We start from the raw sequence: 60,948 nt of genomic DNA, 5'->3' as shown, positions 1-60,948 counted from the left end.
AAAGCTCTAAAATATTTCAGTCGTTTTAAGCGTGAAGAAACTCCATTTTATTCCGTCTTCCATTTTCGTAATTTTTACATTACTTCATTTATTTTAGCGAATGAATTTGGAAACTGGCACTATTTTTTGTAAAACGTAAATGATCTTAAAATTTCAAAAACAATATATAAGAAACAAAATTAATGTTTTACAATGTTCTCTTCAAATTTCGATCATATCTTTTTAGTATGGAAAGAAAAAAATGAATTATTGTAGGTGATAAATTGTTTTGTCTTGCATAATATCATATTAAAATCTTCTGTAAGAAGTTGGCTTGGCTCCTTCCAAACTCAGTATTAGAAATCTTAAAAACAAGCACGATTAAAATCCCAATGCGTGAATTATTTTTAATCGAACTGTGTTTTGCAAAAAAGTACTTCCAAGATATCAGCTTTTGTCATTTCATTCAAGTTGGATTTCTGAAACGGCCCCTACCTTTTTACCGTTTTATAATGAATGCTGACAGTAACGCAAACAGTTGGCAGGTTAGTATTTTACATGTATTATAGGTGATGTAAATCATTCAAATTTTATAAATATTTTTCCGAGTGCATAATGTCAATTGCATTCGTGCAACAATTCTATTGTATGCTTTTATAATCAGTTGCTAGATTAACGAAGCATTTCGGGCTTGAGAAGTTAATTCATGATAAAGAAAAAGAAAGGGTACTTTAATGGAAACAAATCGAGCGTTTGCTCGTAAATATCAAATAATGGGACCGGAGTAAGATTTTATAAAAATGTACACAGAAACATATAAGAACATTGGCTTTTATGAAATGTAAGAATGCCAACACTTTGCTAGTATCGCTGTCACTTTTCTTCCTGATTCTGTGACTCTGTTGAACTACTGATGAAAATGTAATTTATTTATTGTAAATAAAAAACATATATTGCTTAAAATGTTTTATATTATATGATCTGCATTGATACATAATCAACGGAATTTTGGTGAACAATGTGAAGAAAAAAAATCAATTTAAAGTTTATAAAGAGCTATGAAATATATTTGGATTAATATTGTTATAATTTTCTAAGGTAATATTGCAAGCATAAAAGTACAACTTTATGAATGATGTGGGATGGGAATAAATATTTAATTTGCAACAATGTTGTGTATTTTTTTATTAAAAACTGTGACCTTACATAAGGAATAATATATGAATATATACTACTCAAAGTGTGCACAAAGCTGTAGCATTATCTTTATTTACATCCTTAGGTTTATGATAGACTTATATATTACATCAAAATCACCGTGCATCAAATACGACAACTAAGCATTATTAAGGAAAATAAATAGTTTTATAATCTTATGTATATAGTACGTGTACTCGATCAAGTATGTCGATTGGTTTAAACTTTGTTAAAAAAAAAAAGGATACGTCTCTTGGTACGTTTTTTGTACATAATCCTGTAGCCACACTCCCTACACCGAATCGGATCTCTGGGACGTATTTCATTATCGTGATGACATTCTACAAATATACAAATCTACATTTAATGTAAAATATAAACACTATATAAGTTTTATTGTGAATTTATAATTAATATTGTAACTAAACAGTACAAGTAGATTAACAAAAAGTGTAATTATCTTTATAAAAGAAGAAGATAAATTTACTTGATTTAGTATAACTTGTACAATATTGTAACGTTCGAAATTACTTCAAAATTCATAAAATTATGACGTCATGAATCTTCAAAAATGTATTTGCGTATTGTAAACACATCTCCTAAAACATTCATAACGAATTTGAAGATAGTTCATTTTAGAATGGAGTAATGGAGTAATGACATTGTCATACTGAAAATCTAAGCAATGCATACTGTAAAAAATGTTTCATTGTGTAAAAAAATTGTTGTTAGGAGAGGTTATCTTTAGTTTAAATCATACCTCCGCAAATATACACCATGGCTTGCTTTGGGGTTGATTCCGACTTGCTGGATTCCATTTTACATGAAATCTCGAATATTATCACACGATGCTTTGAACGTAGTCCAAATAACAATTTATCACCTAACAACGTGCGAACTTGAAACTTCTAATGAAATATTTACAAGTCAACGCCAACGTAACATGGCAGTATTGTGATTACAGATGCCCCTGTTATTCGGCAATCAGTAGCAGCCGGTTTTGTCGGACGGGTTGCCATTTCGTAGGCGCAGAAGTGGAAATTTGACGGTAAACTTGGGTGGTTTCCCGAGAGATGGCACTGTATATTTCGGTATTTTAATTTTCTTTAAAACTTAATATCAGTAAATTACTAGTGTACAAATCAACAATTAGATGTTGGATTGCGATAATTATGATGTAAAATTATATGAATATGCAGAAAAAATTAAAAAATGTGAATATATGTGAAAAATTAGTTCGGTCGCCGCCGCTAGATGGCGATACCGCTCCTGTGTCCATTAACTAACCTATTGCTCTCATACAGGGTGTCCCAAAAGTCGGGGAGGAGCCGGAAATGGGGGGTAGCTGAGACGATTTTGAACAACAATTTCCTTTGCAAAAATGTTGGATGAGGCTTCGTTAAGGAGATATTAAGAGAAAACCCCGACCAAAAAGTTAAAACGAGACTACGCTTCGTGCAGGAATTTATTGCATATTTGAAATGATTTAAATAGAATTTGTTACTATATTTTTCGAAAGCAAAATAATTGTTATAATTGCTCCATAATTATCTTCAAAATTAATATCTATATCCGATAGTAACCTAGATAAGTTTTCATTAATTATTCATGTATTATAGAATAATAGATAAAGAATAAAAAGTTTGTGTAACGATTGAAACACTATTACATTTATTCGCAACGCTCATTCGATTCAAACAAGCAGTAATTCGTTCAACGCGAAATCAAATTTAATTCCACGATATAGATTTTAATTTCCTATCGAACGAATGACAGATTAAAAGCATCGTATCTTCTTATTACTCGAAATGTGTTATCTAGACGAAAATCTCGGCCACCTCCCCGAATTGTTGCCCGTCTCTGCGAGGAACCAAGAAAGTCTCCCCGTCCCCGGCAACAGAATTCGGTAGGTCGAGCGACGGCGGTCAGGGGGCGACAGCGTAGATAAACGCGAGCAACAGTCAACAACCAATAACAGCGCTTGGCAACGAACGGCGGGATGAGACGAGCGAGCCGATTGGTCGGGCAATCGCCAAGGGAGCCACGGTGGGACAACGGATAAACAGATTTCAAAGTTTCGATGTGCCTCGGCTGCAGAACACACAGAGAGAGTTAATGCCCGCGCACGCATGTTCCCTTCGGACAAGAGTCCTTGTCTAGTAATCCTTGACATCGCGAATATCAATATTTTCAGATCTTGTGATTTCGTTGATCGAGTAACATTAAACGTTTTACACGAAATGTCACACGGGGATAACGGTGACAAGTGAAAGACGAAGGAATACCGTTGATTTGTCTTCGGTTCGGTCAAAAAGAGCGGCGTTTGTTTACTAAGTGCGGAGGGGTGGTGGAAGTTCCACGTTCGGTCGAGGATTCACGAGCAGATGCTCTCCGCGAGGCAGTTTCCCGCGCGACGCACGTGAGCGTGCCGAGTGGGGCGATACACGCTGGAAGCATGGACAAAACTCGTGTAAACTCTTCAAGACAGATGTGATGCGTAGAAAGTGGTCGAGACGTCAACGTCGAGAAAACGTGCGCGAAATATTTCTCGGATTTATTTGAACTTGGTGAACTGGAAGAAAGGAAAATAACTATGCGCGTTACCGGGACGCGTTCGATCGAGTGTAAGAAGATGTAGTTCGAGAGCTGGTGTTTGTCAACGAATTCTACGCGGGAAAACAGCATGGAGATGGACGAAATGGAAAGTATGGGTATCGGCAACACGCCTCACAGAACAATAAACGCGAGCAATCGTAGTTCTCATGACAGTGGAGATAGCGGTTACTTTGCTTTTACTCCCCATTCTGGCGTGTACACGCCGGTGGTTTCAGGATGCAGATCTAGGGTGTCTTGTATTTCTTCGAAAAGGCATCACAGGCTCAGAGTGGATCCTCTGCAGTCGGAACGGGGTCAGAGGCATCGAATGAAATTGAATCACCTGTTACACGCATCAGATTCCGGTTATTTAACATCTGAAACTCTGGAAACCGGGAGTTTGCTCGAGGATCAGACAAGCTTGAATGGCAATCATCAGTCGCTCGAGCATTCGAGTGCCGAATTGATTGATCGAAGCACGGAGTGTCGAGAATATGATCTTCGGACTAGAACGCGTCGAAATTGGAGGACGACTGTTCCCATTACGCCAGCTTCGACGAATTTGCAACTTCTTTCACCGCCACCGTCGCCGGCAGTGCCTTCTTCTTCGTTTATAGCCTCCGAACCTATCGAGGACGATGTAGAAATGAAGCTAGTCATCGCGCCACAGAGTACACCCGAGGTAGCTAATTCGCCTAGGCGCAGAACACCGCTTCCGCCGCCTCCACGTTTCGTGGTTTCGCCAAGCTGTCGAAAAAAAGCTAGTCCTGCGATCACTTCAGCAGACAACCGTAAGTTAAGTCAGCTCTCTATCACGGATCTTGCTACCATCGCAGAGATCAAGCCGAAAAGGCTGGACTTTAATCAAAATGCCAAGTCCATTAACTATTATCGTACCAGAGCCCACCCAGATTACACTGGTAGAGAAACCGTAGACATATTGGCTCTTCTCGGAGATAAGAGTAACCATTGGAGGATAGTCTCCAAAATATTCTCCTACCTCGGACCTCAAGATCTGTGTTCTGTCAGCATGGTGTCCAAAACTTGGAGGAGGCTTTGTAATAACGACTTCAGAGCCAATACAAGAAGACTGACCCACGTTATACTCAGACAGAATGCTAAAGAGAATTTGAAATTAATCAAAAAGTCAAAGATGGAAGGAGATCTTCAGTCCAGTCCTAGGAGCAGATACGCTAGAAAGGGGTTCTTGTTAGAGGTGCAGAATCTTCTTCAAGAACCAAGGAACCAACGGCAGCCCACCAGTCCGCCTGTTTCTCCTAGTAAAGTGAAATTTCACTCCTTTGTCAAGGTAGGTGATTTGGAATTTTAAGAATATTAATTTATAATCTCCATGAAATTTGTAATAACGACAAGGTTAAATACCTTTAAAGCAGTGCTGTGTAAAGTTTCCAAAGACATATCTATAAAAAGACTCAAATTTTTGTGTCCTGATATTTGTAAAGAAAATGTTTTTGTTATATTTAGTTTAATTAATATCAAATGAACTTCCCAGAAGGTAGTTTGTACTTGTAAAATCAAAATTAAATTGCCTTTATTCGTTTAATGTATCAACGTTGAAAGCAATAATTAACTAAATCGCGTTAAAATTCCGTTTAAAAATTTTATTTGTGCACTCGTTGGATTTTAAGATGCTCCACTAGGGGTTGCGCCCCCTAGTTTAGAAAACACTGCTTTAAGGTGAGAAAATGGCGTCGGATGCAGAGATGAGAGAATATTAAAGCGAGACTGCTTTTTCAGTGTCTTTCTAATTTAATTGATCGGCACGTTTCATAATCATGCTCCCAAAAATGGAATTGGATTAGTTAACAACCATTTCATAGACCTTATTGCCTTTTGGTTGAACGTGAGAAAATACGTTTGACAAGATAATCTGGTCGCTGTAAAAGTACACGTTTAAACGGTACACTGTTACTCGAGGGGTATCGTATTTGATGCCAGTAAAGAAAGTAATGTATGTTGTACTCCACTGGGAGTCCTGTTCCCCACCGTTATCGTACTTGCATGCACTAGCATACTCGAATGCTGCAGCCAAATTCCCATATCCAGCTTCGGCAGTCTCAGCAAAGTTTTTTTTAGAATTACATTTTTATCCTCGAAAAGTTCCTTTCCTGTTTTATAGCCTCAGATCGTTCGATTAAAACGTATTATATGATAATAGTACAGAAGATATTCATTAAAAGAAGATGATTAGGTGGTCATGGAAGGGGCATAATAAAACAACCGTGATTGGACAATGTAAATTATATTTTCAAACAAATCGTTTGCACAATTTTATTATACTTGTGACAAAATAAATTCATGTTCGCTAGTGAAAGAAAAGGTAATTTTGGCATAGTAATAAGTAGACTGCGTTTATGCATTCATGGCAAATGGCGATATGAAACAAATGTACATAAGAATGTGCACAACTTCAAAAATATATAACCTTCGCAGGATTTCTCTTTAATTGATAAATGATGTTTTCTACGTTTCGAATATAGGCGAATCTAAACCTATAATTAGGTTGCTGATTTTTTTTCTCTCGTCAAGCCTCTGTCCTTATAGTTTTTATGGGCAGAAATTCGAAGAATAATTAGGCGGTAGTAATCACCTACGACCCAAGAGCTCATGATTTCTTTCAACAGTTGAAGCCTTGTATATATATCCCCCAGCCTCTCTTTCTCCTCAGCTTGATATAATTTGCACACGAACGAACTCCACGGCGACGCAAGGAAAATAATTGTTTCGTTCTTAATATCGTTTCTTTGACATTGATTTATCGTGATTTCTTCTTTGAAACGCCGCCACTCATCGACCACACCGGTATTCAGTATGAAAAATTGCCCTAGTGACGTTAGCGCGGCTTTAATCGCAACAAATTCTCTGTTCTACAATAATTAAAGTGTATCACGCTAGGAGGAGACTTTCGAAATGATAATTACTTTACACTCCGGTACGTATTGCGAATGCATTCGCAAATGGAACCTGATTTATTTTACTTGTATAAAATGGACTCTAGATATATTTATAACTTGAAAAAGATAATTGTAACAGTCGAATCAACAATTTGAATTTGAATGTAATGCTTGCCATTTAATCGATCGCGGTAGAAATGGGTACAAATAAAGTTTAGGAAATTTAGCGTTAATTCTTCATTTGAAAATTTCACGTACATAATAAATTTTCCCACTCTTTAACTGCTTCCCATTCATTCCTGGAAGGCAACGACATCAAAGACGGATATACGAGCGAGTATGCCGACTACCTGCCATTTGCACCTTGAGCTTTCACCCGGTGTGCATTTCTACTCGCGTTAGGTTGCGATAGCGATAGATTACTGAGTAGACGGTTACTTTGTTATCGTCGGGCACGTAACAAAGCTTCTCGAGGTATGCTTGACGGCACTTCAAGGTCTTCCATTGCGTGCACCGCGATAGCATGGTATTTGTCGATGTCTGGACCAGTAGAATTAACGTTACTATGGTTCAGAGGTGCATCAAATACGACCAATAAAATAGAATTAAAAACATATGATGTTTTAATGAGAACATTTAGCAACATTTCTTACATTAATTAGAGTATCATTTTTTTTCCCCCAAAAAAAGTCTTTGTACACTTAATGAACAATTCTAAACTTTTAATCGAATATATATTTTTCGAATGATGATCGAGTGTATCATTTACTATCAAATGTAATTTGAAACGTACCTAAGACCTTTCAAAGTTGAACAAAAAAAATCATGAAAATTTTCATTTGTAAAAAAGAAAAGCTCCACCGAGGAACGTTTGATATTTGGCCATCTGTAATATGGTTTCCTTTTATCGAGTACGCATCAGGCAACCCCTTTTCTTCGTATTTACGTGTCCGATTCTTCGAATGCAACGTGAAAATAAATACCCACGACTCCCAGCAACGAGCAGAATAAGATGTTATATTAATCGATCCATGCCTAATCGGTTTTGCATAATTGACAAGAAACTCGCGCTACCGCGGTCCTTTCTGAACGATGTCGATCTCACCGCGGGGCTCGCGTATAAATAAATTTTTCGCCCACTCCTGAGGGACGGGGCGGGGAGGGAGGTAGCGCGTGTTAACATTTTCATACGAGTATACCGCGACGTGGTTATTTAACGTTTCGCAATAAAGCAAATCGAGGGGGACCCCGATACGTTCACGGCAAGGGACTCCCTTTCCTTCTGCATCTGCGACGCAACGAATCTTCTCCTTTGGAGGGCAGAAACGCCGCTAGCCCTCGGGCAAAAACCGGCCGCAGAGAACAATGCGAATATATTACAGTATTCCATGCTACGACCAAGAACCGTGCTGTTATTTTCTTTGTCTTTTACTGGAGGGTTGCGCGGGGATGGGAGGCGCCGAAAGTAACCGCGGTTAACCGAAACCATTTCACCAGGCAAAATACAGAAAAAAAAGAAAAATACTTTGAATGCTGTAATAAATAAGCGAACGCTATACGGAATGATTGTAAAAAGTGGGACACGCTTTAGAGGAGATGTGAAAAATTGATAGAGAATCGGGTTGAAATTATATGTGTTTCGTTATTTGGTAGAAGGTGCTAGTGCGGTACGCGTTTGCATTTGTCTCTCGAGGTAGTTCTTTTGTGGATTTATTCGTTTGATTATCCTTTGATTAAATATGAATCGTATGAGCCTATTTCGATTTAAATTGACCATTTTAGTTGTACGAACAAGGATATTAAGATTTTGTAAATTTTAACACAGACCCTTATGGAACGTGCAGATTTTCACGTGATTTATCTCATCGCTGATTAATTTATTAGTAAAATGGCCAAGTTTTCCATTCGGCTCGATATTTTGTTAAAATATCGAATCATTTTATTATTTTAATTGGGTTATATTTTGTATCGTTATTTGGGCTGTAAGAGGAATGCGTAAGTTAACTCGTTGGAGTTGATAGTGACACAATAAGAAATCGGTTTATTGAAATATCCGTTTATGCATTCTTTGGGTTGCTTCGATTTCTTAACCTCGTACAATCTTGCAGGATACCATAGAAAGTTCTGTTCGTGGTGAGAAATGAAGACACCAATGCTGCGAAAAAAAAGGCTCGGATACTTTTTCACCGCTTTTTTTTTTATGTATATATATATACATGATATCGTTACCTTAGAACTGGAACATCGTGAGAATTTTGAACGATGTAAACTTATACTTTTAGAATTAAAATCTTTTTACTCGCATTCCCTTTTCACGAACTGAGATTATTAAGGGTCTCTAGCAGTCTTATCAATTCTAATTGGAAATGATAGTTTGTCGAAAGTTCTACGAGGACAAAAGACAATTTTAGAGAAAGGAAGGACGGGAGGAAGTAGTTTCATAATTAGCAACGGCCTACGGATGACCGTTGAGTGGTCGTGTAACAGTTGGTGCGGGTAATTTCCTGTCTTCCTAAGGAAGTCTCCTTCCAAGTCCTTTTTCCGGTGGGTGCATCGAGATTTTCTACCGGTGACATGGTCACATTCGTCCCTACCGGATTTCACTTTTTCCTTTTGATGTTAATTTAGCACGACAAACGAAATAAATCAAACAAAACTATATTTAAAGTAAAATTAGCAAACTAATTTGTCAATGAAAAAAAATTCTCTGTTCAAATAATTGTCCTTAAAGATTGCAGTAAAGTCATTATTAATAATTGAGTGAGTTTAGAAAGAAATTTAAAGTATATGAGTCAAATTGACACCGACCTAGTAGTTTCATTATCAATGGTATATCGTTAATTAATTATTATCCACGCTATATAATCGCTTCAGTGCGTACGAGTACTTTAAAACATATCTAAACGATCCTATGAAGCTAATCGTTTTGTACAGCGATCGCTAACGAACGGTTGATTGAACTGATTCTCAAGATCGCGCCAAGACGATATGCATTGATTAGCGCGGTAATTAGCGTACCGACGCGACGGTTACGTACTTGCGTTTCTAATTGAGATTAAACGCGTCTCGCGCAAGTGAAAACGAATGTCTCGATAATTTTCATGAATCATCACGAAGAGCGAAATTGTTTCTTGTGCGATGCTAGTTTCATTCACGGGGTTTATTTTGCTCGTTTCTTTATATATATAAGAAGATCTCGACCGTTACCAGACCACTTTACGCTTCATGAAACACCGAGAAACGTGGCGTACACCTGGCCAGGTGCAGCGTCGTACTGGGTCAATACACGCGCGTGATAGTGCAGAACCGTTGGAATGGGAAAAGAAAACCGCAGAAAAATAACAAACCGTTCTGCGGCTTGTGCGCGACATCTATTTGGACTTTGTTTACTGATAAAAGTGGTGAAATATTATTTGAATCGATTCGAAGGAATGTTTCAAACATTATTAGGTACATTTTGTAATACTAGGAATACATTTTGTAACTAAGGTCGGAATTAGTTTATTACTTATTATCTGTCTAGAGCTACCATACAAAAGTTAGACTTGTGTTAGAAATATAATCTATAGAGAGCAATTGTGAAAAAAATTAAAGTCAGCAGCTAATCGGTATCAATTTAGCGTGTAAAAGCGTTAGCTAATTCGCCGGCTAGTTCGTTGAAAACGAGTAGAAAAATAACAATCCTGGAAAATTGAATAGATTTGTATGCAACAGGGAAGAAAAAACTCCAATCCATTCTACACGCGGGGAATGAGAAATCTAGAGAAACTAATTTGTAAAAGAATTCGCGCGTCTCCTTGGCCGCAAATAACGAGGATGGCGATACAAAGAAATAATTATGCATTCATGAAATTCAAGAAGGATGCACATTTGTAAGCGAGACGTAAGCACCATCCGACACGCGGCGTCGTTCCTGCAACCCAATGAAACTTCTATCGTTTACAAAAAGGATAAGCAACGTTGAACGGTTAGAAGGATTTCGCGGAATTCACGAGGTGTTCCTTAAGGGCGTATAGGAGGAAGTTTACAATGTATATTCCGCGTGTTGATAACGCGAGCCTCTCGAGTAGCGATACGAAGGAGTTACAATGTTTGCCGTTGCGGGGCTGGAAGTACTTTTGAACCTTTAAAATGCTACAACGGTTCTATGAAGTCTGAAAACTGGCGAGTTACGAGTTCATATTTTTCGCTGGTCTCGTTTTTACAATCAGTTATTATTCGATACTAAATTAATTGTAACGAACAGAGTAATCTTTCATCAATAGGGTCTTGTCAGAAATGATGTCAGACAAGCAAACTAGACTGTCGCGTAACATACAGCTGTGAATAATTGTAAATAATTTTCAAATTTGACGCTTATAGAAAACTGTTGCAAAGATGTATGATTTCTATGGTGTAACGTGTCGTTTATTTATGAAATATCATTTGAGGTAATAAATTGTCGCATAATAATGTCCAGGTTCGATCGAGAGTCGATCCGGTCTACCAATTAAACGTTAATAAAACAAGGGTATTCGGTGAAGGCAGTATTGTCGCTACTCGTAGGGTCGAAAGATCGATCGGTATCGGGATTGTAATCGCGGCCTTTGTTCTCTCCACTTGCTCCTCGTTTCTTGGCGCTGAGCACACGTACGTTGGATGAGGTGGATCGAAGGTGGAACCTAAGGGCTGCTGACGCAGGCAGGGCTGGCTGAGGGCTGCTGGTATGCGTGTAACGAGCGCGCCGGCCAAGCTCTTCTGGTCCCACGATTCTCGGAGCAACAGCCGCGCGCAAAAAGACCAGGAATGCCTCGATACCTCGGTAAACGCATTAAATCGCGTGGGGAACCATCGCCGTACGTTCGCTTCGAATCTACCCCCTTTTTACCCCTTTTTGCAACTGAAATTTCCGTTAAAGGCGCTCCCGTCTGCCGCGGCGACCCGTTTACGAAAATTTTCTCTAACGCTCCAAACACACACACACACACATCGCCCTTTTACATTCGCTCTTTCCGGCCCTTTAACTCATTCTATTGCAAGATGAAAAAGAAGACCGATCATTTATTTTCATAAAGTACCTGACATCTTGCTTTATACCTTGATACCTTGATACCTTTACCTTTTAGAATGACAAAAATTCCATGTTATTCAAACATTTTTCTATGTAAACAAAATCATGGAAAACGCTTATGATTTGGCTTTCTAAGGTGGCTTCCTTTTTTACGAAGTTAAAAGAATTTTTACACGTTTTCTTCTTTTCTACTCGGGACCAAGTCCTGTCTTCACGGAGGTTCCGTTTGCTCTTGGAAAAATTCAATCTCTTTTTTGCTGCTTTGTACGCTTCGCATCTCCGTGTCTTTATTGCAATGTCTGGGTCAGAATTTATGTCACTCCGAGTTTTATAGTACGATAAGGTTGTAACCCTCATCGTAACGGTTGTGCCTGAGACGTTTCTAGGAGATAGTTTATCTGTGACTGTAAAGTACGAAAGACGAACGTACGCATACCGATCGAAGCATACGAGACCGTGCATAGAGATAGCTTCTTGCAAAAATCGCCGAGTACATCTTATTTAGTTTGGCGATAGCCTGGAACGTTGCATCATCGTACTTTTAACAAATTTCGATTTCTTCGTAAATTTCAATCTACGTGAGAATTTTGTTCATTCGTTGTTTTATCGCGAAAAGTGGTCAGTGGTGTAATAGTCGCATTTTCCTTTGTTACGTTAGTATTGTTAATTAGTTAGATCGACTTTCGTCAGGCTACGATAGATCAAAGTCCTTCAACTTTGCAGTTTGCTTAAAAATAAAACGTACGAGTTATTAGTGATTCTACGAAATGAATAAGTTTGTGTTAAATAAATTCTTAATAAATGCGACATGTATATTTTGATCGGTTTCGAGTCCGAGGCTCCCGAGTTGCAATTCGTTGCGACCTATAATTACGGTGCATCGACCCCGTCTGTGGTTTCGAGATTCCCAGAACAAATTTCGGAGAGAAAAAGAACATGTCTTCTTCTGGGCCTCGATGGACCCACTAAATTGCACTCGCGAGCATCCGCAGGTGATTGCTTCGGCCTTCTTCGTCATAAAAATATTGCGGCGGGAATCGGGATAAAACTGCTCTTCTTCGTAAGCATAAAATATATTCAATTTTATACCAGTTTTATACCAATGCATTGGTGCTGCTTTCGCGAATATTATTATATTTATTATCTCGATTATTAGGACATAGGATAGGTAATAGTGGCTCGACAGCAATTTTCCTTCGCACCTGGCAACCAACCACTGTTCAAATTTATAATATTACTCGCTTTCGTTTAACTAATATTTGTGACATAATGCAATGTCACTGCTACTTGAAAATACTTTTTTACTAAATTAAGCCAAACAGAGTTCTAGTAAAATCGTCGAGTGAAACTATTATTAGAATATGCAAGAAAGCATTACTAGCGCTTTCGTACAAAGTACAGGTGTTCGATGGGTGGACGCCTGCGTTGAAAGAGCATACCTTCGTGTCGTCTTACTCCGCTGGAATATGCAGGTAGCAATTACGAAGGTTCTACGCGTAGGATTCGTGACCATTACGGGAATTCAATGCACCAGGTGCTCGTGTTTCCGTCTTAACGTTAGTCCTTCTATCATTTGCCCTTTGTGTGTTGAAACAGATCTTGTCCAACTGTGTTTGATAAATATATAAATGCATAGAAGTAAGAGCAACAACGGTATATTTTTACAAAAGTATTCAATGAACAAATATTTATGAAGATATTGAACATTCACGTGGTAGAAGATCTTTGGAGGACGAGGAATATCGTGAAACGTTTGAGGGCTGAAAAGTTGAGCTGGATATCGGGAAAGGGGGACGAGGTGTTCATCGTTCCATAGCGTTTCAGAGAAGCGGACGGGGACCGCATGGCACCCAAGACCGCAAGGGAGGAAATGAAAAAGTTCAACTCCCTTTAAGGATCCCTTGGGTCTCACGATCAAGGAAGAGAACCATTTCTCCTCATTATACCATTTAGTTATTATCCTCGTGTAGGGCGAAAGTTTATTATTGTTAAATAGAAAGCAAAAAAAATTGCAAACATAAATTGCGTGAGATTATCATTCTTTAAGGGGGTGTTTTGGTTTGAACGACTGAAAAATAGATTTTCTAAAATTAATACAAGTTAAAGGAAGTTAAACTTCGCTAAGGTTAACATGTTGTCTCTGCGATACAATGTAGTAAAAATCCGAGAAACGTATTTGAAAGGGCGCGTGTTTGGTAGACCCTCGAAATGGGGAAAACCTGAAACGCAGGCTGCAGCAGTAGTAAAGTGGTTAGGCACAGAGAGCAGTGGCCATGCTAACTGAAATGTTTGAAATGGATGAAAATACGTTAATTTATTTAAGTAAGTGAATTATTTTTCTGAAATTATTTTCATTATAAACAGACTTCAGATTTGTATATATTTATAGGGAACTTGAATGTGCAAGAAACCACAAAATACACGCAATGTTCAATAATATTTGCAGAGTAAAATACGTTACACTTTATGTATGTTTCTATATTTTTCTGTACGTTCGTAACGTATGGTTCTCATATTCTTATTCGCCATAAATGCACAAGATTTTGTCGCATGATTCGCACAAGTCCTTCCGATCGTCTTTGACGCGGCGCACAATTCAATGGACTGCGTGGTACGTTTCGTTCGTGTCGAATTTCATTATCGTGCATAGCCGTTATTCGCTTGCCCCGATACAAACGAATTTCTTCCATTGTGTTTCGTTTGTCGCATTGCAACCAGTGCAATTCACGACGTGCATCGTTTTGTTCCCATTACAGTTTCTCACCGCGAGTTCGTACATCTTATTGCACTTCATTTTTCTCTCTCAATCATTCTGTGTTACGCATTTCTTCAAAGGAGTATTATTTATTTAGAGCTACTTCTTTTGTTGCACGAACATGAACACCACGTGACTCTCGGTTAGTAGCAGTTGTCTTCGTTTCCGGTGAACCCCAGGTATCCTCTTCGGACTTGACCAGTCAACCACGACCTCTCCCTGTCCAGTATCACCTGCTTTATCCTTATCTCTTTAATTGGGATTAACGACACGTTTGAGTCTATCCTTCCGCCTTTTTCTTCAATATTCTGTCTTCCGGTTGACACTTCCTTCTGACAAAACTATCTGTTGTTTTTCCTAAAATATTTACTGTTCGAGTAATTAACTTACTTTATACTTTTCAGAGAGAACACATTTGTTCGTGTAAAAATTGAACATTTATAACGATGCAAAATTAACAAAATATGTGTCTATAATGTAAATCTGTTGTATCGTCTTAAACCAAATACCTCTAATAATATATGTAGCGTACTAAGAAGTTTATACTTCAATCTTTGTTATTCAAATATTTATATCACGAAGTTGATAAGATTAATGCTAGCGAAGATTGTGTTCAAAAGTTATTACTATTCCTCTAAAAATTATCCCTCTTTCTTTGTTGACATTATGAAACATACCTGAATGAAGTTTTTACAAATTGTAAAGGACAAGGGCACTCGTACAGTTTATGTTAATTACGTAAGTTTTCTGGATAGCCCTCGATTAAAAAGTAACACGCGCGACACTTTTATGCCCTACAATTCTACGAATCAGTAATTATTGGGTATCAATTATGCAACCGAGACAGTCACAAGCCTGGGAGCATTTCAAACGGGAGACAGCGTGGTGGCCCAAGGGTCGACTACTTCCGGCGGAGATACGAATTGAGTCCCCGTTCTAATCTCCAAGGATTTTATCTCGCATAGTAACAGGCGGAGATCGCGCACGTTGCTGATGAAACCCTTTAAGGAGAAAAACCATATTAGGAGGCCAAATTTTAATCTTTTTTCGTGATTTTTTTTTACAGAGAAAAATTTTCTCAATTTTTCTCTAACTTTGAGAATGTTTCAAGTACGTTTCAAAATATATTTGGTAATTTTTTCGATTCATTTTAAATAGAGGTCTTTAAGAATCGAACAATTGGAATGATATTATTGAAAAACATACGCTTTTCATTGCCTCAAATGTTACAAAAAAAAAAAGAAGAAGAAGAAAAAAAAAGATTTAAGTAAAATTTGCTCCGTAAAAAGAAGTCGTGAAAAACGTTTAACATTTAGCCTCCTAATGTGGTTTCTCTCCTCAACCCTTCTGTGAACAGATAGCACACCGACTGCGCCGTTAGCGATAATCTGACGTGAAGTAACGCGCATAAATTTGCTGCACAGTCTTGCAAACATCCTTATGCAGGGTGGGCCACCAGAACAATCGATTAACCGTCCCACTGTTAGAGATAACGCAAGTACGTGCTGGATGTAATCTGAACTGTTCCAATACAGCGCGCAAAGACTTCTTTTTGCGGGCATTCTTTTTAAAATCTTCAAGGTTATCGCAGTTCGCTGGAATGATAAGATATGTTTTTATTGTTTGCATGTCGCTGGCGACGTTGACACAGAAAGTATAAAAGTACTGCTTCTCTTTTCAAAGTAACAAAAACATGGTTTTGACAGTTGAACATTTTAATGCGTAAAACGCGAAGAATATTCCATAGGTTCTTCCGTTCCTAGGCTTCGTTGATTAATGCTTGACGTGGCAAGCAGAGAATTCAAGAGAGGCTGTTATTGGCTAACAAGAAACGAAGAGGTAGGAGGGGTCCCCAAGATAAATCTACGTTGTAACGCCTGCTTTGAATTTGAACTAAGCAGCATGCAGCAATGTTGTATGGGAAATGCGGCCTGACCCAGACTTCTGTTCTAAATGTGAATGAAACTCGTGTAACGAAATGCTTTCCTTCCTATGAAAACAAAGCAGCATTTCTACTTCGTATTATTATACTAATTTTTTATATCTTAAAACTAACCCGATTCGTTATTTGAGATGTTATTCCAAACAATTTCGTTGCGAATAATATAAAGAGACAAGAAAATGTACGAATATATATTTTTCATATAAAAAGTAATATGCTGTTGTTAAGCAGGCTCGATAGAATGCGTTAATATCAACAGTGTAACAGAATTCGAGTCGTATCGAAAAGATTTGTGTCTCAGGGTTGAAATATACTGGAACCCAAGCCCAGGTCCTAGCTTTTCTCCTAGCTTTCCTATCTTCGATCCCTTGACCATTGATTATTCTTGACAGCGTTCAAGAAAATCCAAGAGAGGAAAACGGATAGCCAATAATGGCGTAGGAGAGAAGGAGAAAAGTGTAGAGCTGCCGTGGTAGCACGAGAGAAAAGAGGGAGGAAAAGATAGGGACCCAGGAATGCACGCCAGCTGCCCTTAGCCCCGTGGGTTTGCTTTTGAAAACCCCGTCGTCGGCGTCCGACGAAAGATAGTAAACCAATAACCCACGAGAGAAAGAAAGAGAGAAAAGGCCAGCTGAGGCTCATTTCAGTAAATTTTATGTAGATAATTATATAGCTACAATTTTTATCTTGCATCTGCTCGAATCAGTAAACAGTATCAAAAGTTGTTTGATGCATGATGTATTTTATCGAATCATTCGACCGTTGTTTGAGTATTTTCTTGTTAATTATTTCATTTTTCATCGTTTTTATAATATTATTTTTTAAATACATTTTGATATACGATATCACACCGTTAGTTAAATACATAAGTTGAAAGATATACCAACATTTGTATGATATAACAACACTGGAGTCTAAATTTTAATTTTGAAAGTATTACTAATATTAATTAGTCGTTAAACATCATTCGTGGACTGAGCAGATAGCTGCAAGATCATTTTTGTGTTTATATTTATTAAATTGATGTGCCTGCCGTTTCGTGCTTCTCAACAATTCTTGATATCTTTGTTGTGCATTGTCATCCGCAATGGCGCAACAAAACACGGTCCAGATGTGGATGAAAATGGTGGTAAGAGAAACACAATCGGACGCGAGAGAGCGCAGATGAATGCACGAAAGAAGAGAATATGTAGAGGGAGAAACCTCCCCTGCTTAGAATGATAAACCTCGCTAGTGGAGCGGCAGCTGTGCTCGGAAACTGTTTTTGTCCACGCTTTTCTTTCTCTTTCTCTTTTTTTCATTTGCATAGTCAACGCCCCTGTTTTTTTTTTTTCATATATCGCAGTCTTATCTAAAAACCGGCTCATCCATTTTTAATCTGCTCAAGTCGAATACACTTTACAGCGATCCTTTGCGGGCGTCGATGATTTCCTTTGAATTTAAACAATTTTATGATAATTTGATTAGTACAAGTCAAATGTTACGTTGAATTACGTGAAATATTAAATTATCGATGAAATTTGGATTTGTTGCAGTATTTAGTGGTATTTGAGCGCACCTCGAAAGATTTATAAAATCTTTTATTCGCAAAAATCGGACACCAAAAAACATTGTGTAACCGTTCACCTCATTGTTTCTCGTACAATTACAGTTGCATCGTATTCAATTCTGATAACTACATAGTTGATGCGCGCATATATTTACTTAATGCATACGAGGAGCGTTTCAGTTGTAATCGATGGATTATCTTACGCTTTCTATCTCTGATAATTTGAAAAAAAGAGTTCATTCACAGTTTATTCACCCGCAGTGCATCTTTGGAATGACCAAATATTAGAAATTGACATACCGTGTGTTCTTCGCAAACAGTGGAATCCGGTGTCTACGGTACGACTATGAATACTAAAGAGATAAGGGTAACAATGTACACAGTGACAATTTCGATAATGATAGTGATTAGGTATATCTTCCCGGATCGAAAAAGTATCACGAATCATCAGAAATGGGAAAGGGAGATTACAGATCTTAATTGGACTGTAAGAATTGTTTATTTTTCACGTTGTAACTTGTTAGAAAATCTAACTATTTCAAATTGAACCATTTCTGATTCAATGTGACAAAATTGATCGCTGCGAATACTTGAGAATTATTTTGCTCGCATCAGTCGGTATCAAATGAAACATAAACATTGATGAAAATTTACGTTAGAAATGATAAGATCGCGATTGATCGCTCTTGCTTCTACGATTTCACTCTTGTCAATGCGGAGCTATTTCGTTGCTAAATCATGCGAAATACCACGTTTCTCTTCCAGGAACATGAAAGATCCCACGAAAATTTCTATTCGATTTAGCAGGTAGAAAGACTACGTAGTGCACACACGAACAGCTCTACATTCAAATAACTGACGCATATAAATTGCCGGTAGCGGGTCGTTACTTTTCCCCGTTAAAAAGATTTTGCTCGCCGTTGACGTAGCCAACACGTTTGCTGCCCCAGAAACCCCTTCCGTCCTGGACCAAACATACAAAAATAATGGAAATGAAGTTCATACCATAATATTTGCAGCGTAAAATACGTTCGTGTTTAGTTTGCAAGAATTTTATTTTGCACAAAGATCTGTACCCTCTTACGATTTTGTGTACAATTTGATAACATTGCCAAGTATATGAATAGAAGGTAAATTAAGGCCAGACCATTGTAGAAATAAATTTCGTTGATTTTTACAGCTTCGGTAACATCAAACAGACCTATAAATCGCATGATTATTAATTGCGACGAAGGTATAGATTATTTAGAACTTAGTCCCAATTTGATCAGAGGATAGGACCGTTTAGAAACGTATTCAAATTCGTCTATACCTGCGGAACCAAAAAGTCTTATAATGAGCAGGTAAATAACGAATAAAAAAAAGTGAATGGCGAGACGTTATTTTTGTCGCCTCATTTTATTCGAAGGCACCTGATCCAAAAACATATTTTAAATTTATTCTAATAACATGATTCGATTGTATTCGATTTATTTTAAGCTTCAGAAAATATTATTGTATGAAAATCAAACATGAAATATCGCGAACATTGAAACTTCTTTACTTAACAAAACTAGATATACTTGATATTATGATACGATATTTAAACCTGTATCGTTTATAATTCATCAAAACAGATTAATTTTCCTTTGTCCCTGGTGTCTTCAACTCCCAGCGCAATAACTTTGCACCATACCGCGTAATTCGCTTGTAAGATTCCAGTAGTTAACATTTTTTGATCGTTTTGCAACCCAAAATAAACATCTCTCCGCGCGAGTCACTCGTGGCTATATTCAGTTAACATCCTTTCGCGTTGGTTCGTTTTCTTTTGGGTCCGTTGTCATCTTTATTCCCTCTGCCAGGTTTTTCCAGTTTCCTCCGAAGTCCTTTGTACTTTTATTCCTCTGTTCCTCCATCGTCGCCCCTCCTCGTGTCCTCCTCTTCGGCGAGATTCTGTCAGCCGTTCTTTCTGCGTCCGTTTATGCCTCTCTCCTCGTTCATTCTTCCACGTCGATCTCTTTCTCTCGATTCGGAGTGTTTAGTCCTTTACCTCCTCTCTCTGTTGCTGGGATATGCCGTCTGTCTTCTCCAGGCCTCGTGTTGCCGGGCCTCCAGCAGCAGCCAAGAGCGAAAGAGAAAACGGTCGTTGTTGCTATGCAGCGGTCGACAAGGAGGAGCCGCGCGTGGAAAGGAGAGGACCAACCAAACTGAAAGAGCGGGAGGCCGACCCCTATGATTATTATTCGCAGCCCGAATAACCAGTGCGCGGGCCCTCTGGGGAAGAGGCCGCGTGCTTCGTCGTTCTCGTTGCTGCTCGGCCACTTTTTTACTCCCTCTCGTTTCATTTCCAAGGCCCTCCTACCGGTTCTCTTTCTTCCTTGATATCGCTCCGTTATCGGTTGCCCGTGTGTGCTTTTTTGCCTACACGAAATTGCGACAACTGACACCCGTCCTCGACGCATCATCGACCAACGAATTATTAACTTCACCAAATTTACATTCTCTCTTCTGTTCGAGAGTAGTTTATTAAACTGAATACTTGGACAAAATTGACTCTTAAATTCGTCATTTTGAAAGTAGTTGGGTCAACCGGCGCCCGTCCTGATCCCAATTTATGTATCTATGACGAACAATAATTAATTTTAAAACAACAGTTAATTAATACAAATAATCATTCCTGACGGGAAAGGTTGATACAAGTCTAGTCTGATCTAGTATTGAAATGTATCGGGATGGCGAGCAGTTTGTGTATCCGAGAATAAGCCATCGATCCTGGCGATAGAGAGATAAAGATAGGAACAGGCACGAGCTTTGAGAGTTGGCACACCACCAACCAGGCTAGACACCAGGGGCTCCGATGACGTAATGTTATTTACTTTCGAGTCTTCCGTTAGCAACAGGTCCTTTTCCGCGGCTCTAAGATGAGAAGATGATTATAAGGAAGAGAGGAAGAGAGAAGTATACACCTATCCGATGATAGATGCTTATAAAACACGTATTAGTCGCGATATAGCCGTTCGTACCGTCTCAAATCAATTCGAGTAGAATGCATTCGACTAATTGTTAACGAGGCGTGCAAAAGGAAACGAAATAATGCAATACGTAGAATTGTTGGTAATTTAGCTGAGACGATGCATATAATAGTACGATAATAATTGTCTTTCGTTTATAATCTAATTTTGTTATTTTTATTTAAGTTTCAATTTGGTACATATCTCTATGCCGACGGAATGTTGCTATAAACAGCCAGCGTGTTCACAAGTGAAAGTTTCTTATGTAAACTTGCATCGTGAAGAAACTTCGATTCTACTTACAAACCAAATTTTCGATTTTTCTTAGCGCCATTTTGTCGATTTGTTTACTACGCAAAATCGTTAATGAACTTTATCGAAATCAATACTCGAATAACTTTGTACGTATTAGTGTACACACGAAATGAATACGAGAGATGTTATACTTGAACGTTGTTATCCTTCAAGAGATTTTTTCTTTCTATTTAATCACTTAAATAGAAAGGTCGTTGTTAGCAACGATTCTCACGAGAGTGGCTCGATGCTCTCGAAATATTTGGGCACAGTAAAAAAAACAATTTGGGATACAGTAAACGCCCGTGAGTCTATAAACTGATTTCTCATGGCTCCCGACTCGGCTATTCGCGTCTCTCGGATTCCTAACGCCTCCTCTACGCCTTCGGTCTTGCACGACCTAGACAACAACGCGGTAACCAACTCCGTGTAGAATAAAATGTGCTTCGAACGTCCTTGACTTCTTCGCTTCGCTAAGCCGTTGTGCAGCGGATGCACCGTTGCAACGGTGGGTCGTTACCTCGTTTGCCGTTACAATTTTTGATTAATTCAGTCCCACCGGGTATTTAAATGTTTTTGCAAGGAACTCGAGAGTGCGAAGGAAGCTCTTACACTTATCTGCAACGCAGTATTCCCCGTGCTTCGAATGCATGTCGCTGCATCGGGTTATTTCTACTCGCGAGGAAAGACTCGACGAATGACATTTTATTTGTCCTCGATTCGAGGAAAAATTATTCCTCTTGAAACCTCTGACCTTGTGCAATGTCTATTTTTATGTATGAATCTTATTTATCGTTTTTCGTTGCATATTTTCAAAATTTGTGTGCAAGGATAACAGATCGATTCGAATGTTGAGTGCGTCGAAAAATTTCTTTCACTTTGTTTAATTACATATATAATGATATTAGATTTTTTTTTATTAATTTGTGCGTTTACGGCGAATTAAAATCGAGTCGAGAAAAATTAACGGTAACGTCTTACATGCGTTTAACGCGATTACTGAATGTGAATGAACTGCGATACACTGGATCGCCTGTTAAAGTAGTTAAGTTATTCGCTTCACGAATCGAGGTCCCATAAAAGTGTTACGTTACGACGCGTTTTACTAGTGGGCAATTATAAGGCGACGGGCCACCGCACGAGGATAATAGTCGTGCGCAAGTTCATGCTTGTATCACACCCATTGTTTCCTCTTGTCTTTACAAAAGAACTCTGGTGTCTACTAATGAGAAACGAAATGAATCAGTGTCTACGTAGATGTAATCACGAAAACCGTTTGTTCGGTACGAAGCTCTGTAAATGGACACATTTTTTCGTCTTTGAACATTAAATTGCATCGTACTATTTGATGAAAGGTGAATGAAATATTTTTGGAATTCTAATGAGACGGTCGTAGAAAGGAAAGGGCACGAATATACGAGAGGCCAGTAACGAGACGAGAAACAGATACTCTTTGTGGTTTTATCGATCAATGAACGTCCTTGCACGCCACGACGACACTCAAGGTCGAAGCTCGGCTCTGATGCGTGTTAGAAATTCTCAAACGAACATGCAACCGGTGGGAACAAGGTTCGTGTTTCATTTGGTGGAATATCTGGTATATTACGTATTTCTATACAAATATACTCTAAAACATACCTAAGATATCCTCAAAGTTAAACAGAAATTAAGTAAATTTTTCTCTGTAAAAAAAAAAAGAGATCGTAAGAGTACATCATTAATACGTAGCTTCCTCATATGGTTTCCCCGTTAAAGGTTATTCTGGAGGTGCGAATAATTGATACGACGACACGTGAACTACGTATTCAAAATTGTTCGCATACTCGAGTACGAAATGGTAATTGTAATTGTAGATGGTATAGCATGCCACGGTAGGAGGTTCCGTAACTTCGTTAAGAAAACCAGAACTACAGTTAATAGGCGTAATTGAAACTTATCAAAGAGGCGATAGGGATACTTGTGGCGCGTAACTGGCCGTGTAGGTAATGTTAGTGCTGGCGCTAGTAGTGTCAGATAAAACCGGCCTGAGCTTAATCGCGTCCAGTGCTCGATAACTTTTACCTGGCCGACTCCACCAGCATCCGGTTTGTTCGTTCATTCATAGCTTGCTCTTTCAATGAAACGTCTAGCTCTGGGTGTACGTAGGTAAGTTGGTCAATGGAGTCCTCCCTCCTTATTGATTACATTAGATTATCATGGTAATTGCATACTGTGATGCACACGATTTATTACCTCGTTCAAGCACGGTGCGCGAGGCAAATGTGTAATGGAAACGTCGCTGATCATGATCGGTGTGAGTTATCGTAGCACGTATGAAGTAATTGCAATTAAAGCAAACGAATTTCGTAATTGGTACTCAGAAACGTATAAATGTACATTTTATTTCGTAACATATTTAAAATATTGTAATTATTTGTTCGATACGTTCGCAAAGAGTATGTGGCCCGTTCCAAGCCATTTCGACGGATGAGTTTAGCAATAACCGCTACTTAAGTCGTGCGCGAACCGCACGAAAGCTGATATTCCGTGTGTCGCGAGAACCGCGACAAGTATTTTGTGCTTCTTCGAAGGAAACACGCCAATTAGTGGTTCCTTGGAGAGCGGGCCGGATCTTCCGCTTCGTTGTAGGTAATGAAAGCGAAGGTGGCCCGATCTGCTAACAGGTACGAGGGCAGAGTTCACGGCTAACGACGATCCGATAATGAGGTAGAGATAAGGCTGAGGTGGGTGTTCCTACGGTGTCAGCTTTGGAAGGCCATATCTTGTACCAAAGTCTGGGATTACTCCTCGAAGGAAAGGCCAAAGGGCGCATTGTTGCTCAAAATGTACGGGCTGGCCCAAATATCAACTGGCTAATTAGGCGAAACATTTTATATTTGTGTAATTTTGCACGAAAGTCCTCTCTAGAATTAATTTCCTCGCCTAACATGTGTACAATGCCTATCGTAAATATTTTTGCATTCATCGAAATTCTTTAATTACAGTCATTGAACGGTTAAATTATCACCAATAGCATCCTAAAATAAATTACAGTTCGGTACTTAAAGCGACTCGTGAAACGCTTCAACCTGTTGCTTATCTTTCGTCCCAACCTAGAGTTTCCATGTTAATTTGGATAAGGCATACTGCAGAGGTAAGAACGGACGCGACAGACGTTGTAAATTCTTGTACGCGGCGGCCCTTTTGTCAGGATTTTCCTTGTAAGTGGCGTCCAGGGTCCGTGGATTAGCAATTTACCGTCGTAAACCTTCGCTTGTGTTCGGTACGGATTTTATTAGTCGTCTCGTGCTGAAGGTACGTTGTCGTGCGCTAATACCGTGTTCTATTCATATTTCTCAGTTGGGTTAAGCGAGAATCGTAGAAACAGTTTGGAGAACATACATCTCGTTCGTTTTACCTGCCTTATGCTTGGACACGTTTCTTGTTAAGAGGTATTCTGGTTTGAACGACTAAAAAAATGTGTCAGATTTTCTGGAATTTTTCTTGCTGAAATGGTAAGGAATATTGAAACAAGCCTTCGCCATAACATTAGGCAATGTTAAATCTTACATCTCTATAAGGAATGTTTGAATTCTTTGATACGTTAATATTTTGCTGGCATAAACGAAGTTGTAGATAAATTAATGTCAATGAAATGTTTAAATATTTCCAATTTTGCAACGAAAAATATTCCCTTACACGCGTTTACACGTAATCGGCTACTTTCCATACGAAAGGACCGTGTACCTTCTGGCAACGGGTATCGGTGATCCGAAGGTCGAAGTGAAGAGACACCGGTGTGTTCTCGAATGTTACTAATTGCTATTGAATATCAAATTACCGGAAGTGAATGATTTCCAACGGACGTGTGAACATTAGACCCGCGAAATGTACACGAGGTTTCTGGCAAACGTTTCTGGGAAAAAATGTTACACCTCAAATACACGACACAATCGCAAGTTTCTTGTATTTGTATTTACGGTTCGTGCGTGTCTAATTGCATAAGCGTGAAAGCAGTTTAGGCACACGTGTACAAAGTGTACCGACCCAACAACGGTTGAAAAGGTTACAGGCACCGGTGAACAAATAGCTGTAGCGAATTTGAAAATTGATATTCGTTAGAACCTTAAAAAATAGACCACGATTGTTACGTGTAATAGACAAGGAATAGACTTATTCCATTTTCAAATATAACAGCTCATTCGTCTTCCTAGTAGGTATACGTATATACCATATTTTGATTTGTTTCCTCGCCTTACCCGAAAGACAACATCCGATAAAACTTTCGAAAATTTTGCAGTCGCGTAAGTTTATTCCGAGTAATCGCTACGAAAGTTCCCTGAAACGGGACATACAAGAGGAAAGCGTTAAGAAATAGAAATAAACATGTATCGTATCGAGGACACGACCAAATTCCTTTGAGGTGGCAGTGTACGTCCATTGTACATTGTACGCACGGGAGCACGTACGAAATTGCTTGCAATTTCTTGTCTGCACCATTTTGATTGGGAGTTCGTTGACCATAGCAAAACATGCCGTTAGGCAGCACACTCGCTGATGTACTCGGTGGTCCCGAGTTGCCGAAAAGCCACCGAAAAGAACTGTCGGGCCTGTGCCACCGGCTTCTCCCCGTCGCGTTGTTAACGAGCAACGAGAAAGCGATGGACATGCTCGGCCAGGAACCGTAGAAAACAGAAACAGCCAGGAAGGAACAGAGAGGACGACAGTGATATTAGCGAGGGCCAGAGGGAAACAGATGACGGCCGAAAGAGAGAGGCTGAAACAGGTCCTGTTGCCGGGTCCCTGTTGCTACGCGGTTACGATGCATCGTGCTGAATTCGCAACGAGACTTTTTGGTGATTGCGTTGAATAATGTATGTATAATAGACGCGTGGCCGTGGTTGGCAATGATTTGACACTAGTAGACACCTTTCTACCGAACGGCCTTCCTTTTCCACGGGACGAATATCGGCCTCGAACTGGTCACACGTCATCGCGCAGATATCCTGCATCCTGAACCTTAGTCACTCGATCGATCGCTAACTGCGTAGTTCTTCTCGGATCCTCGCCCTCTTGGAACGATCTTTTGTCAGGTCGCTAGCACCCAAGTTGAGTACTCGAATTTCTGTGTTGTTTAAGAAACGTAACGTTCGTACAAAAATTTATCTGAAAGGAAAGAACTTATTATAAACCTGGACGTGGCAATGACAAGTTGCCGAACAAGGACATGTTTGTACAAGATACTTTTATTATTACCAAGCATGCCTTGAAATACCTCTTTAAGGCTGTCGTAAAGAAAATAAAACCGCGGAGGTGAACAACTTTTCAACAATTCGCAAAATTTTACGTACACATTACCGTAATTGATGTGTGAAATTTGCTATTTATCGCCTCATCTTGTTATTTATGTCTCGTCGATAATGGCGAATTTCTGGAGACTTAATATTGGCTGCATTAATGTGTGTACAAGCTCGTTTACCGAGGTTTGTTCTTTTTTCGGAAATGACGCGAGAATTGATCACGGCGATAGCACCACGAAGGAGATATGCATGCTAGCGGCATAGACGGAATTCCGAGAAGGATGACGGTGCACGGAGAAACACGTCATTTCATTAATAGTCTGAAGAGAAACTAATAAATTGATTAGCTACAGCCAAACAGCAATTATAGTTCCTTGAGACACCTTAATAAGCACGGGGTGAAAAGGTACTAATGAATGATTTCGAGCTGATGCAGCTGCTCTCTTTCTTTTAAATACTCCTACGTAAGTAGGTATATATCTGTTTAAACTAGAGTCATGAATTATTGAATACAGAGGTACAGAATTAATTTCAACACCTAACACATTTTGCGCGTCGAACGAGAGATTGTATCAGAGAAAGTACTGCTTTGTGGCATGAGTGTACGGGACCGCGTGTTCCACTCTTTTCCCGCGCGACTGCGCGCGCACGTTCCCGAAATCCGCCTCTAAGGTCAGGAGTGGATCTTAATGGGTACTATATGTACAAGTGTCTCATTGGCAGTCCGCCTGGCCTTCGTATAACGAAGGACACAAGCGACACTCGCAAGTTTGAACCATCGAACGCAAAACGCGCATGCAAAAATCAAATGAACAACAGAAAATATCTCTGGATTAGACATTAACCCTTTTTGCAAGCCGAATCATGTTGGACTTGTGCAAGGATTCTACGATAGGACCATCGATAATAATACTGACAATTAATACGGATTACGTTGTCCACATAGTTTGCTTCTGACGTAGAGTGTCCATCTTCTTGCTTCTTTATAGAGCGTCCATTCTCAGGCGTTATCTGGTGGCGATAACAATACAGAGGCTGAATTTGTTCAATTAAACGTAGTAAATGTCTAGGTACAATGTCTGCGCCATCGAATCATTGGAGGAACAATCGAAATCCAACTTTCTCGATGCGCGAAATGGTGAAAAAAAATCCGTTAACCTTTTCCCTGGCAGGAGTCTGTTTTTGTTAAATAAACCATCGAAATCGAAGCCCAGAAAAAGGAGGGAACAGGTTTTGGTCGTTACGGTTCAAATTTCGACAGGGATATAATTGGTTTTTGCGTGGCAAAATTTCTTCTTCGTTACGGTCCGACGAGCGCAAGAAGAATGAGGAACATCCTCAAAAAACGAAAACTGCAAAAATTCTCGAACGATGAGGGAGGGAAAGAGGATCGCCGAGGAGTGTGGCCGAAGACAGCCCTCTCGCGCTCTCACGTCCACGTGTTGTTGGTTGTTATTGTTGTTGTTGCCGTCTTCGTCTCCAACCTGGTCGCGGTTCTTATCCCTTTCTACGTCCGACCTGTTCTTTTTCTTTCCCTCGGACGTTCTTCTCTCCTCTTTCCTCCGATGTTTTCGTTTTCCGTTCGATTCTCTCCTTTCCCCTTGGACGACCCTCTCTCTCTCTCTCTCTCTCTCTCTCTCTCTCTCTCTCTCTCATATCCCCTCTTCCTCAACCCATTGGCTGGCGTCACGAAAGGCGCGTTGGCGTCACATGGTGGGGATCCCGATTAACGGACTCTAATTGCATAGCAACAGTGAGGCTGAGATAATGATACATCTGACGTGCGTTGCCGGCGGGCATCTGGCCCACTTCGAAGCCGAATGATCCTGGACCCTGTACGTACACGACGATTTTCGTGTGTCGGTGCGCGCAAAGCCCTCTCGGCTCGCACGCAACTCGCGTCTGGAAATTTAACCCGGCAAGTTTTGGCGCGAACCTCTCCGTCCCGTGCCAGTCGCGATATTTCCTATAATTCAAAATTCCGGGATGCGCGCAAAGCGTTCGCATTGCTCGTTGAACTTCAATTTTTCCGGTTTGAAATATCGCCAAAATAACGGGATATTGTTTGATTATTTTGAATAAATTTTGCGAACGGCGCCAGTATTCGAGGATGTTTGGAGGATATGAATTCTGCTGCCACGTTATATTGCCTGAGCGCTTTAGCGCGTCGGTTCCTCGAAATTTTGCTATTCTTCATTTTCAAAGGAAGACTTTTTCGGACCCTTTTGAGTCCTTACGCCTGCAAGTTTTACCTGAGTACTCCATCGAATGGGTATACCTGTGCCCACAGTAGTGTATTCCGGGCCTTTTGGTCCCGTAACCCGAGACTTGTCTCATGGTTGAGCACAGCTTCGACTGGACCGAAAAAAATTCGTCTTTTGGCTGCCAGAAATCGTGCATTCGGCGAAGAACAGACGCGCGGATTGCGTTACCGACCGCGTATCAACTTCTTTCTTTCCCAATGACCCTCTTAACATTTCGTTCAGCCAATCGTCGTCAAGTTGCCGTTCACTCTTCCAAGCGTACCTACGAAATGTCCTCTATATGCCATTTCGGAATTCCTGTGGAATAATATTAGTATAATATTAACCTACCGATGAGTTGAAAGGTTCAGGAAAGTAGATTATAATTCCGTGTATGAGAGAGAAAAGTTGTTTGAATATCGAATACGTAGAAGCACTTAATTGGTTATCACATGGAAAGGAATAAAAGGCAATCGCTTATGAGAACTAAAGCGAATGAGATGCTGGACGCGACCTTGAGCGAGTCAGTCTCTTAAACTTCATCTATCACTTAAGGTCGAAATCGGAATGTATAATTCATTAGGTTCGATAAACAATTTCTGTCGAGCCTCTTTTCATTATAGTAATGGGATTTTAATCGTTGCTTGTCCCTTTCAATTTTGCTTTTATAGAATTTCGGATTAAAAAATCTGTGCTGATTCGTTAAAAGAGCTTTATTTACACCAAGAAATTGATGAGAAACGTCTCCGGCGTTCGAAGAAATTCCAATCGTAACCTATTACTATTCTAGCGTTCTAGTTCCTTTATAATTGAAAATTTTTTAAATGTTATCAAAGGGACTATTACTTTGTTTTTTTATAAAAAAACAGAATTATTCTCAAGACACTTTGAAATTACATATCAACAGATTTCGTAACCGATGGTGACGATAATATCGATAGTTTGCAAGGCTTGTTAAACGGTCGTTACACGTTGACATTGAGCTTCCTCTAGATGGCCTTGAAGTACTCGGTATCTGGGTGAATCGATTAACTGATTACAGCAGATAAAAGTAGTGTGTTACCAAGTACAAGGTCAAGGATACCTGCATCGTGTGCCTATTGCCGATCATTTTCATGGGTAACGAGACATAACGAAGTGTCGTTTTCTGTCGGCGAACGACCGGTGAATGTACTTGTACAGCGTGTACAAAAAATATTTGTCCACTAGCTTCACGGATGTATAGTAATATTTTTCATAGTACAAATTTCCATGATCAATTTTCACTAAATAGGGTCTCAACTGTAGAAGGTCATTATGGCAACTTCATTTAGTTTCTTCAATTATGTCTTCGTGTATTCATGGTGGTTAGTAGAAATCTGTTTTCCCTTGACTAATGGTTGAGATCCATAACTAAAGCATATAGTCGAAGCTCAGGTCTTGCTATTTTTTTTTCGTAAAAAAAAAGGAAAAAAAAAGAAAAGTATTCTGTTGCCGGTAAGAGGAACATCTGGCAGGCGTGGTTCATGTTCAAAAGGATCGTTATTTGTTGCAGATTTAATGCCCGTGTAATCCTTTGTGTTGATTAAGAAGGGCATTTTAATTTTACACGTCCCATCCTCTCTTGGTACACCAATGCTAATTACGAGTCAATTTCGACATAAATATTGTTCACTTTTGGACGCGTAGGAAGAACATTTTCATTATGAAAAGATTTTTTTTTTATTTTTCCGTGATCCCTTCAGTAGATACAATCGCAAAATTCTCGAATCCAAGTAAGTAGAACATCTTCAGTTTTTGCTTTCGTCCGTTGCTTGCTAAAACCCAATCGATTTTAATCCAAATAAAAATTAAAGTAGAGATTACAACGTGAAACCAGATATTTCGAGCTACGCTTGTCGTTAGCGTCATCTTTGTTTTTTGTTTTTGGCTCTCTCTCAATCTCAGATCGAGAAGGTAAGGGATTTATAACAACAAATTGCAATGCAAGTTTTCGAGTAAGAAGTCGATTACCAAAAAGAAGAAAAAGAATACTAGGAAGAAAAGTTCCGTTCAGTGGATTAAAATTACTTTTCAATCATTTTTAATTGAAATAATGTACTCAGTTACGTTCCCAAGTTCGACGCCAAGATTAAAATCTGACGTGTTCTAAGAAAAAAAATTCAATGATATGGACGGCATACCGACTTTGTTGTTTTTTTTTATATAGCAGACTGAATAATCAAAGATGTACAAGTTTGACGAAAACTTTCTCGGACATCGGCACGAAACTCGAGCCAGTAGCACAAAGCGGGAGATAAAAATCGTGGACCATCGCAGCTGTACGATTTGTCACGATGCGAGACAGAGAAAGGCAAAAGGAAGGCAGAATTTCGAATATCCGTAAACAAGAAAACGTTTCGTGCAGGTTAGAGGGATTAATCGAACCGAGATCTAATTTGACAGAATCAAAGCCCGAAATTTGAGACGGACCTAGCGCGTTTAATGGAGATATTGGATTACCTCTACGAGTTAATTCGATGCGATAAGCGAAAAGACCGAGACAAATTGTCCGAATTTTTTGAAGCCTCTGGTCATGCCAAAGTTGGATTTCCAGATTTATGGTAGAGTGTTATATTAAATTGGCGATTTGCTATGTAAAGTAATTATAAGTAACAAAATAAAATGTTCTAAAATAAAAGAAGAAAGAAAATACAGGAACACGTATAATTAAACTCCGAACGAAAAGAATACTGGATTTTATTCGACTCGACTGTAGCAATAATAATTACAATCGTATGTTAAAATGAAATTTGCGTTTCGAAAATTATTTTTGCTGCTGTCACGAATGAAACTGGCATCTGTTTTTCGATCAGCAAACGGTCGGAAATACAATTATACCGTCACTTGCGTTTTGTTAATTTATTTAACATCTCTAGATCAATCTTTTACCCGAAATATTAGCATAAGAATTGGCCCCGTTTATCAAAACCTGCTATTTCTTTGCACACTGTGCTTATTAATTCTCTTTCGTACATTTCTCACGCGTCCTTTTCTATTAACACCATAGTCTAGAGATTTTATCTTGACGTCTCTATTAATAATTGATTTTGCAATCTTTGTAGAAGTCAATAGCGAGGCGACGAGAGTTGAAGGGATCGAAAATGTTTTCAGTAACGAATCTGTAGGAATACATAAATATAAAGTTCACGTTTAAGTTGCAATAAATAGGACATATGAATACGTATAAATTTAATTATAGAACAAAATATTCTTTCCAAACATTTGAAGGAAACGAGATATTTTATGCGTCGAAAACATTTCATATGTTTGTTTGTAGAGACTAATTAATTAATGGATTAAAATGAATGTAACACAGCGAAGCAAAGATATCAAGACGTACACCTTCCTGTTTGAAAAGATCTGCTGAACAGTTTCCTGAAGTTATCGCGCTTGTATTATCGAAGTCGGAAACCGTTCAGAAAACGTTGCGGAATTTATTGCACTGGATTTTCTAATTACCTCCGTTACTTCAAGTTTCGAAATTAATCTCTGAAAATTATTTTCCGGATTGCATCCTGGTTTTAGTAGCAACGCGTCCCCTAAGGCTCGCGACCCATACTTCGGAAAGTACTGCACTAAATCTTCCAGATAAGATTTAGAGGTGTGGGCAAATAATGGAAGTAATTTTTGTGAGAAAAAGTACTAGGGAAATTCGAAATTTGAAGGAAAACGTGAACATTTGGTGTCTCTATCACGCATTCTATCTACTTTTTACAGTCTGCCGTTTACTCATAGCGAACCTTTATCAGCTCTTCACCACTTTGTTGGTTTTCGTATCTCAGAACTGAGCGCATGCAGCACGTAAAAAATAAGCATGCGTTACGTTACGACGAAAAACTAACACGAACGAATACAATGACACTGTTGATCGCTGGTTCAACATTGTGCCGGACCGACGCCGAAGCCGACGCCGCGGAGTGTTTATCTTCGTTCCACGAAGTTAGGGGCGGCGCTCTGTAACTTTGTGTCGGTCCCTTTCCATGTGACCTTTTTCACAAACTGCTGAAGTACAGAATACCCCTTCCACGGTAGACCGAGAGTTTTTGAACGCAATCTTCATTGATCGATGGCCAGAAAGTTTGACCTGATATTTCTAGATACTACAGGGTGTCCGAAAAGTCGGGGAGGAGCCGGAAATGGGGGGTAGCTGAGACGATTCTGAACAACAATTTCCTTTGCAAAAATGTCGGACGGGGCTTCGTTAAGGAGATATTAAGCGAAAACCCCGACCAATCAGAGCGCGCGTAGACCCTTGGAGCGGCTGCCGACATTTTTGCAAAGGAAATTGTTGTTCAGAATCGTCTCAGCTACCCCCCATTTCCGGCTCCTCCCCGACTTTTCGGACACCCTGTATATTACGAGTGACTAGAGAAAAAACTTATCTAGATACAAAATGTCATTCCGAAGATACATTGTATAATTAATATCGATGTTATTTGAAGTTAAGATTTTCTAACGACTTTTGAATTGCGGCCCGCTCCCTCGGATTTATGTTTAATTTTGTTCATGTGTTACATATTTACCTTGTTAAATGAATTATTTCGGACTTGCAATTAGTGAATATTCGTGTTATGAAAAATAGTGCTTGCTAACATTGAAATGATTTTTATTTTCCTACCGGATCAAGTTTCCGTTATTTAGGACGTTTCGAATTTCGAATAATGCTTTTCTTTGTGGTAGCAACCGAAAAGAATTTCCATCTTGGTTGCAGGAAGTGAGGGAAGACCGTACCCCGAGATATTTAGGGTCCGTTACGACATCGGCTTTTTCTGTAGATGTGTGCGGCACAATGTTGCCTCAGCCGGCAGCTAGATTGTGAGAAAAGGGCATTTGTTAGAACCCAGCCATAATTTCATCCATCTTTTAACTCGGTTGCCACGAGCGGCATTCGTTTGAAACGACCGTTAGGTTACGAAATACGGTTTGGTTTTCAACTTTGTTCGATTCGTTAACTCATTTGACACCTAAACTACTATTTCCTCATAATTGTCTCGTATTTTCTGTATGCTGTGTTACTGTGAATACTTGACGGAATCAGGACAAATAATTTTCTCAAGAGCCAAGATATTTTTGTTTTCAATTGATTCGTTCTATAAGTGGAAAATACGAGAGAAATATCTGTCCGTAGCACAAGATATATTTCTATTTCTTTCAAAGGTTTATTTATATTATTGTAAATGAGAATGATAAATGAGAGTTTCGATCGTTGTTGCAGACGTACTCGAAATTCGTCTTTGTAGTCGCATTAAAACTGCCGCCTGTTTTTCTAACGAAATAAGAGTCAGATAAAATCTGACGTGAGCCCAATGGCCATCTGTGCCTTAACCCGTACAGGCCCACCTTTCCCGCCAGAAATTCTGGCGCCAACGATTCGACGTTTCTTTCGTATTCGTTAACTGGAATCCATTCGGTTGCTAGGGACGGTGTATCCATGCGACACAGTAATAAATTAGGTTCGTTCGAAAGCACGCGCGATTTTTTGGCGTATCGGCCGTGGAAGCGAGACGTCCTTTCGATAATCTCCGCAGTCGTCTCGCAGATTTGAGCGTTGACATTTTCTCACGCATTTTCTGCCACGCTAATTACCAATGCACGACAGATGCTCGATAACTCGCGTCGACAACGTTGTTCGTTGTTCGTGACGCTATGTCGAATTCTGAATACGTATGATAAGTGCGTACGTTTATCTTCTATAGGTTATTCACCCATAAACTGTCCACCGTGTACTTTAGATACTTTTACTGTCGGACACGATTCTTTAGTGTTATAAATTATCGAAGTAATAAAAATGTGAAAAGTAGGAGGTGCAACGATATGTACTGTAAAAGACAGAAAAATTGTACCAACCTTTACTTCGATTTTTCTTGGAACGTTCAATTCATCTGGAATTTTCCAATTTGCGCTATTATTCATCAGGCAACTGTCCGTCGGCCATTTATCAAGATATTCAGTAAAGCAACATCGTCAAACGGAATGCTGATGGATAGCGTGATATATGCGTGGAAAACACATCGATGTATCAACGATGTATTTTTGTCAGAGAAGCAATATATTTAACCATTCCCAACGGACATAAGCGTTCTCCATCTCTAAGGTTCGTCAGGTGCGTGCAAATTATTAATAATCTACACAAGAGAAACACCAAGTTGATACAATCGTTCAAACTCGCAACTGATTTCTTGAATTAATCAAGAGAGTATCTTTTTCTCAGGAGACAGACGAAATATTCTTAAGTCACGAAATAATAATTACAGTATTACAGACGATGGTTACAGTGTTACAGCGGTGTCTTGTGTGACATTTCTAAAGATGTATGCACGCAGGTGCATGCTCTTGCAATCCGTCGTGTTGGTGCATAGCTCAGCGCTCCTTTCACCTTGCGTGGCTGCAATAAGTCATCCAGACGCGTGCAGGTGCAATCTGACGTAACTAATCCGATTAATTATTGACCCGCAGAAAACAGACCGAAAACTGACAGGTTTGGGTTGCTCGCTGATTACTCCACATCTTCGGTGCTTGAGCAAATAGAAACACAACTACCTACATTATCTAGAGGTAGATACGCATGAACCCGCGATAAGAGAGAACTATGGAGACGCGTTAATGGGCACTCTTTCACACTTGCTTGGAACTAAAGTCTCTTTAGTTTTCGTAATTAAACGCAGCGTCCGTTACTTGGTGACTACTTTCAACAACATCAAGCATGCCCAACGATGCGTCAAATCTTCAATTGAGTTTGTTTCGTTCTTGGATTTTTGAAAACTTCTTGATTAGAATGCTCTTTGTACTTCTAGATGTCGTATACAACCTTCAGTGAAGCTTGGTTTGTTTTTTAATTTCTTTAAACTTTTAGATCAATATGCCTAGCATTTTTTAGCGGTAAACAAGTGAAATTATTTATTTACTTTCGCTTTATTTATATCACAATGAAATTTATTTGCACCGTATCATATACTCTTTGTATATAATTGTTTTTCATGTAGAGTGTTGTTGAGATAGAGAATTCCTGTAGTCGCATTCTCCTAACAAATTTAGTATGAAAATACGATTGCAACGCCAATCTCACGCTCACCAACAGTCGATACAAAGTAACTCTACCCTACCAACTGACATTTTACTTATTCTCTTACCGCGTGAGCAACATTTTATCTAACCTATCTACAGAAAATAAAGCGTAGAATAAAGTATAATTGATTAATAAATTTGTATAATCAGTTCGTTGTAATATGTATCAACGCAATGCTTCGGATATCCAAGTCCGAAATATTTCAAGACTCTGTTGCGATCGAAGTAAATAGCATAAGAGTGGTATAATAAGAAAATAGTATAACTGTAACTTGAAATCGATTTCTCGATTTTTGTTTCAGGCTAGTCGTACACTCGCACCTTGGGAGTATTTGTTGTCCTGTCCGAACTGCTCATTCCCATGTCACGTGGATCACGAGAAGAACGTGGGAACATGTTCAAGACAAGGTTGCTTGATGGAATTTTGCACCTCGTGTTCGTCGAGGCCGCACACCGGCCCTTGTAGGACGCCCCTGTTAGCCACGCCGACCAAGAGGAACAACAAACGCGCAGTCATTGGCTCCAGACAGAGCAAACGAAACCTCAGGAGATTATAAATAAGCATTCGCGTTTAGAAGCATCTATCTATGAACAAATTCTATCAAAGAAGAAAGGTTCTCCTCGGCATTATAACCTTTTTATTAATTTATACGTCGTCAAACGCGGTTTTATTTCAGTAGATGAGGGTTCATAGTGGTTCAGAATTGGAATGAATAATCCAAACAACTAAAGTGTGACAGTACTAGAGGGTAATTTACTAAAGGCTAATTTAAATGTACCGGCAAATTTATTAGGTCGTCATTTCACCATGATTAAATATTACGGTGCTATTGCCAATAATCCTACAAAATTGTGTCGAGTCAAATGTTGACGTTTTTTTGCTCTCTTCATATACGCTATTTATTATAGAAACTAACTGATATTACGTTTGATACAGCTCAGTTACGTCATTGCTCGAGTCTTCGTGTTTATTTTGAAATTCGTTTCGATTCTGAACTGCTCGCGATACGTACACGTTCGCTCAAGCATGCAAATAGAAGAGTTTCACGCGAAAATCACGTCGAAGCCTCCGGTTATCGGTTCGTACTAGTTCGCTAGTATCAAGTAAAATATCGCACAGTATGAAAAAAAAAGAAATATTCGCACGTTTTGTGACAAAATTCCTTATCTATATTTTTGGTAACAGCCATTTTTGCAACAAATACCTGTTTTCGATATCTGCGATAAACAAAATTCTACGTTGCAAATCGAACGGTTCTCTTAAGAGTCGTAAATTCGTCGCAAAATGGGACGCGCGAACCCAGCGGTAGCGCTTTTACGCACTCCTTTTAAATTTCATAATAGCTAGTCGTAACGTAACCGGGTTTTGACGTGTTCTCCCTGGGTCTACACGTTTTAACACTTTAACTATTAAAGATCCATTCGGAAAGGTTTATTTACCGTCTACAGACATTAATTTCCGCGTATAGTTCATAGCTACACCAGAAGCACCGTTTTTAAATAATGTGCGCCATAAGTAGACAACCAACAATATAGGATGTTATTAAAACGGATTAAAAAACCTATAAACAGGTTCCCGGTAGATAAAGTGTTAAGACAAAGGGAGATGGCCGAAGATCGTCGATTAAAAGCACGGCCAAGAAACAAAGGGAGAAAGAGAGAATATGAGAAACCATAAAGGTCGACTCGTAAAACCTTTAAGGGGTATATATGGGCCCGACACTTCGCGTCGACCACTTTTTACTTGCTCGAAGCCATCGTGCATCGCGGACTAATGAAGCCAGCACAGGAGAGACGGTTACTATATCGGGTGGATCGCGCCATTGAAATTGATACAGTTTCGTTATATTGATTTCAACGAAAACTTGATTATGATTAATGTTCCGTAATTTCTATAGGTGCAATATATAATTCAAGATTTTATGTTACCAATATTCTTTCACGCTACGTTTTCGAGATTATTGATTTCGAAGATATTTGGAGCAACTGAGTGTTTGATCTATAAATCTCAACCTTCTAGAATTCATTATAGAAATAAACATAGAATCATCTCTTCTCCGATTATACCACCTATTACGGAACACCATGTATATAAACCAAGACGTCGCAACCCTTCTTACCGGCTGACCTCCTTTATCGCGTAAAGATCGTCTCGTGCAACGATAACTGTCCAACAAAATGCTCTCTTCACGGCGAAACGATTCATCGAGCTTTTACTTTTTCTCGACGAGTATGCCGGTTAGGTTTTCTCCCGCGACGGCCGTTTCATTCCGCGAATTGATTCCGCGAATTGATTTTCACTCGTTGATTTTCACTCGTTGATTTTCACTCGTTGATTTTTAATCCTGACCGATAATCCAGTCCCGAATCGCGATAAAAACAGCGACCGATGGGATCAGTCGACAATTAACTTTGAATTCTAAATGCTGACTAATATGTTGTTAACCTCCTATAACTCGGTGTACTTTCAAATTTATTCCATTTTACCATTTTAAACGTATTTGCTTATCGCAAAATTTTCACATGTTGATTAATAACTGTTTTAACCTTTTAAACGTTTACGCTTGTTACAAAATTACCAGAGTAGTCATTTGATGGCAACGCAAACAAAGAAACAGCATCCCTGTTACGAGCAAAACTTTTATTCGAGTAATGGAAACACGGTGTAACGATTTAACTGCTAATTGAATCGGTTAATTCGTTCAACGTCGGATGATACAGTTTCATTTTACGATTCAGATAAAACAAATAACGAATCGAATCGAATCGTTCGGTTCGATGAAAATTTTTCACCGTCTTTGCAACAGCCTGATGAATGCAATTTAATCATCCCCGTCTTACCTCATTGTTCGTAGAATCGCAGAGACAGACGTCATTCTCTTTTTCTCTCTTTGCGTCCTCTCGAGATGACGTTATATTCTCTCTTGGAACGGAACAAAGAAAATGTTTCGCTTGGCGTGTGTGTACGTATTGCTCCTAGTCTCATAAAATACGAGATCAAAAAAGAGGATTGCCGTGACTCGTAAGAGGGTCGCTCTAAAAGTATTATCGAAGTATGTATAGCCGTACGGAATAATAAGGATAGAAAGAAGCGAGTGTGCGATGGCAAAACGCCGCACGGTGCCAGAAAGTTAGAGGGTAGAAGTATCGGGAGACGGAACGAGCGGTAATGACGAAAATTTTCTCATGGAAAGAAAAATCTCTCAACAACTTCTTACACTCACTGCGAACTCGCAACTGATTCTTGGAAACTTTTTCACTTCGTACTTGGACGATCCAGTCCGATATTACCAGAAAAAAGTCGATTGATCCTTAACTACAGTTCCGATCTGACTGTCAGAAAACAACTATCCATCTAATCCAAGCAACGTCAATGTAAACTAAAAATAGTATTTATGATTCGCTTCAACAATTAAAATTGTTAATATTGTTAAATCATTCCCGAAGAATATAAATACTATGTGGTTGTAACGTTAATTAATCATTGACGAGTTCAAAAAACGCTATGGAATAATAGTGTAATACAATTGTCTCTCGTTTAAAGAATAATAATACTTCATCGAAGTCACGATGTATGTGACCATAAAATAAACTAGTTTCATCTGTACAGTAAATTTTCCCAATTGCGGTTAAGGATCGTCAAACATCGACCACCGTTAAACAAACGTACAAAGTATTAACTTCAGTATTAATCGAACGTATTTCACGTTCCAAAGTATCCGAGAAACATATCGAAGCGTTACCAAAAAATATTCAATCAACTTCGATAATAATCGTGGAAAATGTTGAACGTTTCTTTCCGGAAAAATATTTTCGCCGATATTGCGCTCATTCGCGAGTTCTCGGGATTCTTAACCGGTACAAAAACGAAGAAAAAGAAAAGAGAAGAATACACTTTTGTGCCATTGTGTAATTTACGCCATAAGAATTGCCATAACATATTTTGTTTTAATGTTCTAGGGATGAGAAGAGGAAGAGATTCGTATCGTTGCAACTCAAAAGACAGCGATGCTTCTTTTTCTTTTCTTTGGTCGTTCTCCCTCGGGAGGCATATTTTATTTTTTACATTGTTTTTAGCAATTAGTGTGCCACACGTCGACTCTGTACGCGTTACTTTTACAGTTTCGGCGAAATGGGAGTTTCATTTAGTTTTTTTTTTTTTTTTTTTTTTTTTTTTAATCTCTCGTTCGAACGTTATTTTTGTACCGGTGTATGCTGGATCGCAAAAGACTGCATGTAAATAACCAGCGCATAGTAATATATTTTATATGTGGTTGGAATTTTGTGATCAATATTCTTTTTCCGAGACTCTAATAATTCTCGTGATAACACCGTGTTTGCTTGCAATACAAGAAAAAGGCTTAGATATTGATCACGAAATGTCCATTTTGTAACGAAAGAAGTTTAAAGCTTATTGATGCGTCTCTCTAAGCGAAAATCCAAATATTTTCTATGAAATGTCGTGAAAAGTTCCAGGTTTTGTTACTTCCCACACTTTTCCGTCACTGTTTTACTATGTCTCGTCTACGTAAATGTCTTGTATTTATTACAACGCTTTGTTTGAAATTTATATTGTGAACATGAAACATTTCTATTAACGGACCGGAAACTATTTTTGTCACAACAATAATTCTATGTAGCGATTTGTTTTAGGAAACTACCGTTTGCCAATGCATCAGGAAATATTTTTAAAAGAGATACGCTATCTTTTCGCAGCGAAAAAATAGATTTTAAATACACTTTAAAAATGTCAATTTCATTATTCGGTGTATGGAGAAATTTGAGATCAGGTAATCGGGTAGAACATACCTATACCTGTATTTTAATACGAATATTTACATTAAAATATAAATATTCCCAATGGTTCACAGGATAAATTATAAACAACGTGCGTTGTCCACGTTTTAACGCAAAGACAGAAAAATTATTTATTCACACTTTTATTATAATTTATTTAGTAATAACCAGCATGACAATAAAAATTCGTATCACATCTTTTTCTAAGAAGCACTCGAAAAAATTATCTCAGAACAGCGTGGGCCCAACTAGAGCATACCACGACATTTCTGTGATATGGGACAATATCATTCCAGTGTACGTAGTGTTTTAAATAATCGTTAGACGATCATTACGCTCAAAGACTTAATCAAAAGATCGATCACGTTGTACATGTTCGTTAGGTATCTTTTTTTAGGTAAACCGATGGAAATTCGATTTTAACTGTTACTATAGTATTACATATTTTCAAAATTTAACCCGCAGGGGATGTCCAGCAGAGTTGCGTGAATTGTTTTTACTCGTCGAGGTCAAATATTCCTGTGAGCGTGAACGTTTTAATAATTCCGAATAAATCGTTTGTTTGCTACTCGATGACGCAGTTCTGCTGGGTAATAGTTTTTTTATTTTAGTATCGCGCGATAGTGTAAGATTAAATTAAGGTTAGCAGTTAAGCGGTTGGCCATCGTGTATCGTTAATACCAGAAGAATAACGTGCCTTATATAAAATAGTACGTATATTTTAGATATCTGACTTTTTGAGAGGATCGACATGAGGTGAGTAATAACTTCGTGTAGAATGGTACAAAAATGCAGAAAAGTCTTGAAGAAACTATTGAAATACTCAGGAAATTCGATGCTGAGATTACGTGGAAATGCAAATGTAAAGATACGACATTCTGTGGAATTCAAACGAAACATAGTTGCGCGGAAGAGAAATGCGATAACTTTAGACGTTTTCTGATCCATCGTGGCACGAAGTTATGAATGGTAAAGCCCCGTTTCGATCGTTCTGCTGAGAGTAACGAAGCATTCGCTTTCTTAATTACCAACTTATATTTTAATACACGCGTGCAAGATGACAAGTATTTTCCGTCTGTTCAGGAACGAGTGTATTTGTTAGGGTCAGTCCTGTCGAGTGGTTCAGTCGTTACCAGGATCCAAATTACTTACAGTGCCAGCTTTTGTAATACGTTTTTTTTTTTTTTTGTTTAGAAAAAGACAGAAAGATATTAATATTTCGTCTAAATATGTTGGTTCGGAGGAGTAGCATAAAGAGATAGACGAAGGAAAAATACTAAATCATATTCGTTACAAGATTAACGTTTTAGTGTGTTTTTTTTTTTTATATATATATTATTGTAATAATATATTGAAAATTTATAACAACGATAAAGCGAAAGAAAATGTTAACCACGCATTAAATTCATAAATTAAATAATAGAGAATGGAATCCATAGGTGTAATTCATTTGCAAGTGATTCAATCCAAGTAAAATTATAAAGTAAACAAATTATTAATAATATCGTTATACAAATTTGTATTTTATGCAAAATTGACAAGGGTAGAGCTTCAAGACAAATACATTATTTATGAAACTCAATTTTCTGACTTTTATGTTTCATTCTAAATGCTTGTAAGTAATTTATTTCGTCACTTTTAACTTGTTATATATTTTCAATCGCAGTTTTGAATACTCAGGAGATACTCTGGCAGGAACCACATACGTTTTGTAGAATAAGCTATTTTAGTGGAAAGTAATTCCTTAATATTGAGAAGGTTGATACCAAATAAAAGAGTAATTAATGCAATAAATTAAGAGGTTTGTATTTTTTTAGCGTACATGAGTATCTTAGTAGCTGGTAAGCGTTCTCCTTTATTCCTTATTTTATAGTTACGATTTTTCAAAGGTCTACTAATTCGAGAATGCTCAGTATTCTCAACCTTGTGCGCTCTCTCTCTCTCTCTCTCTCTCTATCTATCTATCTATCTATCTATCTATCTATCTATCTATCTAGCTAGCTAGCTATCTATCTATCTTCTGTATTATTTTAGTTTTATTAAGTTTCGAATGCGTTGAATAAGTTAAATTATGTTTGGTATTATTGTTCGAATGGAAAATAATTATTAGTATATCTGCGTCAATTTTAACGAAATTTTGTAAGCCCTGTTGGGGCAGGTTCCTGTACTTTGTCAATTGAAATATACGTAACTAAGTATTTATCGCAGTTTTAGTAATTTCAGGTACAACCTACAATATACACATAGCAGTGTAAGACATTAAAAAAGCTCCAGTAGACAACATATTGAGACAGTAACAATAAAATGAGACTGAAACACTCATCTTTTAGAGGACTCTATTATTTATATGCAATAAGAAATAGTTTTGGATTTATTAGTGAGGCATATTCAGCAGATCCTTCTTTAGACAGTCTCCAATTACTCGATAATCTATTAGTCTTGATTTAATTTTAGTTATTATGTAATAAAAACCCCAGATGAAACAATATAAATCATATATTTCCATATATGAGAGCAATAGGTTAGTTAATGGACCTCCAAACGGTATCGCCATCTAGCGGCGGCGACCGAACTAATTTTTGACACACATTTACATTTTTTACTTTTTTCTGCATATTCATATAATTTTACATCGTAATTATCATAATTCAACATTTAATTGTTTATTTGTACACTAATAATTGACCGATATTAAGTATTTTAAATAAATAAATATACCGAAAAATGTGGCGCCATCTCTCGGCGAGCCGCCCAAGTTTGGCGCGAAGTAGTTTCCAGCTTCAGCTGTTAGATGGCGCTACCAAAGACGGAATTGTTCAAAACAAATTCACTACAGACTAATTTATTCATTTAATCAAATGTGTTGTTTAGGAAGGGTAGTAAGGAGTGCAGGAATTCAAAGTCATTTGAAACACATTTCTTTAAGTATAAAAGCATTGGATTTATTTACAACGTAAGCAACAATGCCCTGTTCATTTCTACGCCATTAGAAACTTCCATAATAGCCTGAGAATCACAGCCAAAAAGATTGCTAGAATTGCTGCTAACCTATACTTGGATGGCTTCATTTCCATTGGTAATCCGGACACGGTCCCTTTAGGTAAACATGGTTTCAACGACGATGGAGTACCTTCGTTTATTGGTTCGCCCTTCATAGAGTACTTCGTCGTTTCTACGATCTCCACCTTAATCATTTTCCCCAAATATTCATCTTTCAAGGGCAACAAAACCTGCTCGTAAGATTTATTGTGCCCAACGTAGTGCTTCTTGTCGTGAGATACTTCAGTAACCAGTATGTCTTGGACAAGCCCAATTCTGTTCTGATCGTACGGCGAATAGGACTGAAAGAACTCCGATAATCTTTTCGTTCGTTTCTTCACCTCTTGCGTGGGTACCTTCGGCATTCTGGCAGCGGGTGTGCCAGGTCTAGGAAAGAACTGATTGATAAACAAACTCGGGAATTTGTATTTTTCGCAGAGCTTCATAGTTTCCTCGAAATCGTTCTCTGTCTCTGTAGGGAAGCCGCAAATTATGTCCGTGGCTACAGTCAGTCCTGGAACACGTTCTCGCAAAAAATTAACAACATGTTCAAAATCAGCGCATGTGTACTCTCGTTTCATATCAGCCAACACTTGGTCGCTACCCGACTGTACAGGGATGTGGAGGAAACTATAGACTTTTGGATGTCTCAGAATTTTGCTCATCTCTTCCAGGTGTTCCATAATGTAGGGTGGATTGGTCATTCCTACGCGTATCATACAGCCATCAGGCACCACTTCGACGAGTTTCCATAATAGTTCTGGTAAGCTGGTACCAATGTCTCTGCCATAAGTACCCGTGTCTTCGGATGTTAGCCATAATTCACAGACACCTTCTTCAAAGGCTTGCGTCGCTCTTTCTATGATCTGTTCAGGTAGGTAGCTCCCAAGCTCGCCTCTCGCGTGTTTGGTCTTGCAGTATGTGCATTGGTTCAGGCAACCTGTGTTTATAGCTATGATTTCAATTAAGGGATTCCTCCGTACTTTGGGCAGACTCAGAGAAGCACCACCAATTTTTTTCCCAGCTTCCTTTTTTTGTTGCAGAAATCGTACCGTATTACCCTTTAACGTTTCTTCCACCACTTCCACAACACGGTCGATTTGCTGTACACCGATCATACTCATTCCTTGCAGGAAAGATGACTTTGGAGCCCCTTGTGGTACACATCTGCGATGTAATTTAAGTAAACTTTTATTTCATAAACTACTATATAAAATTATATTTAGAAATTAAAATTGAATCTTACATCAATATGTTTTATATAAAAAGAGTATATCTTGTGTAAAAGAAAAATGTTATATAAAAAGATCACAAAATGTAAGCAAAACTTTATACCCAGCTACTACAACATGTTTCCCTTGTTTCCTTCCTGCCTCAATTTCATTTTTAAAGTGGTCCTCAGCGGGACTCTTTACTGTGCAGGAGTTCAACACCCACAAATCTGCATCGTCCTTCTTTTCTGTTAACTTGTAACCATAGGCTGCAAGTTGACCAGCCATGTATTCACTATCAGAATTGTTGTGCGTACATCCCCAGGTCTTTAGATAAATTTTTTGAGTTCCTGGCACGATGCTATTAAAAATTGGAGGTTGTGGTAGTTCTTCTGTCAATTGTTTACGTTTAGAACGAACAGTAATATTTTTTCTTGTACTATATCGTTCTTTAGGCGTAATGTCTTGCGACGATATTAAATCCTCTATATCGTCAACGATATCCTCACACGGAGCTGGCATTCTAGAAATTAAAGATACATAAGCTACAATAAGTTGGTTGTAGGTTACACTTTTATACTCGATGTTATTTTGTGAGTTTGTAAATTACCTTGTTATATATCGTTTAAGCTACTTTTGTCAACTTCATTCCAGATCCTTATGATCAAGCAAAACAATTAGAAGTAGAGAGAAAAATAGATTGAAAACAAAATTATGAACGATTTTATAGGTTATGTTTTAGAATACCTTGTCACACGTGCTGATCTGCTGATACTGTTTTACCATTAATTTTTAATGCTTTATATTATAGGAACTGTTGTTAAATGGGATTTACTGGATAAAGTAGTTAGGTTATTTATAATGTTTTAACAATAGTAATCTAACGTACAAGTATTTAAATGAGACATATATTTAAAATACATTTTATTTTGTCATTATACATGAATGAAAGAATCGTACAAAATTGCGTACATAAATGCAGTCAAAAGTAACAAAAATTGCTTTTCATAATACACAAATTAATACACAAATTTGGAATTGAATGTATGATATATCTAGAATAAATTCTAACGAAATACGAAAAGAATAGGTAGATAGCAGTAGAATACTATGCATAATAATAATGAATTAGGGGAAAATTAGGACGGAGTGCGCCGGTTGGACTGTGTTTACATTGCCATCCCACTTTTTCTTCTAGATATATTTGGTGACCGCGCGCAAAGCGGTTGGTAAACAGTTGGTAGTCATTGTTCTCTGCGTAGAAGTTTACTTGTTTCGGGCACAGTAGCATCGTTTAAATTCTCGCTAATATTTTAGGTATACGCGCAAATAGATTCAGTGTTTATTGCATGTTTTAATTATTTTTTCGCGTAGAATCACATTTGTTCGCCGGTTACAAACTTCGCTCGCGTTATTAGATTTTTTCTTTCAAGTATATCTTCAAAATTGCTCGTTACCGGTATCAGAGCCAGTGCATCGTTGGAGAGGATTATCGAGCGTTGTTCAACTATTGAAAAATGTAAATATCTATCTAAGCTTTTAATATTTTCAAGTACATATCTTTCTTTTAAAACTGACATCTCTAAAATTGTAACTGCAGAAATTGATCATTGTTTTGCGTTCCCTTACAGATTCTTCACGCGATGCATGCCTAATTTTCTATTTTAAAATTTTAACGAATTAAAAATCGAGTCATTTTTACTAAAAATGAATTGTACAGATTCTCGTAGATTGGATCGTAATTTCATTCGCCATAAATGTATAAACATGCTAATGACACTTAGTAAGGGAAAGTTTTCCCTTAGTAAAGGCGATTCTTCTGGTTAAAAGCATTGCTACCTCGGTAACGCGTCATCTTGGAAATTCACTTATGCATTTACAAGTAGCAGAAACTCATCGCAATTTAGTCTCTCGAAGTTTATTTTCGAACGAGATATCTGGTAATACGTATGAAGATTTTATGCTTGAGGTTAACAAGATAAATAAAACGTGTTTTAGAATTTTGAATTTTGTTGTTTAATAAACATGATTTTAATTAAATACGAGAAATGATATTACTTAAGTGTTCATTTTTATTCATTCAAATATTCTATTATTCAAACGATATAGAATTTATTACTAGTAATATTTAGCAATACCTTGATATCATTGTAATTATATCTGTAATTTATGAATCCAATCGGACCCGATTTATTCTGAAAAATTACAAACTACCGACTCATGATAAAATATTACAAAATTTATAATTCGAACAATCATTAAAAAATTAATTACGAACTAATCATCAGAATGAAATGCTTTCCAATTCCATATTGCGGAAAGAATGTGTAATTTCTGATGTAACAAATGAAATTTGGATGGGTAGGGATGTAAACAGAACGGAGAGGGTCTTTTGTTTAGTTTCAGGTATGAAACGTACCGAACCCATACGAAGGGAAGTGGGGCTTGCGCGGTGGGTCAACCGTCTCCTTGGCTGGTCGCTGTTGAGGTACATGGTACATGGTACATCAGTCACGTGGAGAACTTCCGCGACTACGGTTCGCCTACCTGTTCTCCCCTTCTATCGGGTTAGTGGTTCTTTCGTGTGGTGTTTAGTGCTACCAAGTGATAAGACGACCGAGAGAACAGCTAAACCGTGTCAACGACCAATTTGCCGAGGACTCCGGCAGAGGTATGCAATAATGCAATTTCATTATCATCCTTAAAATGAGATAATATAAATTTATTTTTCAAGAGATAGGAAAGCAAAGAAACGAATAGAAAAATTTAATAAGAGTTGTTGACGACGTTAAACGAGAAAACAATTATATTATCTGATTTTTTAAATAATATCGCGTACGGTCAATTTAGCGTAATAGGTTCCGTTATAATTCTCAATTTTTAATATACGATTTCATTATACTTGTTTACAAATATTTTCTAATTTGATTCAATTAACATCGAATCAACGTTTAAGATTAGATGTATTTAATTTAAATTTTACGAGGACGATAATGTTACAATAAATATACAGAGAATAAGAGTCAAGACCTACAAACAGATCGAGCATTTATTAAATTGTTGATTTTGTTTCGTGGAAATATCGCAAAAACGTATTTTCTAAAATTAACAAATTACAAAGTTGTACGCGGAGTTTTGCAATGGATAGTATGTTCGATAAGAGATGAGTGATACGAAGCAGCGTGAAAAGAAGAGTGACGCGTTAAAGGAGGATTTTACGTTTCCAGGCGTCTGAAAACATTTTTTGTTTTCCTTGCTTTAGGATCTTATATTCGCGGTAGCTCACGAGGTAGTAATCCCTAGAAATGCTGTACTTAAGGAGGGTTTTATGATACTTATTCGGGAATCATACTTTAAGACGTTGCGACGCAGAAAGGGAAACGTTAACGTCAAGGAAAAATCTTTCTGGTGCAGAGACAGAGAGAAAAATGAAAGAAAGCAAGAGATCCCGAAGCGAGTCGGATAGTTTTGATTCAAAGAAAATAATTTCATAAACAAAACAACCATCGAACTTCAACTGTAATTGAGGTTAGCAACATTTCTTTCTTTCTTTTATTTATACAAGTCTCACGTTCGAAGGCGTCAATTTTATATTATCTTCCGAAGAAGATGTGCATCAGTATAGTATTCGCTAATGTTATAAGAAATATATAAGACATATAAGAAATATATAAGACATTTAACAATTCAAAAAAAGAAACGCAAGGTGTATCTTCACCAATATCACAATAAAAGGTTGTATCACAATACATGGTTAATTAAGAAGATTCACGAATTACAGACGAATGGAATAGCACGGGATAGATAGTTTCAATTAAAATGAGAGGAAGTAACGAAAGAATGATCGTCAATGGAAAACACGCCTGTTGAGAATGAATAAGTTCATTTGAACGAGCCACACAAATTGCATTGGAAATCTATTTATATCGCGTTTACGATCTCTTCGACTTTCCACTTTTTGCTGTCCTCTTTTGATCGAAACTTCCGTGGATTACGCGTCGAACGCGAGCCGTTCATCAGCGCCGGTTATAAAGCGGCATCGACACTTCAAAATTTTATCGCCACTGGATAAGAAGATCCTGGTGAATAGAAATAGCGGAACGAAAGCGGAATAAAAACGTTGAAAGAAATTTTAGTTTTGCACGCGACGAACACTGTTCGAGAAAATGATAACAAACATCTTAGCAAATCAATCATACTTATATTAGTTTTCTAAATTAATTTCCTATACAAATAAAACGGTAAAATTGTGAAACACCTTTTGGAAAACGAAATATTTTCGGTAAAATATCAGTATCGATGATTGTGTGTCAATTTGAAAGCAACGTCGTAACAATTACGTATCAGAAACTTAAATATCTATTATCAAATATTTGTTCACTTGTTTAGAATTAATGAATCGAATTACCTTTTTCTTCGATAACTTCCAAAGTGCTTTGGAAGTTTGAGCACGGAAGTGTGCACTTGGCAAACAAGAACTGTGTTTCAACGGTATCGCGTTTAGCTGCTAAAACAATCGAAACGGTGCAATTTGATGAAGCAATAAAAACTTGAAGTGCAGTATTAAAAGACGTCGTTAAAATATTACAACTTTTTCGTCGGTCTCGCTCTTTAATTTAGCGTTAAAAGATACGTAGAAGTAGAATCCGTTTTCAAAAAATTCATCTAGGAAATTACTGGTAGTTGATCTTCATATGCACTTGCACCAACGTTCCTGCCACTTTTGAAAACATTGCTGGAAGCTTTCCAGTAAGAGGCTGTTGAGCTTCTCTTAAGTTGCGTAGCATTACGTTCGCTTTAACTGTGTCAACATCATCAAATCTTCACCCTTTCGGCTTCATTTTGATTCAAGGACGTAAGAAAATGTCGCAGGGCTTCAGATTCACGAATTTAAATAGAGAAAAAAAAAACGATGTGTTGAGGAATTTTTTTCTTTAAATACAACAATTAGATGTAATTGCTCTTTTCCATTTTTTAAAGTATCGTTATGAATAGTCTGAAGGGGGCTTAAAAAATTGAGGCCGAAATAGTCGTTTTAATCTTCGTACGATACACTTTGTGGATTAATCTTTGGAATCAATTACATTTCGTTATTTCAACTTCAATGAAAAGGAATTAGCTTGGATTGTACAGGAGACTTTGTTGAGAATTCTATGAATAATGGAACGGAGATCAGCAGGAATTTTTCCCTGAATTTCAGTAGCTGTTATCTCGTAACTGGTAGTCGAAGATTGATCCGATCCATCAATTTTAATTCAACCGTTGACAAAATTAAAACGTATCTAGACAGTCGGGCATTTTATCCCGGATCGAATAAAATGCCTAAATGTATTCATAAATACATCATTTATTTTAGCACATGCATGAACTAACAACATCATAACTGAAATATTGTTGAGATTGTGATTAATTGAATCCAAATTGTTGTGTTTGTTGTCAACAATAATAGTCCGTATCGATCATTTATTCCTTTAGCCGTAATATCAACCAAACTTTGAGAAATTGTGCAAGCAATTTTTACTAAGGTTCGACAAGATATACAGCCAGAACCAGTTGTTCACCTATTCGCTAGATTATAAGCGCAACCGATATTTCGCACACGCCTGCGATAAAGACGCAGGTGTTGCCATTTCTGAACAATTGTAGGTAGTAGTAAATTTCAGACTTCAATAGGAGGGATTAGCAGGAAATCACAGAAACATTGGTGGTCCGAGGATTCGAGTATTACATTTACATATATACGATATTTTTATATATATTCAAATATACAAAAAGCTGGCTAATTTTCAAAAATTCGTAGCTTTCACAATAATGATCATTTTGGATTGAACCTTCTTTATAAAAATGAAAGAAAGACTTTTTTTTAAGAATTCGCGTTGATTTTGGTGGAAATCTAAAAAATTGTCTATAAAAAATATTTTTTACTTCGTCGGTTATAATTGAGCATATTTCGTTAAGCAATGTGTAGGAACAATTTCTATAATTTATGAGAAAACAATTCGTAAAGAAACCATTCTTTTAACCGTTTTAGTTTTTCACCTCTGGAAGGTTAATTGGGAATGACGAGTTACCTCCTCGTTTCGTATTTTCGTTTCAATTATTCCACGAAAAATCTCTCGCGTTATGTACATATAGTAGACACACCGTTATTCAACACCGAATATACATAAATGGTAGCACCATAAGTTGCAAACAATTTTGCTTTATTCTTCTTAATACTTTCTTCATTCTGTTTGTCGGATGCATTCACTTTACCCGCGCATTTTTCAGTCGAGATTGTTTTTCGTATTCTGCGGTCCATGTCGCTGGAAACTGAATAATGCCTCGGGTCAGTGATTCTCAACGAGATCCAGAGACGGGCATAATTTGATTTGAATAATAGATAACGAATAAAATCAGCGTGTAGCAATTTATTCGTCGGTTCGAGACGTTTCCTCAATTGAACGGTTCAATTCTTGTATATTAACGCATTCGCGACCGCTGACTTGAATTCACGTCACTTCAACTTTTATTCCTGTTTACGAACAAATTATGAAAATCTTTTTATTTTATGCACTACATATTTACAACATATTTTGTAATTTTTATCTTCGCTCTAACCATACAAATTCGCGATGTACAGCTTCAGAATTTTATTATATTCGTCAGTACCCGGTATTAGAAACGTAAAATATTTGACGGTCGCGAATGTGTTAAAATTTCATTCTGTGATTCGGGTTCTAATCTTTATTTATCGAGTAACGAGTAAACCGTTGTTGATGTCTTATTCATCGCGTAAAATTGATATTATGTAGATAAGAATTTTGCCCACCTTTGGTTACTTTCGACATCATATTACAAGTATTTTCAATTCAATTGTAGTGTAATTTATCGAAATTCAACCAACTAGTGTATTTATTTAACTTCGGTTAGGTTAAATAACCAGCGAAAACAAACGTGCCTGGAAGGTACGTTGAAATTCAATGAAATATTTCCGCAGCTTTGGAACACAATGAAATTGTTTTTCCATTGGCTTCGTTCACTTCAAATATAACTGAGTTTCGTTTTAATCGTGTTCTACATCCACTCTAAAAAATAACTGTAAATTTTTTGATATCGAAACCATGTAATATATTCAATATTCTTTTAATTTAAGTTCGTTACGGCCTTTATTACATTCATAGAGTCGGAGTTTGATATTTTTCCTTTGCGTGATGGAAAGGTTGAGAAACCCTGGTTCAGGTGACAACGGTTGTTCTGTTAGTTGAACAACGCGCACAGAATGAACGAGGATGAATTGTGTTCATTTCTCCCAGGCCGGTGTACCTCTCAATTATTGTCTCGAGTCGCCAATGGCGTTTAACCAATACTCTTTCCTTATCTTTGGAAGGTGAATCAATATTCGATCCCCGACTAACGAACGTAACAAGCACGAAGGTGCATTTACGATTTATGGCGTACATGACCCTTGTACAGTAAATCTTCGATCGTCCAGCAAGAACAGATAGTAAGATGCAGTCTAGGACTGGACTAGCAGAATGACTTAATATTCGAACATTTTGTAGGCATTCGAACACTACGAATAAAGTTGAAATGAAAGGTTTTTCAGAAAGGGACTTTATAATTATTATCTTTTCAACGAAGATGTCATTAGCATTTCAAATTAAATTTCGTGCAGAAACTTCATTAGACATTTCATCGTGTATGCCCATTTCTTAACCGACATCGAAAAAGGAAGAGGTTATTCAATTCTACACGTATATTTTTTTTTTTCTCTGGATTATTCTTCCGTGCATAATGATCTTCGTAGCTTCTTTGGCGTTTCCAGAGCGCATCGCGTGCATCCGGATAGTAGAAAGATCCGTAAAAAAAATTTCTTTTAATCTTCCCGCGAAAGGTTGGCCCATTCATCACGTATGTTGGCTACCTTGTAATTTCAAAGTTTTGTTTCGACAAAAAAAAAAAATGGGAGAGCTCCCTTTGGCTGGTCTTGCCGCAGTGCTGCGGAAGCGTCATCACTTTATTCATTGTTTTATACTGGCGTATCGTTGCAGTCGCGCGCAACGGAAACGTATCAGTTGGTAAATGCACGAATGAATTGGAACTTAATGGTGTTTGTTATACTATTACGTCTACTTAACGAACCGGTAGCCAAACAAACCAAATTTAAATGAATGAGAAACTGAATCCATAAACGTTCTGACCTTTCTATTTGAAATCCACTTTAGATATTTTCGTGTCGTTATTTTCTTTATACCTGAAGCAGTATTGGCTGCATTTAAAGTAAAATGAGAAAAGATAAGAAGTACGTAGAATAATAGATACATTACTCTATCACAGAATTAAAGTCATTCTCTAAATTGTTCTATTAATAATTTGCTCGATAATGTGTTCATTGGTATCGTTTTTGGTATGTTTTTACCATGTTTTTCTTAATAATGCACTCTGTCCATTTTCTAAGGAACGTCGCTATTCTCTTAGCAGAGAACTGTTTGTTTTGTGTGTTCGTGAAATGTTACAGCGAGAAAGTTTTCCTCCATTCCTGTTTTGATGGACAGATTCTCATCGGGATAAATGTGTCCAGTAACGAACAAAATATAAATGAACTTTTGCTGTGCTGTTTGTTCAATGAAAATTATTACCTAAATTAGAATCTAGAATCTTTTAGAATATCTTATCTTGCAGTATCTTTGAACCTAAAATATCTTAAAATATCTTATCTTAAATATCTAAATATACAAATACTACAATATCGTATCGCACGATATTGCATCGAAATAATGCGACAATTACGATATAATTACAATATAGTCTAATTTCTTTGTAGCCATACTCAAGTTTACCAGATTACGCTTTGCTAGACACTGAATCAAATTATGTTTCTAAATCAGTTATGTTTATGTATGGAGGTTTGTTCGAATAATCTTGCACGCGAACCAGTAATCAAATCGAAAGTTCGATCGATCCAATTTTATACAGAATAAAGGCTAATACGTAAGAAGGAAGTAGTCTGAGCAAGCACATTCAAAGCATATTTTTCCTCGAAAAAATATAAACAATTCAATTATCAAAGTTTCCCCAAAGATAAAAACACAAAGGTAACGTTATTAATAGATGAAATTTTACTCAAGAAAAATTCAAAACCAAGGTCGAAACTTGGAAAGGAGTTTTGATAACTTTATTTTAATACCTCGTTACAAACCACGAGCTATCGACTATATTATTAATAGATGATCCTATACAGAAGATCTAATAGAACAAGGTCGAAGCTTTTTAATGAAATTTCGAATATGCTTGCTCAGACTTGATCGATCATTTTTATTTGGTTCCACCTTTTCGCAAGCATTGTCCTGGATTTTGTTATATTTGGAAACTGATAAGGGTAGAATAAACACGCTCGAACACAATGGATGCACATTTTAGCCACAGCGGCTGGGCGAACTTTGCGATACGATCGCGGACCCTTCGCTATTTCGGGCTCGATTGAAATCGTTCGAGGATTTCAGGTTACAATCAGCTTGAATTTAGCAGAAATAGAAAATACACCGAGGCGAGAAAATAGGGGTTCGTTAAAGTCTAGTATTTTCGCTCCACCCGTTTGCGGTGGGAAAACAGTCGCATCCCAAGAGCTTCTAAAGACCAAGATAGAGATAAGTTTAACAGTTCTAGGCAACCGATGTGTCTGGGGATTATGGGTCTGGAGGAAAGTTTTCGTCGTTGTGAAGTTTTGTACACTCAGCCGACATACAGTGGCCAACGAAACTATTCGTATGCTTATATCAGGGTTTTTAACACATTGACGGGATAGTCTAGTCTACAGCGGCAATTTTCAGTTCTTCTCGAGAATTTCTTTTTATTTAGTCACGCTTTAAGAACGTATGGAGAAAGTCGGGATCGAACCATCGAACTACCAAAAATTGACGCGAACCGTTTCCCAGAGTTAATACAAGGAATTGGTGGAAGTTTGAGGCAGAATGAAAAATATGGGATTTCGCGGTTTGTGATTTAGCATGAAACGGCTTCCTCGCATATTCGCGACAGAATGCCATAATGTAATCCAGTCACGCAATGCATCCTCTCGCGCGAGGATTTCATACGTATAGTCGGTTATATATTATACAAGAAAATATTGCAATTCGTGACTTCGTTGATTCTCTGGTGCAGTCGGCGCAGGTATCGTGCATTCTAATTGCCTCTGTTTCTATATTTGAACACACTCGTACGTAACAATACATTATTCGTATCCTTTATTGAAAAATTAAATGATAGATTTGACGTTTCCAATTAAATGTTCCATTATAATTATTTATGATGGAAAACTTTTTTTCAAATTTCATAAAACCAAATATTTTTTCCAATGTTCCGATTGCCCTATGTTTCAATTGTCAATTTCACTTAAATATTTGTTAATTAAGTGTCGTTCTAAATCATGCAAAGTAGTAACAAGAAGTTGGTTTGTGTAAGATTAAAATCTAAGAAACGCTAGTTTATTTATACGGGCTAGGTAAAGAGAACCAGAGTGGAAGATAAATTGTCCCGTGATACAAAAAAATCAGATCATATTCCCCTGGAAGAAGCAGGATGATTTAATTCACAATCTACTTTGCCACTCGAGGGTGTGACTAACGAGGGACCATTATCCGAGTGGTTGCGGTCGATTCGGTTCCCCTTAAAATATGTTGTTGCGCGCTAAAGTATACGAGACAAGTGTGTGCTGATTTATTCGTGTCCAATTTCGAAATTTAAAGACAGCGACAGCTCCTCGGGGATGGAAGATTGTTCCATAAACGATGAGCTTACCTCCGTAAACATCGAATCTCTCACGGATAAGCTGTTTTTTTAGTATTCCGACGCGGATGTATTTTTTTCTCAATTTAGTGACTAATTTATTATACTTCCTGCAGGTCGCGAACACGATTTTTTTTATATATATACTTCGCGAAAGTTGTACAGCATCGTAAGAAGATAGAAAAAGAATTCAATTTTTAAGAAATGCTAGTATGGAATACACTCTACCGCCATTAGGATGTTTCTTGCTCACGTGTGTTATCTAATCACGTGTTGTTTGGTATCCTGGCCAATTCCCTTCTTCATTGCATTATGCAACACTATCACGTTAATTTAGCGCGTGGAGGTATTGTGCCCGGCAAGTTCCAAGCTCGCCATCAAACTCAAATTAATTCGTGGTACAGAGTTCTGTTGCAAACGTAGGTTCAGTGATCAAATACACGTGCATGATCTTGAGCTTAGAATCAGATTGCGAAGTCCTGCGCTCAAACCAAATTAAATCAAACTCCTTACTCGATTTTGCGAAACTTACCTGCATCTTAACCTTTAGTGTTTCAAAGAAACGTGATAACCATTTATCTTATATTAAATCAGGGAGAATAAATAATAGAAATAAATGAGAGGAGTTTAGATAAATCTGTCTGATTGATTACAACGATACAAAACTCTGTAATTGTAATTTTCATTATTTCTTGTTAATGTAATTATTTTCTTATCGGTTAACGAGTTCTTATATCGTACGAACGTTCGAAACGAATTTTGTTGAGTACTCGAAATGCATTTGTCCGATACTCTTTGTAATATTTTTCAAGTTCGATGTACTACTCTTCACGACCTTACGGTCCAATTCATTCTATCAATTCCTTATGGGATTTAGAACTGGAGATTGAAGAAAACTCTATACAATACTTTTGGACGATTGCACAATAAGCAATCTCGAACAATCGGAATCGCCTGCTTAAGGCCGATATCGGATAATACCTTCAAACTATACAGAGTCTAGCAAAAATGTTCCGACACCATTTTTTTAGGTATGTTCGGTAGTGCCATTCAAAAATGTCTTTGACAAAAATTTATCGATATTTAGCGAGCTACATGTTCGCATATTCTTAAATCTAAAAAAATGCATTTCACGTAAAAACCTTCCATCTACTTTTCTCCACTGTTCATCTGTCACTCAGGATCTTCTTTATCGTCTTTTCCACCACTCATTCTCCACCTCGGTGTTCCTATTTAACATATGTACGGTGGTCTGCTGTTCTCTACTATACAGGGTGGCCCAAGCAAGTGTAACAAGCTATAACTTGGTCATGGATTCACTTTGAGAAAAATACATGGTCCTACAGATATATAGTACACATTGAACCATTCATCTTTTCCCTTCGCTATTTCTCTACCAAATGTACCAATAATACAGTTATAGTTTGCTACGTTTACTTGGCCCACCCAGTATATCCTGCGCTTCCTGCTTTCCAGTTCCTCCCAAAACGTGTATTCCCTCATTTTAACTCCACCTTCCCACCCAGCCTGGTCTCACAACTCGTGCAATATTTTTTCCCTTTTTCTTTCTCTTTCATACACCTCGGCATACTTATACTTACTAACGAGGGCAGTCTTCGATCAGAGCGAGCGCTTTTCGATGGAATATGTAGGAACAACGAGTGCAAACAAATCCTTAATTGCAATCTAGCGGTGTTTGCTGGAGGCTGGAGGTTTTGGGTTCGTTCATTATTTTAAAACGAACGGTAACCACTTCCCTTTCAACATTTTTTTTCTTATCGTTTTTTTTTTTTGAGCTCAGTTTGCGGTCTAAAACAACGCGAAGTTTTCTTATTTCCCATTTTAAATAGCGAAAGGTGGGTAAAACGTGTTTAAAATGAAAGTATTTATTGTGCCATTTATGTGCCATGTAAAAAAGTAAGTTATCCGCACCTTTTATAGTTAGTTGCTTGCACATTTTATATAAATACGTTATTCGCCACTTGCAGTAGGTTCCCTTTTCGGGAACGACTCCAAAGCACGTGCGATCTATGAATTCACCCTCTGCGCATTCCAGCACCGTAGAAAATTCTACAAACCGTTTCGCAGATAGTAATCGTAGCATACGAATTCGAGATGATCTCGAAGGGAGAAAGGATTTATGGGAGGTCCTCGGCAACATGGACATGACGCTGAATTACTAACGGTCAAACTGTTATGCATACTGATATATCATTGAAATTAACCCGTTCGCGACCGGCAGATATTTTACGTTTCTAATAATTACGTTCTAACGCGTTTGAACATTTGATGAATTCCATTTTTGAATTTCTTACCTCGGTACATTTTCACTCGAGACGAACAGAAGAATCGATTTACCCTAAAATGTACACGTGGTGCAGTTCGAAAGGAAGAAGGTCAATTGTACTGGTTTCGTTACACCGTTCCACCTAAGAGGAAAGTGAGATCACGCGAAGCCTTATTATGCCATACAATCCCACGCTGCCATTCTTTTCTATCTCGAACGAAGACGTAGCTAGGAACCGCCCTAATTACGCGACTCATCCTGTATAGGAAAATCCTTCCGCTCGCGAATATCCTCGCCTCTAAAAGCAGGTTCCGCTAAGGTAAGCTTTACTGATGAGTCCAACCGGTAGATCCCAAACGAAACGCAAGAAACCTTTCCTATTTCCTCTTCGGACCGAAACATTAATTTCACCCGCCACGCTTAACGGTTTCGAAGACAGCCATCGCTGAACGTACGCTGCGTCCCAAAATTATACAATCATTTGGATTGTTGTGGTTTCAGTATCCTAAAACAGTTTTTCATATAAAAGGAACGATACTATACGATATTCAACGTGCCAAAAAATCACTGAACATCTGTTATATTTCAATATGGCAAGAATTAACGTTACTATAGCTAAAAGCCGATTTTTATATTCAAACACTTATTAAAACGCCAGTTTTATTGAATTTTATACAAAAATAACAGGTTTTTCTGAATGACGTGTGTAAGAGCAGTAACTGTACTTTTACAAAAGTTTCCAATGCTGCTTTTGAACGTGACTGTTTCGAAACAACTACCTCGAGATACTGAAACCTCCAAAATCCAAGTATTCGTATTACTCGTATACGGCATCTCGGAGAATTAGGGTGAGCGATGTGAAAAAGTTAATATATTTACCTCCGGCTTTTTGCAGACATTCGTTTAATATTAACGTGGTCGTGATAAATGGTGTCCCTAATGGAGATTTAGGGTTTTCTTTTTTCATGAAACTCTAAGGTCATGGAATATAATTTATTGATATTAATTTATAAGTAACGTAAGAATAATTTGTTTCTTTTTATTTCTCTCGCTATTCTGTTACCAAAGAATATGTCTTTTTGGAAAATCCTTCATGCTCACTCTGTTGTATCGTATTTTGGTTTATAAATAAATTTATAATAGAACTGTAGTCATTAAATCTCTCACTAGGAATTTAGCTGTTTCATCAGCAATTACTAAATACACATGTATGTTTAAATTTAACATTTATATTACAAATGCGACATTGTATCTGCATTAACACCCGCATCAAGGAAACGACCACTGCATTTTTGCGTGGAAGGTAAAAAGTTTGGCACGGAAGCATAGGAATCTTCTAAGTTTGGCGATCAACTAGATACAATAATGGCAAGGGAGCACAGTGCTCTGCGAAATTTCGCGATATAAAATTTATTTATTCTTAAAATAGATTACACAGAAGATGTTCATAGCCAGTCCCATAAATATTCATACCCAAAGTTATATGTTATTACAATACATATATTAATAACATTGAAACATCTTATTTTACTGATTACTCTTTTTATAATAATCGAAATTATGTTTATCGGAGAACAACAATTATATACAATTTGGTATGAATTTAAAAAAACAGACCCTAGAAACTGAAAATTATGAAAACTTGTGCCAACGGTCCTCGGAGCTACTGCTAGGGTCTGCTAATAGTGGTTAATTAACGTAAGTTCTTCATCGGTTTTAAGCTCTTTTATGCAGGCTGAATCACACAATTAGGGCGGCTCTTAGCTTCTATTTCGTTGAGAATAGAAAAAATGGTTAGACGAAAATTTTCCTTCGTATAACGTCTATAATTTGTATGACCTTTCTTTTTCACCTCTAAATGAATATTAAGCTTATATAGAAGAATTAACCGATTACGAAATGTCAAGATAAGAGAAAATGTTTAAAGTTAAAGCAAGATATTTGAGAAATAAATTTTGGTCGGAACACTCGCAGTCCGAAATGACAAAAAAAAAAAATTTTGATAAATAATAAGAATTAAACAGCCGACAATAAGGGTTTGTTTTCCCGACCGTATAACATCCTAGTTGGAAGCCTAAGTGCTTCTAAAACTAGCTCTCTAACTGAACTGATTGCTGGCTCTCCTGATCGACAACTAAACTAGGAATTCCAGTTGACAGTCTGAGTGCTCCTGTGTCCTCAATGTTTGCTAAATGCTAAGTGTTGAAACCCTAATTGTTTCTGGTGGCTTGTTACGGATTTCTGATCGACGACTTTTATCTACCATATAACAATTTTTGAATACATTTAAATACGAAGGCAACGTAAAATCCAATATAAAATATTAATCTACAGTTTCAGTATCAGTGATGCAAATAACTACAATATTGAAAAATATAAAAATAGATATAAAATAAAATACTGTGGAACAACGATTAAAAATGAATTCGATGTCAAATTAAACAAATTTCTAGGGACTAACAAATTCGGTTGCAATAAGTTTATCGATTAAAATAAATAAGCGTGTCGAAATAATAATATACCTGTCGAATTATTTTCCGGTTTACGTTAAATCTCGGAAATTCCATCTTTACCGAGGTATTTTTATTGGCATTCGTGTGTACTTGCTACTTATGTAACGGCGGCGTCGAATTCCAATCGATGAACCACAGACTCCTCTAAAATAATAAATACCATGCTGGATTGTTTACATGACGTGGTTCCATATGAGTCCACACGATAGAACATAACTTCGACCTTTATGCCACAGCACGTAAGAAATTGATCTGTTTCTTCGTAGAAACTCTTACCCTTTGATCGAGTCTCCAATGAACGTTGAAAATATTACGATGGAATTTGCTTTGAAGCAGTAGATCCTGAACTATCTTTAACCATCGATTGATTTTACAATGAATTTAGGACGTACAGAGGGTTCTCCGAGAGTGGCTCTAAGATTCCCTTTTTTAACAACAAAGCGTGCCAGTCAAGCACAGC

The 60,948-nt window shown here is 37.7% G+C and overlaps 4 protein-coding genes across 5 annotated transcripts in view; 2 read left to right on the top strand and 2 right to left on the bottom strand.

The window, feature by feature from the left end:
* Positions 1-1,149: 1,149 nt before the first annotated feature.
* Positions 1,150-2,172, bottom strand: LOC128896318 (DNA-directed RNA polymerases I, II, and III subunit RPABC4). Its single transcript, XM_054159614.1, has 3 exons — positions 1,937-2,172; positions 1,425-1,517; positions 1,150-1,315 (listed from the first exon to the last, which is right to left on the bottom strand). Exons 1-3 carry the CDS (start codon positions 1,992-1,994, stop codon positions 1,293-1,295), a joined length of 174 nt encoding a protein of 57 aa, XP_054015589.1. The 5' UTR covers positions 1,995-2,172; the 3' UTR covers positions 1,150-1,292.
* A 1,096-nt stretch (positions 2,173-3,268) lies between these two features.
* LOC128896309 (uncharacterized) lies at positions 3,269-36,631 on the top strand. 2 transcript variants are annotated; one of them, XM_054159603.1, is made up of 2 exons: positions 3,269-5,080; positions 36,177-36,631. In XM_054159603.1, exons 1-2 carry the CDS (start codon positions 3,860-3,862, stop codon positions 36,429-36,431), a joined length of 1,476 nt encoding a protein of 491 aa, XP_054015578.1. In that variant the 5' UTR covers positions 3,269-3,859; the 3' UTR covers positions 36,432-36,631. The 2 variants fall into 2 exon arrangements, with proteins under 2 accessions (XP_054015578.1, XP_054015579.1); XM_054159604.1 differs by lacking the exon at positions 36,177-36,631 and adding an exon at positions 6,337-6,854.
* Positions 36,632-43,591: 6,960 nt separating this feature from the next.
* On the bottom strand, positions 43,592-45,750 carry LOC128896305 (threonylcarbamoyladenosine tRNA methylthiotransferase). Its single transcript, XM_054159595.1, has 3 exons — positions 45,532-45,750; positions 45,046-45,444; positions 43,592-44,877 (listed from the first exon to the last, which is right to left on the bottom strand). The coding sequence occupies exons 2-3, from the start codon at positions 45,441-45,443 to the stop codon at positions 43,650-43,652; spliced, it is 1,626 nt and encodes a 541-aa protein (XP_054015570.1). The 5' UTR covers position 45,444; positions 45,532-45,750; the 3' UTR covers positions 43,592-43,649.
* Positions 45,751-47,413: 1,663 nt separating this feature from the next.
* Positions 47,414-60,948, top strand: part of LOC128894242 (uncharacterized) — a 32,415-nt gene continuing 18,880 nt past the window's right edge. The window contains exons 1-2 of the mRNA XM_054155884.1: positions 47,414-47,458; positions 47,517-47,592. Coding sequence (XP_054011859.1) covers positions 47,414-47,458; positions 47,517-47,592 — 121 coding nt within the window. The remainder of the gene's footprint in view (positions 47,459-47,516; positions 47,593-60,948) is intronic.

The sequence above is a fragment of the Hylaeus anthracinus genome, unplaced genomic scaffold (assembly GCF_026225885.1).
Source record: "Hylaeus anthracinus isolate JK02 unplaced genomic scaffold, UHH_iyHylAnth1.0_haploid 0, whole genome shotgun sequence".
NCBI classification, from domain to species: Eukaryota; Metazoa; Arthropoda; class Insecta; order Hymenoptera; family Colletidae; genus Hylaeus; species Hylaeus anthracinus.
This window is presented reverse-complemented; position numbering and strand designations above follow the sequence as displayed.

What these genes read in the sequence shown, in the direction of transcription:
- LOC128896318 (XM_054159614.1), bottom strand. Translation starts at nt 1,994, where the DNA reads ATGGAATCCAGCAAGTCGGAATCAACCCCAAAGCAAGCCATGGTGTAT. An exon ending in CATGGTGTATATTTGCGGAG is followed by an intron (nt 1,518 to 1,936) that starts GTATGATTTAAA and finishes GTATATTTGTAG; the next exon opens with AATGTCATCACGATAATGAA. An exon ending in CAAAAAACGTACCAAGAGAC is followed by an intron (nt 1,316 to 1,424) that starts GTATCCTTTTTT and finishes AATAATGCTTAG; the next exon opens with TTGTCGTATTTGATGCACGG.
- LOC128896309 (XM_054159603.1), top strand. Translation starts at nt 3,860, where the DNA reads ATGGAGATGGACGAAATGGAAAGTATGGGTATCGGCAACACGCCTCAC. An exon ending in AATTTCACTCCTTTGTCAAG is followed by an intron (nt 5,081 to 36,176) that starts GTAGGTGATTTG and finishes TTTTTGTTTCAG; the next exon opens with GCTAGTCGTACACTCGCACC.
- LOC128896305 (XM_054159595.1), bottom strand. Translation starts at nt 45,443, where the DNA reads ATGCCAGCTCCGTGTGAGGATATCGTTGACGATATAGAGGATTTAATA. An exon ending in AAACATGTTGTAGTAGCTGG is followed by an intron (nt 44,878 to 45,045) that starts GTATAAAGTTTT and finishes ATTACATCGCAG; the next exon opens with ATGTGTACCACAAGGGGCTC.